The sequence below is a fragment of the Struthio camelus genome, chromosome 5, assembly GCF_040807025.1.
Source record: "Struthio camelus isolate bStrCam1 chromosome 5, bStrCam1.hap1, whole genome shotgun sequence".
Classification (NCBI taxonomy): domain Eukaryota; kingdom Metazoa; phylum Chordata; class Aves; order Struthioniformes; family Struthionidae; genus Struthio; species Struthio camelus.
Window position 1 is genome coordinate 82573371 of NC_090946.1, and position 72089 is coordinate 82645459.

The window sequence follows — 72089 nt, forward strand, 5'->3', positions numbered from 1 at the left end:
TGTAAAGCAGTATGGAAAAACACTCCCAGAGCACTGTTAAACCGGCCGGGGAAGAAAGGGAGGGATATATTCTGAAGGGTCTTGCACACGTCAGCCACTGAGCCTGGTGCCATTCACCGCTTTCACAAATGAGCTGGATGAAAGAATAAAAAGGACACCTACAAAATCTGTGGAGGACAAGAAAGCACGGCAAGTCACACGCACCTCTGGACAACAGGAGCAGAACAGCAACGGCACTGGCAGTTTGGAGAGAGCATCCGAACAAGGGAAAAGGCACAGGGCAAAATTCAGTAAGGCCAAAGGCAAGAGCACTACGTTGAGGTAGGAAAACCCAAACATGCAGGGAAGAAGGAGGGATGAGAACATCAGGTTAGCTAGCAACAGTGCCAAAAGGGGTTGTGGGGAGAGGGGTTACAGAGCTCCCAAAGGAAAGGGAAATAGCATGCTAAGCGTTATTAATTGGACTGCCGGAGAGCAAACACCGGAGGTAATTATTCAGTTCGCTTCAGCCCTGGTGAGGTCTGGAGCGCACAGCCCAGTCATTAGCATCACACTTTAAAAAAATCTAAACTAATTGGAAAGTGTCATGTAGAGAAAAGATGACAGATTTAGAGAATGTGACTTCTGAGGTAAGAGAAGTGGGAAAGGAGAACACTGAAGGGAGGTAGACTCCCAACACGTAAAACATCCTGGTTAAAACAAGAGTCATCAGCTGTTCTCCACGCTGCCTAGCAGCAGATTAAAAGTAATTGAAAAACATTCATACAAGATTTAGAGGCAATATGGCAAAAACTTTCTAACTAAAGGGTAGTAAAGCACTGGAACAGCCACCTTGGGACAATGCGATTCCCCTTCATTAACAGGTTTTAGTGTCATTTTTAACATCTCTCAGGAACCTCAAAGTCACACTAACAGCTGCCTCGAAGGACAGTCAATGCCGCTGCTTCCTCTGCCCGGACGTATCACGGCAAGCGAGACTGCCCCAGCACGGGGCCCCTACTGAAATTGCAGTGCTACAAAGCCAGAAGAAAGCTGACCTACTCTTCGTCCTCAACTGGTCATGCCTCTTGCTTTGATGGCTAGCCTGCCCCAAAATCTCTCCGACGTTCCTAGTGCAGACCTGTTGCTCAATTGTACTCTATAATCTATTTTTCTTAGCATGTTAGGCATTTCAAGACATCGTGAAGGACAACAATAGCAAATTGTTTCTAAATGTAAACATGGATGTTTGCAATAACATATATGGGGGTGATAGCACTTTACAACGCTTAATTTTTTAAATGAAAAATCAGTTTCAACAGATAGGTGGGAAAAGGTAGATTTTTTGCTTTAAAATTTTAAATAAAAATCTCATGCAAAATTTTAACACTTCTGAAAAAAGTTTCTAAATTTGAAAAATTTTGAGCTAATCCTACAATAACAGTGTGGGTTTTGTTTGTTTTTACCTGTTCTAATTGTGTATATATCAGAGATCTCATTACTAAATTCAGGTATCTGGAAAACCAACACTACACTGTAGCCTTTCCAATATGTACCCATTATTTAAAATATAACAGTGAAATATTAAGCATTTATGAGGCTGAGTTTTTTTCCACACTTCTGACAGTAGTATATTAAAATTCCACTACATTTGTATTATTGATTTTACTGTTGCCTATGCACTAGATACAAAATAAATTAGTTGCACATTAATAAGTCAGCAAAGAGGCTGAGAAGCTAATTGTTTGTACAGTTCATGCAATAGAATCTATGATTGTCTCCAATGCAATAATTAAAAAAAAACATAAAATGTCAGGCTCCAATGATTTCAAAATTTATACCTATTACTTACAATACAAGAGCCATAAAGAAATATGCTGAAAGGTTCCTCTGTTATCCAAACTATTGTTTTATTGCAGCAAGGACAATGATTTTACTCCTGTATCAACAATAATAGAGTAAAACTGTCGTCATCACAGGGCTTAATTCTGAAAGACCGATGAGTGCTGCTGAGTGACAAGCTCCAAAGTTACTTCGGCCAGTTCATTTTATTGCTGAAATGACTTCCTTTTCCAGGCGTTCAGCTCCTGTGCACTTCTTGCATGCATAACAACTTGTACTAGTTTAGGGAGATCATTTTTTAAATTGATTTTTTTCAAATGAACCCAACCTCTATAAGAGTTGAATCAATTCACAACTGGGTAGCTCATACCAACAGAGTGGGCAAATGAAACAAACATCAACAAGCCACCAGTAAAACCCCCTCAAGAATGGACATGTGAGCCTTGCAGCCATTCAGCTAAACCTGTTCAACATTTTTTAAACAGGTGCAATTTTAGATAGGCCGAGAGATGAGCCATTTTGGAAATCCCTCCCTCCTCTTTCCCATTAAATTCATGCCACTGTCACTCAAAACCGTTTTCCACCGCCCCACTGAAAATCCCTGGGTTGATACAAACTGCAGTAGCTCTATTGAAGCCAAAAGAGCTAAGTTGTTTTGTAGCAGCGGAGGATCAGCTCCTGGCCGTCCATGGAAGCCCTTCACATTAATACTAGCTGCGTCCTGTGTACCAGGACTAACATGCCATTTAAACCTAGGAAAACTACTTCACGTTTCTGGTCTGACGCTCTAAAATTGATACATACTATCATCTTTGGGAAAAGGGACATGGTGACCTTTCAAAAACTAGAAAAAAATCCTAATCTAAATAAGAAAGAAAGGTTGCACCTACAATCTTTTAAGTATGATAGAGACAAGCATATAAATTCAACTGACCAAGGAGAGGCAATTAGAGTGATGGATTACAGACAACTCAATAGCGACGTGAAATATTGAGACAACTCTCAGATACAAATTATTACACAAAATTACCCTCAGCCCACTCAAACTTTTCAGCAAATTAGTCATTCACATCACCAGTGTGTTTGGACCATATGCCAGAGCGGCTTTTTCTGCCCTAACGTTAGCTGGGGAGTTGCAGCATCTCAGCTGCAGTCAGCATCTCAGTCAGACAACGGTTTCCCCATGTTCTCCTGTAGAAGACTTCTCCCTGCCTTCCAGGTAAAACTCACCTGCCTGAGCAGGGGGGAATTAGCTATGTAAATTTAGTTTACACCTAGTGAGGACTCTGCAGAATTTCGTAGTTGAGGAGAGGGGAGGCGAAAGAGCAGTTGTTTCTAAGGGTATTTTGGGTATTCTGGGAACTATGCACCACAGTAAAGGAGATAAATGCAGGCTACATCGGGGAACATGTTCCACTCTCCTACATATTTGCAACCTGATCTTGAGGAAGTCTTTTCTTCTGTGTGTCTCACTTTCCTAGCAATAACATTGGGCATGCTCTTCATGATACGGCAATATTTTACCTTTAGATAGTGTTTTTCGTCTGACTACCACAACAGCAAAGGAAATAATAATGACCAGAACCCTTTGCATATTCTATAGTACAGCATGAGTAGTTTGCAGGTTCAGAAAAGGTGTGCTACTTACAGACACTGGACTACATGCCTTCTTTCTCATTATTGCCCAGGGAATTTCATATGACTCTGTGACATGTATGTGTGGTGACATGTATGTAGCAAGTCTGACACTTCCCAAGAAAATCAGTGTTGCTGTATACACACAGAGAGTGCAGCCACATGATGCAGGAAGATGGCTGTTTACAACCTAGAGCTCGGCACATGCTGATCCTGGCCAGAAAGGTTGGGATCCTGAACGCTCTTTGCCATGTTGGCTTTCCGTGCTTTATAAAAAATATTTACTAATTAAGAGAAGTGTTTATTTGACAGCAGGAATGTTGGCGGATGATATCTGTGGTAGGAGACTCAAAAGACTGGCAGATCACTCAAATTGTTTCCAGCTGCTATCATTCAGTGGAGAATAGAAAAGATATTTCATTTATACTGAGATGATGAAGAGCCAGAAGTACCGTGACAAACAGCAGCAGTCCCTGAGGGATGAAGTCTTTGTGCCCTCTCTCCAGCCCATACAGACATTCTTGCCTCTGCAGATCCAGCACAAGAAACAGGAGCAGTGGGAGGTTTCAACATGTCATCAAGTGCAAGACCAATACTCAGACTAATCAGAGGTGTAGGTCTGCAGCAGCACAAGAACTGACAAGTAGCCCTTGTCCTCCTCCAGCAGGGTCATCCACCCTTACTAAAACAGGCATTTACATTGCTTTGGATTGCAGGAAGAAGGAGACTGCTGAAGAGCGATCCAGGAAGCATAGTGTTCAGCAGTAAGCTGTGAGCCACCAGAAGATGATTTAGTTGTGTGCAGAAGGGTGTTTGCCTTCTCCTTCCTGTGGTAGTAAACCTATGCAACTCTGAGCTGTCAACCCACTTGGGATCCAGAGCCAGGATCTGCTTCCTCGGGGTGGTGATGGTAGCAACCATGCTGGCAGGCCTGCTTCAGGTGGCTACAAGGGACATTCATGGCAGTGTTCTCCCTACCCTTTCCTTCCTTCCTTCCTTTTTCTTCACCACCAGAGGTGAACATGTATTTAGTAGCTGCAGTCCCGAGAATTCTACCCACACATCTCTGTTAGCTGAATTTCAGTAAAGCAGGACATTTCGCTAACACTATAATGAAAGGGATTTGAAAACAGATCCTGGTAATAACTCTAACATCAATTTTCTGACATCAGATCAGAAGCTTCTCAAATTAAAGCTTTCCCACACGATATTTGTCATGGAGCAAGGAGTGTTACTTTCTCAACACCAGTAGATAGTCAGTTTTCCTTTTAATATAGTTCCACCTCTATTTTCTCCTAAAGGATGAAATGCTGCAGCCATATACTAATTATGAACCTGATCCAAAGTGAATTGAGGGAAACAGATTCTCAGGAACTTTAAGAGGCTGCAGATGAAGTGTTACCTCTTTCAATCAACTCTGGAGATTTGCTCAGCTCACTTGTTCTTCCTGCCTTGTTGTAATCCAGATATAGTCGATATTGTCTTGTAATTCTGTAGAAAGTCTGCAGTTCTCCTTCCCCAGATCACCATCTTCAGTCCAAGATCTCTTCTAAGTTGTTGTAAGCGCTTTCCTAATTTTTCCTCAGTTTTCAGTATTCTCAACAGCAAAGTTAAATGCTTTACTTTATACGTTACATAGCATTAAGCAAATGAAACCACAAACTCATATTTTTCCTCACTCATTGAAATCAACATAATTGTATGTGATTTAAATAATTCAGTCAAACAAATCCAAATTGTGTGACTCAGTGTGGTGGTTGTGTATTGAAGTGTTTTCCCATTACACAAAATTCTTACTCAATTGATTAGTTTAGACTGAACAAACTGGTCTTGTGGAACAGTGAACATAATTTGAAGAATCAGATTTCTAATCCGAATGCCAATATCTAAAAATTCTTTTTCCCCCACATATTCACCTGAGATGAGGTGCCCTTCCTTTTCTGGCTGCAAGTGAAAGTGGCCAGGACTGTGATTCTTTGTGGGCTGCTCTGCTGTCAGGCTGCATGTCACGGATGCTCAAAATCACGTAGGCATTTCAGGAGCTTCAGGAGGCTTTAGGTACCTTTCCAAATCATCCCCGGAAGTAGGTAGCAGACTTTTGTCAGAGCAGAGTGCCCCTGTGCATGAGTAGACACCTGAGTGCAGGAAGTGAATACCTGAACGGTTCCATGAGGACAGCTCCCCTGGAGGGCTCCTCTCCCACCCCTGCTCAAAGCAGGCCTAGCTTCAAAGGTGGACCAGGCTGCTCAGCGCCTTGCCCAGTTGTTTTGAAAATCTTCAGGGTTGGAGATTACACACCCTCTCTGGGCAACTCTTGTGGAGGAATTTTTTCCTTATGTCCAGCTGGGATTTACCTTGCTGCAACTTGTCTTTACTCTTCACCCTCGAGGAAACTCTGGCTCTGTCTTCTCTATTACCCAACTTTAAGTAGGTCAGTGAGATCCCTCTTTAGCTTTCTTTGTTCCAGGCTGAACAGTGTGGTGTCATCCACAGACCTGCTGTGGGTGCACTCTTCCCCATCACCCAGGTCACTGATGAAGATGTATCGACAAGCCAATATGGTCACATGAGCATTTTACCCTCAGCGCATGCCACTCGTAACGCTTCTTGTTAGATTTCAAATCACTAATTGTCATCCTTGGAGTGCAAAAGCACCTAGGAAATTATGTAAACAAGGACGAGCTCAGTGAACCATAGGCATCCCTGGAGTCAAGTTTCATACTCAGGCCTTAATCCCACTGACACTTAAACATATTTTCCTCAATATACAGAATTTCAGTAAAACAATAGGACTTTTACACCACGAAGTTAATAATTTGAGCCAACATGCTTTCCAAAAACATTCTTGTTAATGAGCTCAAGCAAACAAAATAGCAACAGTAAGTAAGCATTTCTGCAAGAAAAAAATCTTACAGGAATGTGTTTTTTTAATTGATTTTTGTAGGTTCTATAAATAGTCTGTACAATACCATAACAGATATAATTCTTTTGCATTCATCAAATTGAGGAGATAGATATATATATTTATAACTTCTGTACTGGATTATAAAACTTCAGTATGACCCTATTGTTGTCAACCACTGGAGTAAGCCAGGTGTTTATTCAAGCCAGTATCTCTGCAATGCTTGGTGCCCTATGAAATATGGGATTATAAAGCTTAGTATGTTTTGTTGAATTAAGAAGATGAACACATTTGGTTAAGTGGGTAAGTACCACTGGGAAAAAAAAAATATTGGGTTCCATAGGGTTCTGCAATCTAGCAGAGAAAGCCAAACAAAAGCAAGGTGGTTAGGAAGCTGAGGCCAGACAAATTCATACTAATGAAATTCACACTAGAAAAGTGTGCGTTATTTCTCAAAGTGCTACTGGAACTAGCATAGCATTTGAACAATAAAAAAAAAAAAAAAAGAATACAACTGAACCATTGGAACAAGCTGCCAAGTGGTATCTTCTCCAGCAAAAGCCAGTGTTTCTCTCTGTACACCATGCCTTAGACAGAAACAAGCTACTGGCTGTGATACATGGCTCACTACATGAAACATCACAACATGACATTTTTCAGAAATCGTATTAGGTGACCTAACTGGCCCTTCTGACTTCACACCTAACTTGTCTCACATCCCGACATGCGTATATAATGGTTGTTGTTTAGCACAAATTCATGGAACTCAGGAAAGCAAGTGAGGGATATCAGAAAAAACAAAACCCAAGCACAACAAATCAAGAACTTAAAACATGTCCAAGTTAAACTCAGAACCTGCAAATAAATAAGCCTGGAATGTCTCAAATCAAACTTTGATATCAAATATTTGATCATAAATAGCAATATTTACTAGTTTTAACTAGACGTTCACAGTAGAGACAAAGCACTGTTCAAAGTGATGCTCAAAGCGGGTTTTTAAGCATAAATCTGATGGTACTTGGACCAGAACATGATTTCCTTCTTAGTGAATACATTGGCTGCACCTAAGACACCAGTGCAGAAAGAAAAACACCCTTCTGCCATTACAGATACCACACAAGTGCACACACCACTTTTCAATGCAGCCTTAGATCCTTCAAGTACACCAACTGTGTTAGGTTTCTGAGCTAAGCATGTGTTCATCGAAGGCCTACGATTTAGGTTTAATGCCTGTTATCTAGAGGAATTGCAGAAGTCACATTTTGCATCCATACCCAGAAGAGGCTTTAATACTTTGCATTTATCAATGGAAAACTCATTTTAAATTTACTTGGGGGTTGAAGCTAAGTACAGGTCTTTAAAGCAACAAACCACTATGGTCCCCAGCAGTTCAGTAGCAAAAAGGAAAAGAATCCACGTGTAGTAGCAGCTACAGGAAAATTTCACATAGCCATAATAATAAACGGGCTGAATTATAATTCAGTAAGCAAGGCCTAAAATGTAGATGTAGAGCTGTAGACTGACCAACCAGTAAAGGCACTAGCAGTTCTACCAAGTATGGTTTGGGTTTACTGAAAACAAAAATTAAAAATGAAAGAAGTCACAACAGCATTATCAGTTATTTTAGGTGAAACTAAACAATTGATTTTATTCAACCTTGAAATTTTTTCCACACAAAACTGAAGTGAACTTTGTAGCAATATATCGTACCATTGAAATACTTGAAATAGAGGAGTTTTTACATCTTTAAAGAAAGACCTCTTCTTTCTTTTTGGACCACAGCACTTTGATTAAATCAATCTGAAATCAAAAGTGTTTTGTGCTAAACCAAGAAAATAATTTGGATAAAGAACTTCAACTGTCTCCAACTGTTAGAGATCATAAAAAGTTGTGATTTCATTCAGGAGATTAAAATGAGCTAGTAGTTAACGTAGATATATACAAAAATGAAACCCGAGGATTGCTAGACGGCAAACGGGCACACCAGAAGCCATTTGCAGACTGGCTAATTGCCAGTATAATATTTGATAATGCACCTCCACAATGCCCTTTTCTCTGAGGCAGACTTATTTTCCAGTAATCTTTGCAGACACTGAGTGATACGCTGCCTAGGAAAACCAGTGGACATGTAAATCCCATACCTTACTCCAAATGATCTAGTAACCTAAATAAAAACTTTATCCACAAGGAGCAGTTTTGAAGATTGCAATGATAGCACTAATATTAAGGAGGGACCTAGTCTGCCAAGAACAGCATTTCAAACGTTGCCATAAAAAGCCCAGATAGACTTAGGATGGAGGAATAAATAAACACAAATCAGTGATCTTCCAGTATGTTCTCTGACAGCCTATTCACATGCAGAGAATAACTGGGGTTACTATTTGGCACTCCTAGAAAAAGAGTCAAAGTTTCTGGCAGTCTGTGCTCTCAACCATGTACACAGGCATAATAAAACACCATTGGAAATGTGCAATATAACTTATAAAGCACTACTTTCTGATCTGGATACAGTCTTTCTGACATCCAGTCAATAATCTCTTTTTAATACTGAAAGGTTTCAGGATATATTTGGGCCACAGAGAGGTGCAGAATGCATCCTTAAGGGTGATAAAGTGTTGTTGAGCATTACAGTTTAATAACAACAATACAATATCAGTGATTAATTTTGATCTGGGGACTGGTGGATGCAGTCTTTTATCAAGTTCATTACTATAATAGCTGCTCACCATCTAACAGTACACTAAATAACAAGACTGATTATTTTCACATTCTCTCCTCAACATACAGCTAGTAGCAGTGTCACGTTTTATTTCAAAAGGATATTTGAATGACCGAGGCCACTAAGCCCTCATGAACAAGAGGCAAGTCTCTAAACCAGACTTCATGTTCTCCTGGAAGTCAGAGTCAAAACCAGGAGGCAGGCTGACATGTGCACGTCGGAGCAGGGAGCTCTGCCAGCAGACAGGCCTGGCCAGATCATTTCATAAATTAATGGAGCCTGAAAGCATTGCCTCTAGAACCAGGTACCCTCAGGGCCTAGTGAGAAATTCAGCAGGGAGGTCAAAAGCAAGCCACAACCATCTAAGATCTGACCTATTCTGAGCATTCAGCTTCAGCTTAAGAAAGGAGCATCAAATATTGTGAATGCTTCTTCTTGTAACAATTCTCTATCCATGAGCTCAGGCATCATTTGTAGTACTGGGGTGTCTGGATGTGCTAAAGGAGATGTGGAGCCACCAGCCTCACAGTACTGACACTTGAGCCAGTTCATGTAAAGTCTACATGCTGAATGAGAACGGCACCAGAAGAACTGTAGAAATCCAGAAGCAAATTGTCTCAGAGCATAAAGTGACCTCACATTACAATCATTAGGTACATCCTTCCAAGAAATACTCAAGCCTTTCTAGAGCATTTCCCTTGACTGTGCTACTTCAGACTATGAAAGATAGCTAGATCACAGAGATTTGGGGGACTAAGAATGAATTTTGGCCCTCTCTCTGGTGAGAGCAGGTCGTTTGTCAGCAATATTTCCTTCATCCAGAGTTACGTCGCTGTCCTGCAGAACTGCATCTAGGTTGTCAAGCCGAGAACGCAGGCTTTGTAAATCCATAGATCTTTAGGCAGCTTCTCTTTGAAGGGCTCTGTGTAAATGGTGACTGGCTTGAATCAATACTTCCAGCCTGAGCATCTTCTATGTCAGTAAGGCAGTTGGAGAGTTGAAAGAAGACCAGAGGATAATGCATTGATTAGTTTAGTTAGAAAAGCCTTTTCACGATTCTTATTACCAAAGCAAGAAGAACGTGCATTGGATTCACAGGCTTTGTCCCAGCTCTCCAAGGTGGCTAGAATCTCTTGATGAGCAGATGTATGATCCATGGGAACACAGAACATAGCGACTCTCTAAGATTCGATCTATGCATTTTTCAGTGCAGTAAGGCACTTGCTTTTTGTAACACATGGGGGTTTTCTCAGTTTTGTTTCAAGTCCTGCCCATTGAGGCTCAACGAAGTGCTTAGAAGCTGAGTAGCTCCCAAGATACCATGTGCCAGCTTTAATAGAGGCTGAGAAGAAAAGTGCCTGGACCTATCATACTATTTAAACATGAGCTCTGGGATTTTTTTGTGCAGCACTACCCTCCTGCATCAGCTTTGTTTTCAGTTTCAGCACTCATGTTTATGTCTCTTTCACGTACTTGGGTGTCAGTTGCAAACTATCTGTAGGAACACAGGGATGGGAGAGACCTCCAAAAATCAACAACCCCGTTCGCCCGCATGGCCATATTATGCAACCAGTTTCACGAATTTACCAAGATACATCTGAAACCTTTTTGTCTCACAAATATTATCTGGAAACTGCTCTAGAACTTTACCATCCCGATAGCAAGAAAATCTTTCTTTAATTTCAGTTTAAATGTGCTGAAAGTTGAGCCCTACCCTTTTGTTCTTGAATGAATAACTTTTGTTCCAATTTAAATAGCTCTTTTCCTTCCTTGTGTTTACCCCATGAGGCACTTCCAGGCAGAGCTATATTCCCTTGCAGCATTTGTTTCATCTCACACTTGAGCTCTCTTAATCTCTCTTAGAAAACAAAAAGAAAGGAGAGGAAGAAGTTTGGAGTCAAACATTCAAGTTCTGAGCCCACCCACACAGCTATAAGCAGTGCAGAAAACGCATGTGTTTCAGAGGAGAACATCTCTGGGGTAGGCCTGTACGGATGGAGAGCGCATAGGTAAGACATTTTGGAATATGCGTTTTGCCTGGTTCTGCCTCAAAGTTAAATCTGGTCCTCTTTCTCTCATATTCGCATATCTCAGTTTTACATGGAGGTAAGAAAAATATGTAACACTCGTATCTAGCGAGAAAGTACATGATTTACTAAGGTACCAATTGATCTTAACATTGTCACTTAGAGAGGAGGGGGCTAGCAAAAAACAAAAACCTTTCCACATTTTAGTCCCAAGGCCTTCATGAAGGTTAAAGCTAAAAAGGTAGAAGTTTTTACTTATATCATCAATGGTAAAATCCTACAAAACCAAAGATCAATTCACAGTTTGCAACAGGAAAAATCCACATAAGGCATTAAGAAAGGAAAAAAAAAAAAAAAAAGAGAGAGAGAACAGTGAAGCACTGGGGCAGGGCCCTGGAGAAGTTGTATGATCTCCATCTTCATAGACTTTCAAAACTTTACTGGACAAGGCCCTCAGCAACTTGATCCATCTTTGGAGGTAGCCCTGCTTTGAACAGGAGAATTAGAGGCTCTAGAGGTACCATATGAGCTATATTATCCTTTGATTATGTTGGGTGGGGGGGGAATCTACGAATGACATGAACCAAGTACAATTTATGATTCCAGTTACTCTCTTAGTAATTTTCCTTTGCATCACTGTTTACTAACATCTGGAAACCACGTACGCTCTCGCAACCCACAGTCTCTGCTCACACCTTCTTCACGATATTGATAGTGCAGTACATCACAGCAGAGAGGATACCCAGCTGCAGCATAATTGCAGATTTAACCATCTCTGGATTTTGTGTTTAGGATAGTAAAACCTCTGCAGGTACTAAAAGGCTAATGATATACAAGACTGTCAATTCACAGAAAGATTACAGGAAAAGAGAGGGTTATAAAATCATGGTTATATGTGAAAGCAGAATTCACTTTACAGATGTACCCTGAGCTTCTGAAGGATTTTTTTTTTTTTTTCAACTAAATGTTTTACAGTTGGAATCCAGGAAGAAAACTATTACTATAGCAAAGCTACTGGCCTGTAAAAGACAGCTGGGTTGTATATTGCAAATGTTTGGGTTTTAAACTACCCTACAGGTCATACCACATACATCAGCTTTTCAATGAATTTTGCCCAGTTCTTTTCATACGGCATTATGAAAACTTCTCGACAAATGTACTTCCTAGTGTAAGCCTGCAGTCAGAGTCAATATAATGTGTCTTGAACGGGATTTTCCAATTCTCATAAATTTTACAATCAAGGCTCCTAGTTCTACACACTAAAAACTGTAAGGGCATCAGGCTTGAATGGCAGAAACAGCGTGTTGGATTTACTTCTTTAAGGTAGGCTAAGCAGATATTTAAAGTACCAAACAGGTTTTGATTATAGACATTTTCCTGGCCAGGTTGATGACACTTCACAAGACTGATTTTATTGCATGCGATACTCTCTATTCCCCTACTTAGCAACGCTAATCTGCATTGCCTTTAAAGTTTAGAGTTAACTGGGACAAAACCCGCTAGCTTCTTTTCATGCAAAGAGCTTCTTGCTCCTCTCCTCTTTTCTTGAGTCCATCTACCCGTGTAAAAGAATGGAGCAGACAAAATATTGGGGGCCACTGCATTTTCCTGGAGGCCTAACACCTACGGCTCCTTCTTTCAGTGATTTCCACCATAAGTATTTCAAATCTGTCAGGTTATTGGATTTCCTAGATTCCGGATGCCCTCAAGCTTCAACCATAGTTATCTCTATAGCCTTTCCCTATTGAGACCGCTGATACACCTCTTGTACGGAGGTATGAGCGATCCACGTAAGAAAGTAATTATGCTGAGTCTCGGCAAAGAGAGAATTCTCAGTAGTTACCTCATGCAATTTAAAAAAAATTAAACTTGGCCATGCCAAAGGTCATAAACTCAACTTCTCTGTTTCTGATAACGTCTCTGCTCTTCTATTGCACGCAGTTGCTAACCTCCACTCATTACATATTTATGCTAAGGTTTTAGCATTTTTTTCCTCCATCAGTACCAGTATTAAGAATGTTGCCCTCTTTCTATACCATTATATTTTCATATATTTCTGAGTTATTCCAGGTTGTTATATTGTATATATAGGCATTCAACTCTTTTTATTTTTATAATTCACGGATGGTTTTCCATAGCTTTCACAGATTTTTCTTTTTTTTGCTTAAGATTTTTTTTTTCTACACTCCAAACAAAGTGAACATATATATAACTGCTAAAGGAAAAAAAGTGAAGACGTGCTATTTGTATCATATACAGACAAAAGATAGTGTCCATATTTCCATTTGAATTTCCCACAAGTGGAACATGACATGTTAGGACGTACTAGCCCCATATATGAGATATTGCAAATGACATTGGAGATCTTCAGAGAAGATCTGGAAGAATGAGCAGACAGTGAACTGACAAGGTTGCAGAGAATTTATTCAAGATAATCAAATTACTCCTGTTTGCGAAGGTCTGAAGAAGGGCAATAAAATGGTGGATGAAATTCAGAAACTATCATTACAAAATAATGCACATGAGAAAAAAAGTGTAAACTTCTATACACAAGAATAGAGATTACATTGGCTATTACTTCTCAGGAAAGAGACTGCAGAGGCATTGTAGAAAGTTGTCGGAAAACGTGAGTTCAAAACTCAGTAGCTGGCAAAGAGATAACTAGAATATGAAAAGAAGACCAAAGGATGAAAAGCCTACCACTACTAAAAGAAAAAAAAAAATCACTTCCTGCAAGCAATCACACTTCCTTCAGTGGTGGTTGACCTTTCTCAAAAAGCAAGGAAAATATCCGTAGGTCCAGTAAAGGATGCTGAAAGATCTACAGGGTAAGAGACTAAATAGATCCCTCAGCTAGAAAAAAAAAAAAAAAAGTAAATGGAGGTGATGACGTGGTAGAGACCATTACAATCATAATAGTTGCACAGAGATTGAATATGGAACAATGCTTCTTTGTTCTTCCAAACATAGCATCTCAGCACACACAGTGAAATTATTAAACAGTATAAAAATTAGTATTAAAACAAACAGGGCATAGTACTTTCTATAGAGACCATGGAGGGTCGTGAAGATTATGGAGCCGTTCACATTGTGGAGATTAGAAGTTAAAAAAATAAATTAAACAAATTCTTGCATGACAGATCAGTTAAGCAAAATGGAACGTAACAGGTTGAATGCAACCTCAAAATTAGAAAAATCACAACATTACTAATTATCAGTAGGTTGGTCCCAACTCAGTACCATATACATTGGTACTAAGTGCCATTTGGGATGACTTCAGGTACCATTTCTGGCCTCCAGCTCCTGCTCCGTGAGGATGGAGGTGGTTCCTGAGCCCTGCAGCTAGCCCCCAGCAGCTGTCTCAGGTACCCCAGAGACTCCCATGCCTGGGCAATCGAATCCTATCCTACAAGGCAGGACCAGCAGGAAGATCACTCCATTCTTACTCTTTCATTTTTTCCCCTTAAGCAATAGGGATTAATTACTGGTGAAGACAACGTTGTTGAATAAGGAAGTTTTTTGGAACAGCCTATTTTTAAATTTGTTATTTTCTTACCTAAGAAAGAACATCTCTGAGAGGGAAAAAAATAAGAATGCCTACATGTATATATAATGCATTGACTTATTTTCAACACTGAATGATTTTTACATTACCTCTGCTGTACATAAAATGAGAATTATTCAATGACCCCTCAGTCATTTCCATTAAAGTGATTTACTGAAATCCTAAGAATATGCATGAATTCCAGCAGTTTTCTGAGTTCCCTTGATAATGACAAGGATGAGATACAAAAGCTGACGTTATAAGCTACCACTTCAAATGTGCTTTTGTAAAGTAGACTTTTATTGCCACAAAAAGCTCAAATTCAACCGTTGCTGTAAAAAGCTTGCCAAACAGCCTACGATGGCAAGTGAATCCACTTTCATACGTGAGCTTGAAAGACGATGTTCCTGACAAAGTAAGAAGTAGCAAACGTTGTAGTACAGTTGGTAATGAAAATATGTTCCTAGGTAACGTATAAGGTTCAAGTTCATATTATCTACAAGCTCCATGTAAGCAATGCACTGGTGTTTTCACTGTGACTGCCGGGCATCTGGTTCCACCATGCCCTCTAGCTCATTTAAGACTTTACTAATTCTCCACTGTTTTCCCTCATTTCCGTTTTGTGATCCTGTTTGTTTAGACTATGTTGAGACAAGAGTCTCACAGCTATAGTTATAATTCAGATTAGCTCTATCCCACCTAACTACCATGACTATAAAACCTCCTGTGGGACAAAATAAGTCACAACCATTTGTGGACTATAAATATTGACGGTCCTATCCGTTAACACACGTTAACTGAACCGCATTTCCAAGAGATCAGCAAGCCATGGCTTATCTACCCCTTTTTTCCTCTCTCCTCTCGTTCTTGCTCTCATCCTCTGCAGCATTTCTTCATCTCTCCATTACTCCCTGCAGCAAATGAACAATGACTTAGCTACACCATAGTCTGCTATTCGGTACTAATTTCAAATGCCATTGCAGAACATAAACATTAGCTAATTACTATAGTTGTTTTTAAGCCACTGTAAATAATTTTAAAGTAAAATATTTGAGTACTCCATGACAAACAATTTTTGATCTTAATCACTTAGTGCCCAAGTACAGTCTGCAGCAGAAATAGCCACACATCAAAGCAGCAATAAAAGCAATTTTATATTCATAACAAAATTTTTCCAGTAATGTAATATTTAATAGAGATTTTAATTTATTATAAATAAATGACGCATGAAATACTTTTTATGCCTGAAACACTAGATGTAAAATTGCATGGGTAAAAAATAATCTGATCTTGCTTCTAGTGAACAGATTCTAAATATTTTAAGCCTTATGTGCATCATTAAGCAACATCAATGATAGCTCTCACATTTTCCAATTAATGGCTCTTAGAAGAGAATTTCCTCCCGCACCCAGCGCTGCACGGTATCCCATTATCTAATATATGAAGCAGCCTGCCTTTGCTGCTATACGTGGCTTTGTGCTGAAATTCTAGATATTAGAATAGTCTGACACAGACTTCCCACAGTAAGTTCATACTAATATCACCGCGAAACAGAGCCTAAATACATTTACTGTCCGAGGGAGGAGAGAGAGGGAGGGGAGAGAGGGAGGGGAGAGAGGGAGGGGAGAGAGGGAGGGGAGAGAGGGAGGGGAGAGAGGGAGGAGAGAGAGGGAGGGGAGAGAGGGAGGGGAGAGAGGGAGGGGAGAGAGGGAGGGGAGAGAGGGAGGGGAGAGAGGGAGGGGAGAGAGGGAGGGGAGAGAGGGAGGGGAGAGAGGGAGGGGAGAGAGGGAGGGGAGAGAGGGAGGGGAGAGAGGGAGGGGAGAGAGGGAAGAGAGAAAAAAGATATTTGGCTTGGTGCAGAATCTCCACGAGCCATAGTTTACGGCACGGAGCCGAAACAGTCCGGGGCTGGGAGGCCCCTTACTGACTTTCTTTGTTCAATTTCAGCACAGCGTTAACAAAACGTATCAGGGACAACAATACAAGGAATAAACAATACAAGGAATAAACAATACAGAGTTTAACAGCTTTCTTCCTATCCATTTCTTAGTGGGCTCACGACCAGCTCATAGGATCATGGCACACACAGATTTTTCCGTTTGGGACTCTGAGCTCCCAAGCAAGGCTGATAACAGTGAGCATTTAGATAGATGCTACAGAAGAGAGAGGCTTTCAGAAAGCTCAGAGCGCCCCTTTGCCAAGCTTTGTACACACACGGAGATGAAATCACAGACTCACAGAACAGCTGGGGGCAGCAGGGACCTCTGGAGAGCATCTCGTCCAATCCCTCTGCTCTAGCAGGGTCACTGACAGCAGGTTGCCCAGGACCACGTCAATCTAGACCCGTTTACAAAACTACTCATGTATTTTTGCATTATGTTCTTCATAAAGTTCACCTCCTACACCAGTACCCACATGTCAAGACCACACTCAATACAAACTTTGGTCAAACCACAACAGGACAGTATGCTTGTGGCGAGTGGGACAGGTACAGTTTTCCATTTGCATTTAGAGCAGCCATTTCCAGGGTCCATTACTTCTTTTGCAAAATACATTTCATCAAATATTGTTTGCATAAAATGTTCATAAGAGAAAATCTACAAGTCTTGGTTGGTAAGCATGGAGTCTGGGCTCCTACAGGCTGAGACTTTGCTTTCACTTAATTCTAATACTGAAAAAGGTATAAGCTCCTATGTAGACTTTTCCCAGTTGAGACATTCAGTAAGTCGCTTCCTCCCAATCCTACCACCTCACCACGACTTTCTCACCACGTGAGGTTTCTGGTACCAAATAAGGGAGGCCTTTTTCTTGCTGAAAAATCAGTAAGCAATGAAGGAAGATCCAGCTGTGAAAGAATCTTCCCAGAGCTGGACATCATAGCCTGCAAACAGGCCCTCAAACTCACCGAATTCATCAACAAACTCTCCTCAAACCAAAGCAGATCTGGAACAAGAAAGACCTCACTAGAAACCTATCTATCTTCCCTGCTAGCGCAAGAAACATTCCCCAGCAGAGCTATCCACATCTGTGGCTCCAACATCTGCCCTTCCAGGTACACTTCATCCAGTGCACCAAGAGCTCTGTACACGGGGAAATAAATCAAAACTGAACACCAGAATAAAGTCATTCAATCCGAGCAAAGGAAAAATCACTTGGATTGCAGCAAATGAACATTTGTCACAAAACAATCACTTTTCCAAAGACATTAGGCCAAATTCTGATTAAAAAAAACAAACTATAAAATACTTTTGAAAGGTGGTTATGAGAGGTAAAATTCATATTTCTACCTGCTACCAAGACCATGAGGCCAAGAGATTAATATGACACATTATAACCACCCCACTTCTCCCCAGTGTCTTCGGGTTTCACAGGTTATGTACATGCCTCTCACTTCCTGCTCCCACTTCAGACCAAGGAAAGTCCTGTGTGCTTACCAGGTTGCCTAATTTTTCTCACTGCACCAGTTGGTCTATCTATAGATCTTTTCCCCTTCAAGCGTACAGTCTAATTTCTAGCTTTGTTTCTACACGAGACCACACTAAGAGGAAGATTATCATCCTGATTCTCCATGCCCTCCTACACAAACCGTTATTGACTCATAGCACAAACTGTGCTCAGACCTTGCATCAGGAGAGGGTGGGAAGGGAGGACAAAGCCCGTTCCTAAGAGGTGGCACCAGGCCAGTTGCCTGCCGGCGTGTATCCTGCTGTGCTGCTCCTCCGTGTTTGGATCTGGCTGTTCAGTTCCTGGAAGCTGGTCACCTCGACTAATCCCTTCTACCAGCCCTCGTGGCATGCCGTCATAACTGACAGTCCCACAAAACAGGCTTCCTTATCCACTTCGTTGTCAGCAGAGGGTTTCATCTCTCAGACTTGAGCAAGCATCAGACTCCATTGCAACTGCTCATGGAAAAGCCCAGATCTTCTTAGCTTGCCTCCCGCCATCCCCAGAAACTCATCTTCCAGACTGAACTGCTTCAAACAGAGCATGTCACTTCTCCAAAGAACAAGCTCTTCACACTAATGTCTTCCCCTTGGCAGCAACTAAGTGGGCCAGAATTGTGTGAAAAGTCGGTTAGAGCAATAGATTTTAGGTCAGTCTACAAGACAGCAGCCACACAGCTAAGCAGCCTCTCACTGGTGAAGTCATTGCTGTCAATTTACAACCAGTACCCCAGTGCTGCAAGATCTCCCGGAGGTGGGGATGTGAGCTTCTGCCAGTCCCTGTTGCAATGCAAGAGATAGACCAGGGAAGGGCTGGCATCAGCATCCGGCAATATGAATTCCAGGCTACAATTTAGCCTAAGGGGTACGTAAATTGTACCATAGGTTGTTGTACTCCCAGGGTGAAAAAGGAGGCAGAAGAGACACATGTCCATCTTCCCAGGCTTTGCAATATGGTACACCCAAGAATCTCATCCAGAGACCCCGCAAGTTGCCAGGAACATATAGTGCTCTGGCATTTATTTATAAATGCCAAGATTTCATTGCTCATGTGAGTCAGACAGCAAGGTTGGTGGCTTTGCCCTTCGTGACCAGCTGAGGCAACTAGAGCCACTGGAAAGCTTTCAAATTGGTTTTTAAAAACAGCGTTTCTTCTCCATTAACTTTTAAAACATACACAGACTGTGGGATAATTGCAGCATGCTGTAAATCGTGACTGAAATGAGTAATGCACCCTCCTCCTAGATGGGATACAGACACGGCGTGGTGCTTGGCGTAGCCGGCTCAGTACAAGCAGCCTCACCACCCCAGGGCCAGCACAGCCTTTCCTCCCTTGCTCCAGGAGACAAACGCAGCAGAAGGACGAAGATGAGAAGTTTCACCCCCCTCTCCAGAGTCAGTCCAAGAGTCCGTCCAGCTCAGTCCAGCCTCCAACAGCTCAGTGGGAGACACCAGCAGGCACGGCTTGGCCGCTATCTGCTCTCCAGCCGTGGGGACTTCCCCAGCACCCGCAGCCTTTGGGTTAGGGACATGAGAGGGGACGCTCCTGCCTAGTCCCCAGCTTGCTCCTGGAGCTCTTATATATGTATTTGTCTAATCCCTTTCCAACCGCCTACTGAGGCCTTACCATTCCTGAGCGCCTCTTGTTGGCTTCTGTCATCAAATGGTCCCACTCAGTGGGACCAAGGGTGCTGGCTTCCCATTTCAGTGTATTTAAAGAGTTTTTACTGTCAGCTTGAGCATGCTTTGATTCAAAACCTTTTCCTAGCCATCTTAATTTCCTGTTTACATTTGACCTGCCCTGATTTATGGGCTTTTCAGTTCTCTGCAGTTTTGAAGGGAGACAAAATTCATATGCTTCCAAGCTCAAAATTCATTTTCCTGCCGTTTTCCAAAACGTTACAGTGGCATAAAAGGGGAGTGGTATCAACAGAAGAATTGCCTGAGTGTGAGGACATTATTACTCATCCTTCTGCATTATCTATAAAGCAAATGCGCCCATCTTTTACCCTGAAGCTAACATCCTATGTGCCCAAGGACCCAGAAAATTAGAGACCAGGTAAGAGGTCACTTACTAACATAACATTTTTTTTTCAGTTGGGTTTGGGAGATCCTTCCTTCCATGTTATCCCACAGTGCTGAACATGCTACAGTAACTCACCTTTGAAATATCACTGCTGCTTTTAAGCAAACTGTGTTCACCATTTCCAACAAGAAATCACCTAATAAACATACAGTGTCCATCCTTTAGTTCTTAGGTTACAGAAATGCTGCCTGTCTGTACAATTTCAATGCCAACAGACTGCCTTAACATACTTGTAACCTGATTGAAGCAAATGTGCCTATGCAACCACAAAAAATTTCTGGGTAGTGTCCGTGCAAGGGAAGGAGCTTAGATAAGAAAGAATCAATGCCACTTTGGAGGTGTTAGAATGAAGTATCGATATTTTAAGTCTACATTAACACTAATGGCAAAACTATAAATCATGGACAGGCTTAATAAAAAGTATCCTGTCTTGTGACTGCTCAGAAGAGGCCTGTGATTGATTTTTTGGCATCGGTCAGGTAATTCTGAGATCAATAGGACACAAAATCCACCTATTCACTTGTTAGTAGCAGAATTAGATTTTGTCATGCAGAAACACTCACTGTTCATGAAGCCGGCTTCATGCATAAAGAACGTGCATCTTCTAGCTATGAAACTGAACTTATTTAATATGAATTGTATGATATAAACTTAAGTTTAAATTATAGCCTGCTTAAATTTCTACATGCTTATAGTTCAATCGAATTTGATGAATAACCAAATCAGTATACAAATGTAAACAGAAAATTGCAAAGCTTTAAAAAAAAGAAATGAATGCATAACCATAATAATCCATACTGTAGCTCCCCAAGGACAGCTGCAGACTGACACAAAACAAGCAGGTTCTGCACCGTAAGATTGCTCTGAAATTGGCTGCTGACAATTGCAAGAAAGGCCACGTATATTTATAAATCACCCAAATGACGGAGAGAGACATCCCTCACGGGATTTTTAAGCTGACGTGGGAAAGATACATGGTAATATAAATGAAAACCAATTCAGAAACCTGTTCTTGAAATGCCATCTAAGCAGTGTTTAGTTGTGACCAACGTGATCCGTATATGTTTCATGAAACGCATGTGGAGCTGCAGGATCCAGTGCTGTATCATCTGTCTTGTATCACAGAGGCTGAAGGTATGGCAAAACAGAAGAATTTGTGCCAAAGTCTATGGAGTATACATGCACGTATCAAGAGATAGAAAGCTGGAAAGACTCCCAGTTTTCTTAGAGAATGGATGCGCTGACCATCTCTCCTGAGGCCTTCAAATCAAGACGGCATGCATGCCCAAAAGCATCTTTCAGGTAAGCACACAACACAAGGGTGTTACTCCTGACCAGCTATGGTTTTCTCTGTCCTTAGGGGGTCTGAGAATTTGGGATGAGAAACAGAGAAGAAGTTTCTGTCCAATATCTGGTATTCAAAAGCCTGCATCTTCTTAGTGAGCTTAAGACATGCTCTTCCATATAAACTGATCAAATAACTTGTTCGTGTACAATAAAAAGCAAAGAACAGAGGAACACAATAGGAAAGCATTATGATACCACTAAGTTATCACAATTTCCAACATTCTCCATGTCAAGAGATGACTTGACTATGATTGATATGTGAAAATTTGTTTCCCAGCAATTCTGGGAAACGGAGAGGAGCTGAAAAGGTCTGAAAATTAGGAGGTTTTAAGGTGCTAGAGAGAAAGTATTTGGCAATGAGAGTTTCATAAGAAAATTCCATAAATTCCCACAGACACTACTGAGGTGAGCCTTGTCTAACGAACCCAGCCACATTTTTACTCTGAAAGGATGAGAAAATGAGCATTTTTCAAACTATAATAAATTCTTTATCACATAAAACCTGGGCTCATCCTTTGCTGCATCACATACACACACACAAATCCCTCATGCCCTCATTTTTGCCAGATTTATGCAACCCATCTGTTCTGCTAAACTGTTCCTAGCTTTTAAAACCAAAGTAATTGCTTTTTTCATGCACTTTATGCATATTTATGATAATTTTATTTTTTCTAGCCAAATATCCTGTTTTCTACAGAGCCAACCATTACAAATCAGAGTGCCTAAATTGTGTGAAGTAGCCAGAAGACCTCCAATGGATAGAACATTTCTCCTTTCATGCAAGCTAACAAATACAAATGAAAAGAATAAATCAAAATTCTAGGTATTTGAAATCGATTATGGAAGAGGTATAACTGCATGAGCAGAACTAGTGAAGAATTCATTGCGTGTGTTCACAGCACAGCCTAATTACTCTGATTCCTAATGTAAAGGAAGAACTGCACAAGGTGGAACGAGCATAGCAACAAAATATGCTGCAAATGTAACATGGTGGGGCCTCTAGGGTAAATATTAATGAAAAAAAAAAGGCCAGCATCTATAAGTTATGACTGTGAGGCTGTGATCAAGGAAGCCAAGATGAAATTGTGGCCACATTGCCACCTACCAATGCAAGAACAGGGGTCGTCTTTTCGAGTAATAACTATTTTGGAAACCATCTATCTTTTCCTCTGTGTCCAAGCTGTTTCCGTCCTGCTTATACAAAGCTCAGTCAAATTAACAGCTGCACAAGTATTTCAGCAAATATCAATATACAACTTTCGGGATTCTACTGTAGTCACGTGGCAATAAAGACAGGTATACTATTTCAAGTATCTTTCAGTTTCTGACCTCCGAGGAAGATAATATTTAACAAGTATTCAGACAACAAATTCTCAGAAGTTTTCTAGTAATTTTGATACTCTGATTTTGATATTTCAATAATTGTCTCCAGTTGGTACCATTCATGAACTACCAGCATCTAGACAAGTTACTGCCTGGAGGCAGAGACTGTTGGTAGACTAAGAAATTCAAACTCAGTTGAAGAACATACATCAGAAAATAGCAGCTGAACCCCACGATTTTCCAGAGGGTCAGATTATGTAGAAAATAATATGTATTTGTGCTGGTCTGAATGCTATGTTAGTCACAGCAGAAAAATACAGCTAATTAAATTAGCCACTACTGCAAATCACTTTCAGTTTTTTGCAAATAGCTTGGTTCTCTTGCTGGTCAGCGTTTAACTGTTCTGCCATAAGAAGGCTGATTACCTCCAGCTGCCCTTTAGTTCCTGATGGTTATCATGTTCCAGAGCACTTCAGTCTGATTCTGTCATATGGATTTAAAATGCATTTCCTGTGAATACTCAACACACGATTTTCTGAAACTGTTTTCCTATTTTTTAACATCAAGTATTTTTAAAATCTGCAACTGCAGAAAAATTATAAATAGGTGCTTGAATGTTGGCTCCTGAAATTTTACTGGACATATTTTACAATGAACAAAAGAAACGTAAAAAAATTGTGTACAAAATTTCCATCTATTTTGTATGAAATTGAAAACACATTACAGGGAACGTGTTCCTAGATTTAAATATTACAGTTCAAATCAGAGAGATCTTTGGAAAGCACTATCTGGCTTATGAGTTACAGGAAAAGTGACTTATGGCTGTCATTTAATTAAAAGCCTGTGCTCCGCAGTCACAGTGATTTATAGTTGCACAACCCTGACACATAAATTGGAAAAGAAAAATAGCACAGTTTTTCTGGCTTGAACTGCTAACTAGCACTAGGCTTCTGTTGTCTATCAGGATGCGCAGTGACCATTTAAACACTAGGATGAGTTTCCAGTTTATAAAAATGGAAAGGAATCAGATTAGGAATAAAGACTTTTTTTTTTTTTTTAAATCTTTAAATGGTTCAGCACAAAACGAAGGAGCAGATCCTCAAACAAAGCAAGTCAGTTTGGATCCATCAAAACAAGGTGGAATTGAGGACTTAATCCAGTAAAGAGCTCACCTTAGCTGTTAACTCTTCTCTACTGCACCTCAAATTTTTAAGGCACAGTGGGATTGAACTACAGTGATGTGCCCTGGCTTAAATGATAAGATACAAACCAACAGACCTCTATTAACCTTTAGAAAGAAAAGGCTGGCAGTGTCAGTTTTGGTTCTAAATTTCTTCCCCTTAAATTCTAGGGTTCATATTACTGTGTTGATTGAGTCGCATGTTTCCATCAACTTGGAGAAAACCTGGGACTCTCTCAGTATAAGGTGTGGCTTAAAACACTTTCATGCAAAATTTTCAGTCATTTGTGTGACCCTTCTGTGGGCTTTCTTTTGGTTATTCTTAACTTGTGTACTAGAACAAGTGCATTGGCCCAGTAACCTTCATTTCATTGCTGTGAACACAGTTAAAAAAAAAAAGGATTGGGTATATCAGGTGAAGCGAACATACTATCAGCAAAGAGAAGGACACAGGAAAGACATGGAACAGAATTTCAGAATATTTTGAAATTAAATTAAGGAAAGGAATTTATGTTTAGACTGTCATATGATGTAGAGTTAATGACATGATACCATTAAGGTTTAATAAAGCTGTTAGGAGAATATGCTCGCTGAGGAGAGGGATAAGGAAAGTACACTACTGGGAGAATAGTAAAGGAAGCACTACTTGTTCATGGAAGCAGGCACATCATTGCTAATATTGTGATACAGCCGGCCACCAGGACCAGAAGAACCAGTGTTAGAAAATAAGAGTTCGTGCCATCTTCCATATCCAAACGTACATTCAGAAAGAGGAGAATAAGAACTTCTAAGAACCTGAATGTAGAATTATTGTAACCTCTCTACTCCAGATCAAAGATTTCTAATAGGCACTGGACACATAGACACCTACAGAACTAACGTAACATTCCAGGCAAATCCCATGACAGGTTAATAACCTTTTCTCCAACTGGAAACATCTCAACAAATTATCTTCTCCTAGAATGTCTTACTGAGAGGTACTAAGCTTTGGCTGTCTGACAGAGCTGAGATGACCAGAGACTCTTGGTGATCAACAAGCCGTCAGAAGTCCTTGGAAAGCATTTAGTAATGCTGTCTTTTGTTCCTAAACAAGGGCCAAGAACAAAGACCTTCAGAAGCCCTCCATGTATGAAGAAACAGCCTTATTCTTTTTCTTTGACTTCTGATAAGTATCGACACCGGACTATTAAAGCCCTCTGCTGTTTAAGCCAGCTTGGATTCATGTAACTGCTTCATCCTGCTCTCCAGGATCCGGCATATTCCAGGCTAATCTTGCACAGTTACATCCACAAATTTCTACAGATGTGCTTGTCCAACCACTAAGAACTATTTTACCTAAATTTGGGAAGATGGACTTTTTAATCATTATGCACTGATGAAAATATGACTCTTGAAAAATGTGACTTCTGCTCATCTCAGTGAATTGCAGCCAGCGAGTTAGGCTCTCCACACAGTGCCAGGAGCTAGAAGACCTTCAGTGACAGAACAGCATCTCACATCGTGCTGGCACCTGGCTCTGTACCGCCTCTTCGGAAGCAGGCAAACATCCGGACAGTGTCAAGCTTTTAACAGCGCAGACTACCACAGGGTGCACGAGAATCAGGAAAGATCACATGAGAATGAAAGACAAATCTTCTAGAGAGATTTGTACATCTTTCTACATGTGCTGTTAGTGTCATTCAGCCTGACAACGATAATTAGAAGAGGGGAGAATAGATATAGCACAGCAGTTACTCCTTGAAAAACAAAGTGCAACAGAAATACAGGCTATATTTGACCTCTAGGAATTTTCACACTTCTGTCAAAAGCGTTTTTCACCCAAAGACCTAACTAGTTGCAAATTAATCACAGTGAAAAAGCGCTCTTGGAAAGTGCACAGGGAGCACTCTGCTCATTGCAGCATCCTGAGGAGAGCAGGACTATCCAAAACGAAAAGCCCGGGGCTGTCACGGGCAGACTCGGCAAGTCTGCACAGCTTCGCTCCTCCGGCCAGGCGGCAGCTGGGAAGTTGTACTGACTGCGCCAAAGATTTTGTAAGCTGATGGCTGGTAAATTAATCAATGCCTGTGCTTATCCTGAGCTTCCAACCGCTGTAATAACTCTGGATATCAGTTTGACAACACAGTCTAGTGATATTTGTGATAGCTTTAAATGAAGCAGAATACCAACGGAATATGGAAAAAAAAATCATACACGTTTAGAGAAATGAACATGAATGCACACTGCAATCTGCAATGGATTTTAAAAACATACCTTGGGTGATAAAAAGTGTCTTTCTTGGACAATACACAGCTTGGCTTGGGTTCATTCACCCAGTAGAGCCCAGCACTGCAGAAGCCAGTCCGCTCTTGCAGACTACGAGCTAACGCACTCCTGCGGTTTGTGACCTTGCTGAAGCTGGCCTGCTCCTGTTAGCCCAACTACTATGAGCCTTTTGGGGTGTCTTTAAGTCATACTGCAGCCTGTAGGATGGGCACTGTTGTGTTCTGCCACGTAAGTTGTGATTAAACTGTACAGTCGTCATACTCCAAAAGCATAACAATTTCCGTAGGGTCCCAGGGCTGCTTTGAGACACATTGCTCCACAGATTTGCAGAACATGAAGTCTTCTCTACGCTTGAGCTATCAAAAATCAATACATTTGCGATTGTCACCTTATGTACATCACACTTCTCTAAAAGGCCTTTAATTAGTTTTCTTCTAGAAGCACATCGGTCATCTAGGTAACTAAATCAACCCTCTTCTATCAAAGGCCACTATGTCATCAAATCCTATTTATAAGCTCATTGCACTCCATCTTAAAATCACTATCGGCTACACCTTCTCACCCCATTCCTCCTACTGAGAAGCTGTTCCAGGACCTCACTCTCCCGGTTGATTAACAATAAATAAATACATAAATTGTTCATGCTCAGCTAACAGTCAGAGAAGGGCCTAGGAGCGTTGAGGGACATCATTTTTGAGTCTTCTGCTCCCCAGGCTGTTAGAATAAGAAATTTTCTAATAGCATCTCAGATCTAAATGAACAGGGATGAAAGACGAGCAGATATCCTCTCACAGGAATTTGATGTCTGCGAAAAACCCCAAATCTTAATGATGTTTACAATACTCTCCTAAGTCATCAGTAAGAACATTTGTCAGTATTACCACTGGAAAAGTACTGCAAAGGAAAGAAAAGATTTCCAAGTATGACCTAACACAAAACTATTATTAGGATGGATTCATTTTTGCATTAGGTCATTGAAAGTAGTAAGAAAGAATATCCTTTGGTCAATAATTAATTTTTTTTTTTTTGCTTGGAAACTTCTACATCAATGCCATTAAAATCCAAATTTTCATCTAAAAATAAATTTTAAATTAAAGGATATTACTGCACTACAGTACAACAAAAACTACATCAGTGAAACTGGCTGCTTCATAACTTTTTCATACATGTTTGTTTTGCGATAAGGATATTTACTGGTTTGGTAAAATCAGTGAAGCAACTCGTGCAGCATGAGAAAAACACTGTCTCACAGAACGCACCTGTTTGTATTACAGATGAGCACAGAGTCAGACTATCAAGTCAACACACACTCCTTGAACCTCCGTAATTTCTCAATACCTTGGTCTTCTGCTGGAACCTACTGAGCGTACCTGTACCCTGAGGTCACTGCTGTGACAGAGACGCTTGCAAATAAGCCTGCTCTGGTTTGCAAACCACGTAGGCACGTGGATGCAGCACCAGCCTGAGCCTGAGTCTGCTGAGAAGTAAAGTAAACAGACTCAGTGCCAAGCTCTCAGCCAGCTTTGAACCACAGCTGGCCTTGATCAGCTAGACAGTCCAGGGAAGTACATGTTCACCTGATTGCCTGGATGCAATTGTAGCCTTGCATACAGCTAGCAATGTAGTATAGCACAAAACCCAGCAAAGCTCAGTGAGGAGTCACGGGAAGTCCCTGGACAGCTTGCTTGCACAAGCTCCACACTGAGAATAGCTGCAGCTCAGGCCAGCCCTAAGCTCTTTGGCATCTACCAGGCACCAGTCACCTGCACGTATCTCTTGAAACCACACAGGATTTTACTGAGTTCGGCCCACTCGTCATGGAAACCACAGGAAACCAGTGGAGGATCAAGAGTCTCCATTGCTTCTCCTGGTTCCCCCACACACTTGGGGCACAAGCCTAGAAAAGTCCTTCTTGCATATCTAAGCCGATAGATGGTCTCACCAAAGGCACTGTTCCCTCAGTGCATTGCAGTGCAGCTGGAGGAAAAAAGCCAGAGCCCACTACAAGAGGCTTCACTGGGACACCTTTGGCTGGGGATTCAGTGTGGCCCCGATCCATTCCTGCAGGCATGCTGTCATGTAAAAGCACAACTAGCAGCATCTCAGGAGGGATGCCCGGCCAGCTCAGAGCCAGAGCAGCTCAGCACTGCCTACACCTGCTTGGGCAGTCACATACTTACCAGAAAAAAAAGCTTAAAAACATGAACCAAGCACACTGAGAAGGCTCACAAACCAAAAAGCAAATAAGAATGGAACTTGAAATTATTAGCTCTATTTTTAATGTCACTATTTAAGGCAATTTCATGGACTTCCTGCATCTGACTCAGGATTTTTTAATGCCTGGAGTTAGCAATACTGTAGCTGTGGAGAAAGCAATAATAAAAGATAGGTCCTCCACATTCTTTTGAGCATCAACAGATACTTAGTTTGAATAAATTACAGAGCAAACTAATAGGCTGGTCGTCAGTAATTACACGTTTGATCTGTGCTAATATCTGTGGAAAGGTAAGGCAGCTGCATAGCTGAGTGGCAATATGCCTGTTTTTCCTGCTCTCGCTCAGGTAGACTCAGGCCAGCAGCTAGATCTGGTAACTGTTTATTCGTACTCTGCCCCGTGAACAGCTTCAGAATCACATAAAACACTCCTCAGAGCGCCACGAACAGGACAGGGATTCCACTGGCATCCTGGGTAATTTTATGAGGTTTCTTCATTTAATGAAACGCACTTTATACTCCATTTGCTGCAAACAGCTCAGCAAGTTACAAAGATATAAGTACCATCAACAGTCATACAACTGTACCCAGAATGAAATTATAGTTCGCCAGTCTTCATGTCGCTCACATAAGAGGACTCAGCCCTTTCCTCGCTGGGACATGTTAAAAGTTAACCTCAGTGGGCTTTGGACCCGGCTTATAATAAACTAGGAGTCAGAATCTGGGAGAGAGGAGCTGGGGAGTGGGATCTCTCTTCCAAGCATTACTTACTCACCCTTTCTCATTTATTAGTTTTACAGGTTTTTCTGCAGAAAACTTGGACAAAACTCTCTCAAGCTCCACCAACAGTCCTGAATAATTAGTTTAGGCCTTTGGCCACTCAAGAACAGGCAGTTCTCCTCACTCGTCAGCCATGGGATTCTACCTACAGGGCCAAAAGACTTTCACCTTGGGAAATGTGAATTTTGGAATATGAATATATATATATATATATAAAAAATATATACACACACACACATATATATATATATAATACAATAGACAGGAGAAATCCTCCCATGGGCACTTTGCCAGGGGCGTTTCTCCATCAGCCATGAGAAAGTGCTCTAATATCCAGCGTCTCCTCACTCACTACTTCTTCCAGGTAGAGAGCTTTGGGTAAGGGATGGGTAAAGCAAGCCACAGCCACATCCCCAGCCCGAGAAGTCCTGAATTTTCACCACTGCTACCGCACCCTTTGACGTTACTGTATGCTCTGCCAAGAGGGCTCATCTTGGGCACACTGGATATTTTTCTCTTGTCTGCTCATTAAAACAAAAAAACCCAAAAAACTTCAAAGATTAACAGCAAAATGCTCCTGATCTCCAATGTGTCCTTGAGAGCAGATCGTTTCCTTCTCGGTGGAGCTTCTGCCCATCTGGATGCCTCAAGAAGCTCCAGGTTTCTTCACGTCCTTAAACATGCAGCACTGTGGAGCTCCCTCTTCTCGTAAGGCATCAGGCCAAAGGCTAATTTGTATTTGTACGGAGCCGGAGTAGATGTATATAGTCTTAGTTGTGCTATGACATTCAGATGTTTCAGAAGCTTTTCAAAAAGAGTGTTACAAGCCTAAAAAATAAGCAGCGCTTGCAGAACATTGCTGAGAAGTCATTTGATAGTCTATGCTCATTTTCATGTGCCTGAAGTTTTACATTTTACTCACATTGCACATCTGTAGGAAAATCTGGATACTAAAATATGCGAAATATGCAAAAGGCCAAAAACTTTTTCAGTTTCTACTGTGGCCAACTTCAGTAAACTTTTGATATCATTGGGAAGCGAATATTAAAATAAACGTTTTTGAATAGGCACCTAAACATGGCATCCTTTATAGATGTGACAGCGTACAAAGAAGGTATTTTGTGCATCTGTCAGTTATGAAATTTTCATGTGAGATCTTTGTACTGCAAATTAAATGCAGCTGAGATGCAGTAGCAACACTTTTGTTCAAGGTCTTTACTAAGATTTCCCCCCCTCCCCGTACACCAAGTCTGTTAAAAACAAAAAACCAAAAAAAAGGCTCCCTCACAAGAACCACAGCAGGGAGACCTTACATTCAATTTGTCTGATTATAAACATTTTTTAAGCAGACACAAAACATGATTTTATGTTTCTGTGCATCCCTCTGATTTAGCAGGAAATTCAACCAGCCCCGGGTGGAAACAAAATTTTGTATGAATAGTTCTTGGAATAAATTCTTATACATTTCTACCAGCAAAAACTTGCTGTGACTGTATAGCTGAGATTTATATGCCACCGCGGTCTTTCTTCTCTGGTTGGAGAATCAGAGAAAAGCAGAGAGAACCCATTCAGCAGTACGTTTTGACCCTGGGTATCTCTGCATTCTTTTTCCTTAATATCTCTTTCCTATATTTTGCTAGAGTGGCTTCTGCTCCCCCCAGTCTGCTCCCCACTCCCACCCGACCTTTCGAACGCTCCCCCCTCTGCTCCCCAGCCAGCTCTTCCTTTCACGATAAGGGTGCATTAAGCAGCTCCAGCCCGGCACACACGATGGCTTATCGCTGCTAGCGCTGAAACGCCAGGAAGTTAAAAGCACATGCAGCAGTCACGCGTGCTTCCAGGGCACAGCTTTTGTAGGAACTCAGAGGTTTCTTTTTTGCAGCTGGATCATAAAAAGAAACGAAAAGCACTCTACTCCGTCTCCGCGTCAGCTCCTGCAAGAACCTGCTGGTAACCCCAGCGGCGTCCTCTTGCAAAAGGGGCTCCCAAGGCTCCAGCAGGTCCCTGCGCACCCCGCGGATCAGCGGGGCAAGGCAACACGCTCACTTGCTGCTACCGACGCGCGAGCTAGGCGTCGGAGCAGCCCCGCCGCCAGGACCCACGCGCTTCGCGCCACCTCCCACCAGGGCCGGCGGGACCTCGCTCCGTGGGCGGGAGCGCAGGAAGGCGCCGCGGTCGGACGCTCTGGGGAGCGAGCCCACGCCATCGGCCACGTCACGCCCCGCGGGAAGCGACCTGCCCTACAGCGCGGGGCCGAGGTGGGCAGCCCGAGGCTGAAACCCGGGTCTCGGAGCCGGCCGCGAGCGAGACTTGCCAAGCAAAACACCGCTTCTGGGCGACCAGTCTTGACTTTTCTTGCACGTCAAAAGCAATTTTATCAACAATTTCCTCTATTTCCTCGCAGGCAAGAGTCCTGCAATCATGTGAGATGATCACTCTGCTTATCATAATTTTTAAACCTGCAATCTTTTAAATTGCCGTAATTATCGGAATGCAATTTTAAGCCGAGAGCTTGATAACGGTTACCACCAAAGGGAATCAGCACCGACATTAAGCCCAGGGAAGGCTTAAGACTCTTCAGACTCTTGCTGTCCTTAATAGGAGCTGAATTATACCCCTGGTTCAGGGTAAGCCACCAGGCAAGGGCACAACCCTCTCCAGGCAAGCCGGAGAGGCGCGCAGGCGGGCTCGTGCCCGCTCCCGCGCCGCGGCACTGCGGGACGACTGTGCCATCTAGCTGCGGCTGCTGCGACGCTTCGGCCCAGGCGCCGACCCGCTCCATCAAACAGGACACGTTAAAAAGCTTTGCTTTCCAGATAAAAATCGTATTATTTATGTCAGTCATGCCGTGCCGGATATTAATGCGTGAAAGGGAGGTTAGTTTAGCCAAGAGGTAAATTATTAGTAAGAAGAAGCAATCAAGCATATAGTTGGTAGGAATATTTATTTTTCTTTTAGTTATAGCTTCCTTCTATTACAAGCTTAGTTAGCATTCAGATTGCCATTGTGTGTGGCTGGTTTCCCCACTCTCTCTATTTTATGTCTACTCATTTTACATCTCCCCCCCCCTCACCAAAATATTTTATTTCCCCTACATCTATCTGATGTCCACGCTGTTCTCGGTCTTGCACCCCCATGAATTATGCCCAGGCAGCTGCAGCATCCTTGAACGCCCAGCACTTGATTTTACGAGACGTGGAGAGGGCGACGGGGCTTAGCTCATCGTTTCAGCAGTAAACACAGGCCTCAGAATGAAAATGTGAAGGCATGGGGTTTGATTCATTTGCAGCAAGGATTGTTTTAATGACGCAGAAACAAACTAAATATATTTTTAATTTCATATTTTAATTTGTCAAGAGTATCTCAGTGGCTTTTAAATGAGATTTAAAGTGCATTTTATTCCGCCAGGAATAAATTCAGTGACTGGCTAAAATTAGATTAGTGGCTCCAGTGCCTAATTAGCAATAGGTTTGGAGGCCGTGTTTTGGAACATCCTGGGCACATCTCATTAACCCATCTCTAAATAACTTTGTCTGTTGATATACGATTTATACACGGAGCGGGGGGATTCAGGAACAAGGAACGAATGAGGCTTACCTAGTTTATAACAGGAAACTGAGGCAGACAGATTTACTTAAGGGCTGGAGGCGCACAGAAGGGGGGCTGCCGAAGGGTCAGCGAGCTCGGGGAAAAGAAAGAATAAATTCATGACGGCACTGAAGCAGCCCACGGCGCACTGCTGGTCCGAGCGCTGCTTGCAGGTCTTCTCCTCAGCTCATAGGACACAGGAGAAGCGGGCAAGGCATGGGCAGCACGACGGCGAGACCACGCAACGCCTTCGGGAGGAGAGCCTGGGGAGATTAGGACTCTTCCGCTTGGGACAAGGATGATATGCAGTCTAGAAAAGCACAACTAGATGGCCAGATCTTTCCAAACCCCAACCCAGATGAGACCAGCCTTGCTTCCTGCAGGCTTAGGGGTGTTTCTCTGGGGACCTAGGTCCCCCACAAGCCCATGGGAAGAAAAGAGATCCTCCATCCTTATGTTGCTCTAGCAAACTAAAAACCAAACAGCGCGACAGAGCGTGTTGCTTGCCCAGGAGCCGTAATACAGGCACAATAAGCTGGCGTACGTGCCTCTCTAAGAGTAGCATATAGCAGATGGCAGCATACCCTGACCAGTCCTGGCTAACGCCAGGAACAGAAGTCAGGCAGAAGCAGTGCTCAATCCAGTTTCCAGGTTGCTCTTCAAGACCCAATCACATTTCTTCGATTGCTTTTTGGTTTTTTTAAAATATAAGTTTGTATGACAATATACTGCTTGTAAATTACTAGCCGAGCAAGAGTCAGCTTTTACATTTGGAAGAAATTAAATACTTACTTATCTCCAATAGACAGCAGGACCACTGATGTTAGACCAAGCAGACTGAGTGAGGGGCATACTAGGAATAAGATACTGACTGTGACTATTTTTGGTCGCATGGTTAAGATTATTGTGCTGGTCAAGCTTGAATCATGATGAACTTTAGGAAGTCAGAAATAGTAGGACGTATACACCAAGTTTAATAGCAATTGGTACTTTAGGAAGAACGAATGAAATGGGGTTAGATAGTTGTGTGTTGTCTTATTATCTTGCTTCATAAACTGGAAAATGACACTGGTACAGCAGCCTGTGCGTGGCCTGAGACATAAGTCTGGCGTGGTCAGTCCTTCCCATCCCTGCAGCTGCCCACATGGAAACCAGAGCTTACATGGGACCAGGGACCCCAGCACAGCTCCTGCATACCATTGTGGTCCTTTCTGCTGGCCAAGCCCTGCTCACGATCTGCAGGAAGAGAAGCCTAAACCAACTTTTGTATTTCTAGCTGAAGGCATGAGGTAAGGGTGTAAAGGAGCAAGTTTGCTTTAGAGAGCAGAGGACATGGAAAAAGCTGGGAAACTCAAAAGTCAGTGCCATCTGACTGCCTTAGACTTCTTCAGAGCCTAAATAAGAAGCCAGGACCAATTCTCAGGAGAGTAAATAAGAAGTTACTCCTTAAAAAATACAAAACAAATAATTATGTTTATGGTCACACTCCTAAATCTTACCTGGGGCTAAAACCTTCTGTTCTGTATTTCCAAGAATGTTCTGTTTCTTCAAAGAGTTTGTGAGAAAAATTGAACATCTGCATTCATTAACACCTTCTCCTAGGGCACTCTACAGCCACGCTCCTTGCTTGCACCGGTACGCGTTTAGGAGAGTGCCACACTTCCTTAAGCCAGGTTACTCCAAAGGCACCAAATGCTTTTAGGATGCAGATCCAGCTCTAAACTACTTAGAACAGGATCATGGATATCAGTCCACACACCTCACTCCCATCACAACACCAAGCCCTTCACAGACCCACCACTAACAGTAGCGGTGCCATTCAAAGGCGGATTTTTCCCTGAAGTGTGGCATACCACAGGGGCAATGTTCTTCTTTAAAAGCCCAGTTGAGGCAATCCTACTGACATCACACGTCACCAACCTCAAGTAGCCAAGGACTGAAATAGCTTTCAAGCCACGTCCTCAATGGAATTGTCTTAGCACATGAGCAGTACAACTGACACATACTACCCGCTAAACCTCAACATGATAGTTCAGCATCTACTACACGTTTCTGATTAACGTTTGTCAGTGAGCAATTTCCTGCCTCTGGCAAAATGATTGTCAGAAACATGCAGGAATATGAAAAATTGACAACAGTTGCTAGATGCTAAATATTATTCATGCTTGACTGCTGTAATGGCACATCATAGGCTTTGAAAGACAGTTAGGCATTTGTTGCCATCATTAATATGGAGTTAGTTTATCATCCAACCTCCGAGTTCCCTTTTTCATTTTCCCTTATGTTCTCTTACTATACAGCCATTCATTTCTCATTTACATTTTTTTCTTAGCAGTATGATGATTTCCAAAATTAAATCCATTCAAACTTTTTACTGTTCTCATTTCCACGCATCTTTTATTGTCTTTATCACCATGACTGGGCTGGCTTTGGCTTATTTTTCATCACTGGAAGCATTTTACAGGATCTCAAGAGCACTCTTGTTTTTCATTTTCTTCCTCATTAATAGATACATAATCGTCGCATGATAGTATTCCAAACTCTGTTTTTATGCGTTTATATTCAAAAAGAATCTCTATCTGTTTTTTTGGCAGATATGCCTAATCCTGAGTCTCCTGATGGCTGGATGAACCTGGCAAGAAAAGCATAAGACCATCTGTCTCCTCAGTTCTTTACCCTCCTCAGAATATTAGGCTGAACTTTTCAGCTAAAAATTTCACCCAACCCTAGATACTTTCTCTTCACATTATTTTATGAAGATGCCAAGTTCAGCAAAGAAGGTACTTTGCTTTAGTGCTACGGGGAAGTTAGAAAAATGAAATGAAAAGATGACAATTATTTCAAGTATTTTAGTACTGTATGGTACATTTCAATATCCTATCAGGAACACTAGTAAAACTGAGCTAAGATGCAAACACCAAACAGCAAACCGTCAGCTTTTGTGTATAACAAGTAAATAAAAATAAAAAATAAGAGTGCAAAACTAAAAAATTAAAAAACCACCATGGCTGAAAAAAGTACCACCTTATAGGAGCAAACTTTTCAGGTCAAATCAAGCCCCATGAATGCAGAAGTGTTTGGAAGGTAATTCAAATAAACAGACCAGGGAGACGCAAACCTAAATTTTCAAGAACATTCCAATACCCAAAGAATTCAGAACAGCTGAAGCTTGTAAAAACACTTTAATTACTCATAATGAGGTTAAAAAAAAAAAAAAAAACATGAAACTGCCATTCCACCTCATCCAAGAAATTAGTAGTAGATGTTCAGCAGGAGCACCCAAGGCACTAACCTCTTTTGAAAGTCTGGACATTTATCTTGGGGGTCTAAGTAGAAACTGAACTCATCTAAAAATATTGCTCTCCTCTCCCTTTCCCTCCCCACCCCCCCACCCCAAAAAATGCTGCAGAAAATGGAAGAAAAATATTGCAATGTCAGTGGCTTAATTTTCAAAAGATCATGAAACCAGCTCAGAGAGAACTGGGCATCTTTTAACCACTAACATATACTTTAATGATGCTCCAACCTGTTCTTCATCTTTGGCTTGCAGCATACCACTGAGGCAGAAGTTACTATAACACAACTCTGCCTCTGTCCCAGCACAGCTGATTTCCTCACTGACCGCACAGTTTCAGGATGTTATGATTTTCCGCACAAATGGAGGGTGAGCTGAGCCAAAAGGTCCTCTCATTGCCACCTTCCAGAAGCTCCAATGCTCTTCTTTGCTGCCCACAAGCACCTATATATCTGCATCACAACATAGACATAGTGAGCTCAACTGAGCTTCAGTTCCCTGCTAGCAGCACCTGCTAACTGAAATATAGCCTAAAAATGTCTATAGTACACTGCCATAGGCTAATGTAGATGGCACTATAAACACTGGTAACGTTGCCATTTCATCTCTTCCCAGCCTTCTCCCACACTTCCCACGCTCCGCTCTGAAGATCTCCCTGTCACTTGCAAGGTCTATCGTAGCTCGCTGCTTTCTCTCAGGATCCCTTCTCCCAGAGAGCTGCAAAATTCTTGTTCGTTCCTGCTGCCTCCTCCTTTCCTCCTGCAGGAAGCCACACGTGGGCTTCCTTTGCTCTTATTCCCTGCATCAGTGTTTGGGCAGCTGCCTTTTCCTGCATAGCTGCTCATTTTCCCAGCGTGCGACACCTGCACTGCGCACCTTTCCTAGATAAAGGTAGAGCCTCACAGCAATGTTTTTCCTCAAAAATAAATCTGACTTCTTCCTACCCAATAACAATATTTGCCCTGCCTCCACAGCAGAGATGTTTCCTCACATTCAAACAAGGAGCAAGGACTCCACCTCATTCTACGCCTTTGCACTGACCCACACGTTACACTACAGCAACTGCAACCACGTCAGGAGAGTTGCTCCTCGAACTAGCCAGAACACATAGTGAGGGCTGGGCTTTTTTTCTCCCTAACCTCATTACTGCTGATTAAAGAATGCTTACAAGTTTAAATTGCTTTTTAAGATTGTTCTAATTACTGTCTCCTTTGCTAGAATAGGCTAGAGCGAGGAAATTAACCTTAACTTCCATCATGCTAGTTGACTTTCGTCTTGGTTTATATAAACTGTATCATACTCAGTTGTCTAGTAATAGCTTCTGCAATAGCTAGGTGAAAATTAAGATGTGTTGGGGGGAGGGGAACACACACAACTCAAATTTCATTGAAAGAGTGGTAGGTTACGGGCATTCAGTTCCGCAGTGAAACTGCTGTGGAAGCTACGGCTTCCTCAGTTGTGTTCTAAGAGGACGTGAGGAAAGCAGGGAACGTACAAGGTCACTCTAGCCTCCAGCCGAAGCGTGGCAGCAAGGTCTGCATCCATCCTAACCCTGACAGTAGAAAAATTCATGAGCCCAATGTGAGGGACCTGTCTTTTCTCAGCTAACAGTAATAGTAAAATATGTTTGTGTTCTTGTAACCATGAACACCCATAAACATATTCAAGACCAAGTTTGCAAGTAAAATTGGTATATAACTTTTTAGACCAATCAGCCACAAAGTTTAAGGCATACAATCCCTGCATCAGGTCACTAATTATTTTTTTCCAGCTAGACTGATTCATTTTGCATGTGCTCACAAGAGGCAAAATCTTTAATTACATCAACTGGCATAGCTGGAAAAGAGAGACAAGCTTTCAGATATGCAAATATTCAGTTGCAAGTGACAATCCTGTGGCATGGAGTTTGCAATCAAGTCCTCCAGGTATAATTTGAAGCTAATCAAACTGAGAATTTGAAGGACATGCATAGCACAGGCATACTAGAGGGAAAGTGGGAATAGAGTAGCCCTTGCAGGGATGCAAGTGCCTTGAAAAGGTGGAGCGTGAGAAAATTAGTAAAGGCACATCCTCTCTTACTTCAGAAGCTATTTTTCTCCCGCATCTTGTTTATATGTCAACAGAATTGGGTTCTGCTTGGGCTGTAGTCCCACGCCAGTTAAGATTGGTCTGTTCTTGTCTGGATCATCCGTTGACACAAACTCGGCCTGGCTCAGGTGTGAACATACGGTCACAACTCTGTAGAATTAGCCAGACCGCAAAGATGTAGACTTTTTGTAAGGTTTATGTTTTCACACTGTCTGTAAAAGTGGTTGCAGGATATGCAAGGCCTGATTTTGCAAATGGCTTGTTGGCATGAAGTCAAAAGTTTCCAAAAAAACACTTGAAATGGCAACGAGTTATATAGGACCACTGCTTTCCCTCACAGAGCTGAAGTCCTCTGCATCATGCAGTGGAAAGCCAAGTTTAATGCACCATTGAACCGTAACATCAGAACAACTACTCCCAGCCCTAGGTCAGCCTTTACAGTGTTTATGACAGATCTAGCCAAAAGCAAACGTGCTTTTGGTCCTCTCCATTCTATCCTGCAGCAGCACTGACGGATTTATTTTCTACAGACCTTGGCGCTCTTGTCATCTTGACCATCTGCAAAAGGCGTCCTCTTAAACAGCTATTCAACACTACTAAAACTGTTGGATTACAGATGGGATCACTGCAGGCTCAGACCAGATTCTAGCCGCTAAATTAATGACTGCAAGGCTCCCTACTCAAAAACCTTTTAAACTACCCAGAACCTGGCAGCCTTGAAGTATACCTGGAAGTTCCCATGGAAAACTATTACAAGAGCCATTTCCTAATGGTTTTCTATAATTACAGCAATTTTCTTCTAAAATATTTTCCATAAACCAGCTGCAGCAGCACTGTACACAATTAGTTGACAGAAAAACAAAACAAAACAACAAAACAACTTACAAAACAGAGCTTCCCTCTTCTGCCCGATACCACAGTGGAAAAAGGTTGACTGCTAGCTGGGATGAAATCAGCGGGTGATAAATGACACTGTTTTACTGTGAACAGTTGGTTTATGCTTCAAATCAATCTGCATTTCTATTGGGGATGTTACATATTTCAGAACTCTGATTTGCAGCAGCTATAACCTTAGTTTTATCTAATGCTGTCATTCATGTTTATTAACACATTTTCTAAGTTGTCTTTGTTCAGCCTGCTCCCATGTTCACAGCATACTAGATTCCCCAAGACACAGAGGAGACAACTGAATTGTTCACTGTAATCCCATTGAAACCAATGAAGTTAGACTAAGCATGAATTTAGCCCAAGAGACATCATTAGCGTACTATTCCAAAATCTTTCCCTTGGCAGTGATCAATTTTGCAAGGGGTGGGGGGGGGAGGGGGGATCAAACCAAGCCATATATTATAAATCTTAATGTCACGAAACCCAAACTGGGAAGGGCCCTGCTCCTAACATGTTCACTAACATTGTTTTCTAACACTTTGAAGAACATCTCCAAGGCCCCAATACTATTCCATCCAGCCCACATGAACACAATAAAAGCTTATTCCACATGAAATCCTAGTTTTTCTTCATCTCTTCTGCCCATTTGAGGGCCTCCTGATAAAAGGAGGGGTATTCATGTAGTGAGCTAGACCTTCTTCACCACTAAAAGAATTTAGGGGAAGGAAGAAAGCAGATAAGATCAATCTCACCTAACCTGAGCTGTAAAAACGTTGCATGTCTTATTGAAGTTGTTCACTGGAGCTCCTGTTGTAACCTACAGGTTAGGCCCTCCAAAGGGTGCTCGCCCCATCCCAAGGGACCACCATCAGCCCCTCCAAAGGGCGACTCTGACACAAAAGAGGTTTTAGACACGCTGGATAGATCACCTTAGTATATTGCATCAATGGGATCGCCTCATTAGCCACAGAGGGAGTATTAGACCAGGCATTAGGCGAGCTTAGTCTAGGTATTAGCTGTTGGCAGCTTAAGGCAGATAAGGTGAATCCCAGCCACAGAGATCAGAAAGCTAAAGGCATAAGAACAGCTGTATGAAAGGCTCTACCAGAAATCATAATCCTTTGCATGACAGACAGTGCTTACTTCAGAAAGAACAGTGTGCTGACTTGCCCATCCAGCAGTGAGGGCAGAGCACTCAAAACCTCTGCAAGATGCATGGAGCCAGAGCCTGACGTTTCGTATTTATGATAAGGGAAGTGACCCACATAAACTGCCTACCTACCCCTGCTGCGTCTGAGCTAAACTTTCAGGGATGTTAAGCTGCATATCTAATGACAACTTTGGTACCACAGCATATCTTAAATAGCCTCCTCATGTTTCTGTTTCTCAGACGCTTCTATTTTTCACATCAAGGCTAAAAACATACAGTACATTTGAATCCCGACGTGCTGCTCACTTGTAGCAAAAGCTCACGCAAGCATCAGCAACGTCAACATGAAGAAACTTGTATTTTTAAACCAATAATGTATAGAAATTAATAGAATTCAGGAAGTAGTTTTTCTCCTTGTTCCAATGAAATAGAATTAGCCTATTACAATAAAAGTAATGTAGTAACTAGTATAACAAGCATAAATCACTGCATTTTCCCATGATACCATTACCATCTCTGATGGACATTGTTTTTAGTAAAAATATAGCTATGTATTCATACACACCTCTGCCTATTGTATCTAAGTACAAATAGACACCTAACAGCTCTCTGGAGTCCCACTTGGCAGATCCACCTCTTCCTGAAACAGATGTCTTCCAAGTAGACTGGATTCAGTTCAGTTTCTAGTTTTAAATCCAGTTCCCACCAAAAGCAATGGATAAAATTCATTACGGCTACATCCTTCTACAACCAAGCATCCCAAGGAAGCATAACATGTTGCACCATTTCACATTTACAATGGTTTAGATTAGGTGTCATGAGGATATCAGTGAAAGCTGAGGCACACTGAGAGCAGTCAGGCTCCAGTGAAGAACACCTCCTCTCCACAAAGGTGGAGGAAAATCTATTTTATTTAATAGGCAAAGACTTTTGAAAACCAGTCATTCTCTGTTAGTAAACTTCTCTATAGAGTAAGAAAAAAAAAAAAAAATCCTTCAATTAACTCATGGACAGATAGTCAAATAGAAGCTGGATCTCCCTTAGCTGTGAGGAGGCGGCTTCTCCAGACCCAGCCTTTGCAAGTCCATCTTCACCTTTAAATCCTTCTGTTGCACCAGAAGCATACATGGTATCAGGAGCTGAAATCCCGGCAGCAAAGTTGCACAAAGTAAAAATCACAGACCTCAAACCTGTTGTGGGGTTTTCAGGCTAGCTTCATGGTGTACCTATATTCCTTACTTTGTTATACAACAGAAAGGGTTCCCGAGGGGCTGAAATGCAGCATTTGCAGCACTGAACAGAGATTCCCGAGAGCCCGATGCTGTCTCTGTCCTGCGCTGTCTAACACCGACGCCTTAGAAGAACGATTTTATGCCCTGTGCCTTTCACCGTTGGCCTCTCTTGCCTGCCAGGAGAGAAAGTTTTCCCAGGGGTAAAGGCTGCTCCTTACTGGGGGCCCAAATCTTCAACGCCATCAGCTCAGTGACAGTTCCCCTGCTTCGAGCACTGGGATGCCTGTGCACGCTGCGCCCGGTGCAATGGCAACAGGAAGTCGCTTGGCACAAGCATAGTACCAATAACAGCAGAAACAACGATTAAGTCACTTTTCTCTTTTTCTCCTTTGTTAGTCTCTGCTTTTCCTTTGACCTAAAATCCAGTCATGGCCATTGACCTAAATAACCCAAGTGCAAAATTCTGAGTATACTAGATAACTGATAGCGTGGGCTGGCAAATCCAACCTGTCATTTGTCCTTGCTAGTTCAACAGCATGCCTCATACTGCTAACTGGGACTGTCTGAGCAGAAGCTCATACTCAAGCCCTTGAACAAAACTTAATTTTACATGACAGTGCCCTTTCAGTTGCTGTTATTCACATACTAAAGCCAAAATTTATTGTTTGTATTTAACAGAAGATTTTTTTCCGGCATCTCCTCCTACTATAAACCAGCCACATCTCTTCTGCATGTTGCATTCCCTCTGACGGTCAGCTGTCTGCAAGGGAGTTCTGCTTCACTGTAACTTACTTATTCAACAGCTTTGTTCCCCATAAAACAAGTTAACAAAAGCTAGTTCCTCACCGGTGTGAGTCTGTAATACCTACCTCCCACGGCCATGCGTGGCAGAGCGGGCTCCGGCCGGGGCCACGCTCCCCCACGGCCGCTGTTCACACGAGTGAGCTTCCCAAGGCCGGGAGCTCACTGCCGACCAGCTGAATTTCAGAACTGCCCAGCGCCTCGGAAGCTGGTCAGGGCTGCAGGACAGAGACAGCGCACTCTGAGCCTCGTTCCCTAAAGACTGAAAAAGAGGACTTGTTTCCTTCCTGCTAAGTAGATCTCTTTCCAAAACTCTTTTTCACACAGTTGCCAAAATCCAGCGTACTGGATGTGCCACCGCAGTCCACCCTCATCCAGTCCGACTGCTTTAACCTCCGAGATTGGAAGATGTTTTGCAACGACAAACGCGCAAAGACTGCATTACACCCTTGGCACGTCCTGGTACATCCCTACACCTACGGGCCTTCCTGTCTGACAAGTCCATTCTGCTCTGCATGGCTTCCATTGCTTAAAGAACATCAGTAGCACAAGTGGGAATATTTTTAAACAATTTATTTTTACTGCATATTGACCTGGTTATTGAATATTTACCCTATGAATATATTGGTTAAGTTCAGCAAAGTGCTGGGAATGAAAAAGTTCTTCTGAGAGACCGTTTCTCCGCAAACGGTCCCGAGCTGCTCTGAAACGGTCCCAAGGAACTGGAGAAGCTCAGAGACGGTCACGCACCACGTCACACCAGCCGGGGGGAGCAGGCGCACGGTCTGTAAGCGCGCAGCTTGTTGCGCAGCATTGCCATCTCGAGCAACGAGGCTGTAAGCTGCGCACCGAGTTTGCAGCGCCTCAGGACTGAGGCTTGTCAGGCTTGCTCTGAACTTGCCTTGACCTGCCAGCAACATTTTATATTATATATATATATATATATATATATATATATATATATTTAGAAAAACTGCTGCTACATCAACATTGACCAGGCGCCTGTGGCTAATTTGTTTCAGGTGGTATGGTAGAGGGATAGCCTCACACAGCTGGCAGGAACAAGCCGTTATTGAGGGCAGAGTGAGACATGCACGATGCTAACCGAGCGCTGCGGCGCAGAGAAGCACCGGGCCAGCTCAGCAGCAGCCGTGGGATGGGGAAACGCGGGGCAGCAGCAGGCTGGCACGGAGACCCCACGGTGATCGGCAGCTCGCCTGCCGCCAGGTACAGAAGCGCAGGCCTGGTGCTGCACGGAGCTGGTCTGGAGGCCAACAGACGAGAGGTCCTCAACCCCTTCTACACCCGCGAGAGCCGCCCTGTGCAGTACATTGGGTGTGTTGCGTGTGAGCTGCAGGCCAGCGGAGGAGGAGCAAGGTGTAGAAGCGTGCTAGCAAGCATACAGGAACGACCCCGAGCGGCTCCTCGGGTGAGGAAGAGCAGACCACCACCGTGCCCATCGCTCTCCTCCTGGCGAAGCCTCCGTAACCCCACTGTGAGACCACCCACCGTGGGGCCCGAGGAGCAGGGCAAGGGGGGATACAACGCCGGCCAAAGGGGTAGACACAAAGCAGGTATATAACAATTCCAACTGTATTCCTGTTATGGAAACAGGAAACTTGTCTGCAAAGATTCGTTCTTTCTCTTTCGATACTAATTACATCTAGACTACTAATAACCCTTGAATTAAACATTTAAGATTTCAGTTATGTTAACAATAAATGTTTGGCATTATACACATAAGGTGCGTTTTCTTCTTGCCCATAAACAAGATTTTGGGTGCAACAGGTTCATGAAGGCCACTGAGAAGAGAAGCATTAAAATATGCAGCAGTGCTCCAGATCGTGAGCTAAAGCACAGAAAAGCCAAGGTTTCCAGACAATTACTTTGATCACCTCCTTCTCGGGACATCCCATTTAGTGCATCTTAAAAGACTAAGAAACACAGTGAGGAGGCGGATTTTCAGCAGCTCAGAGGGCAGATGTTCTAATAATCAACTATTAAAGTGTATTAGGGCAACGAGGATCCATACTTGAAAGATACTACATCACTGTTGTACTTTTGGAAAAAAAAATCAGGATTTGGGAGTTCAGAAATTAATTTTAGAAGGTCATAAATTGCATAATTGACATGTATTCTTGGTAAGGAAAAGAAAAACCTCAATGACAGTTTGAGAACTAGGCATGGCAGCTGCAAGTTGTCTCCTTTGTATTTTTAGTTCTTTCTCTCCTTTTGTAGCTTAGTGCATATTGGTGCTTTAAATAGATTTGGTGTAATAGTTGAAAAAGACTGGTCAGGATAAAACAGGATGAGAAGACATAACCTTCAGTGTCAGGTGGTTTTGTTCCGTAACATTACTAATCTAAATTCCAGCCAAACCCTACAACTCTGTGTCTTCCACGTTCATGGACTACCTTTAAGATGCCCATGAAAGTTGGCCAGAAATAGCAAGCTTAATCTGCTTCCAAAAAATGCCTCTAGGAGTCTATGCCACCAGTAGAAAACATTTAGAAATTCATAAAACAAAATAAAACACACACACCCTACACCCAACCACAATCTTCTCTACAATAATTACTTCAGAGAAATGAGTGACAAACTTCAAAGACTACATACATTAATATATTAGTAAATAAGAGGGAGTCTCCACCCCCTCAAAACTTATCTTTAAAAAAAAATAGAGCAGGAAGGTTGCAAAAGAACAAGTGACTGCTGAAGAAAGGTAGAGCCTGACGACCAACAGATCTCCCCGCTAACAGCATCACAATGAGAAAACGGAACCCAAAAACCTCCGTTATTATGTACTACTCCAAAAGAGCACCAGTTCCTTCACAAATGTAAACATGTATTTCAAAAAAAGAAGGAAAGAAGAAGAAAAAAACCGTAGTCCACATCTACTTCAGCTTGTGCCAGAAACAGTTCCATTCAAGAGAATTCAGACCAAGCATACAGGATTTTGTAATAAAAAAAAATAGCACTATAGTTGCCATTTTCAATCTCTATTTCAGATCTTTACTCTATGAAATACAGTAGAGCTAGCTATATCACTGCATTTCCTAAACTGTTAGAGATTTTTTTATGTTAAATAAGAACCTAAAATATCAAAACTTAATAATATAAAACATGTCTGAATTTTTAGTTTTCCTTTATATTACACAATGCAAAGAGTGATAACAAAATTGTAATTAAAAAGATAGCTTTAAGAAATATATATCAAGTTCCAAGCAAATTAAACCCATATTAAAAAGTGAGTTAACAAATAAATGTTTACTATTTATACTTAAATTTCAAGTTTATTAGTAATTTTAATTTCCTAAAGTTCAATATGATCATTTTAGAAAAGTACTGTGGTCTGTTTTGTTATTTTCACTCACCCTGTGAAAGAAGATAAAATTGTTACCCCAAAACTTCTCAAGATGAAAAATACCATTACAGAATGTAATTCATAGGGAAATGAAAAGGATTTGGAAACTTGATTCATTTTAGAGGGAAAAAGTTCATAAGCAGTTTTGGTAAGAAAAGTGGAAGGAGGAACCACACCATGAGAACTGGGAATAAAACCTCCAAGTTTTTTGTTTTTTATTTCTTTATAGATACTTTAATTTTATTTTGAGTTCCTATTGATATGTGCGAATCTGATTTAATATAATAGGCCAGAAAAAGTGGTAATAAAGATAGTATAAAACTGTATGAAAACAGATACTATCTTAAAATTTGCTGTTTTCCAGTTAGACACTATTCAACTTCCTGCTGGACTCTCTCTGTATCTGCTCATAAATAAAATCCCTTACTGATACATTTTATTCTTTACCTGGTTGTAAATGTACATTAGAAAATGTATATAAAAAAACAGCCTGACAAGGGGAGCCTGAAGGTGACCAACCCAGGCCGGCAGCAGGGACAAAGCGGCTTTACGGGGCAGCGGCCGCGAGTGGACGGCAGCCTCCTGGGACGGGTGGCAGCACCATGCTTGCAGATGTGCTTGAGATCAGTCTTCCGTCGACATGAACAGCGCTGCTCATTGTCGACCTGTCTGAGGCGTCGCTTCTTGGTGGCGACCAAAGCCAGGATTCCCCTGAACCAGAAGCTAGTGCCTGCACAGGCTTATTTTAAAATCATGGCCCCTTGTAAATGGAGGAGAGATGAGCTCTAAGAAGCTTCCATCAGCAGGACACTGTCCTTTTCCCACCATTCCAGGAAGATTTTTCTTACACCGCAATTAATCCCTGGTGCAAAGAGATGTCAACAAGGACTAAGACCTACACAATCAAACGTAGGAAGACTCATAGTGCACCTAAACCTGTAGGCGGATGCAGCCCATGATGTACCCTCACACCTCGGTCCTCAGGCATCAAAAAGAGCAGCTTCGTGGCCCATTCCAGGCTATTTTACTGAGCTGCTTTCCGTCAAAGCCAGAGACTGGAGAGGGGCCATGCTGTGATGCGGAGGTGGGACACAAAAGGGGAGATTGGAAGTGCCTCAGGCCTTCAAGCTCTGATGTCTTGGAAAATCCCAGCAACACTCATGTGAGGCACCAGAGCTGGGAAGGAAGGACTGCAGGAGCCTGGGGAGGGAAACTGAACACAAAGGACTTGGAGATCATGCAAAATTCCTGCCTAAAAATGAACAAAAAAGTATTTCTCTTGAAAAGTATAAAATAAAAGCCATGCTGAATCAAGAGAAAAGTTCAACTTTTTTCTCCTCCTTATACATTTTGGGGAAAGGAAGTATTGAATTAAAAAAAAATAAAAGCATACAAAAAAAACCACACACACAACACACAAAAATCAAAATCAAAAAACAAAAACAAAACCCACAATACCTGTCCCAGGATGGCGATTTAATGGATGGAGATTCCATCACATGCCAGTTAGCCTGCCAGAGAGCTGGGCACGCACTGGGAAAATGTTAAAAATCTAGGGCGCGCCAACTATAGGTAGCAGCGTAAGCAACAGTTAACGAAGAAGGTCTATTGCAAAACTATGCTAAACCTCCAACCACCACAAGCTTCTCTAAGACAGAGAAGAACCACAGCACTTAAAACAGGCCACAAAAAGCGTTGAGGGCACAGTCAGCATCTAGAGCCCAGCCATGGCAGCAAATTATTGGGTGAAAAGTTGAGAGAGAGTATGTTTTGACTGGTGTCATTATGAAAATCATACCCACTTTGTATAGATCCTATCTGCCTGAGAACTATCTCCATACAACCACCATTTTTCACAAGTTCAGCTCAATGGCTATCTACAGTGAACAACAGGCTCCGTGAGCCTACAAGCTCCTCGCCGGCAGGGCAGCTCAACTAGTCACTGTTGCGACATGCAGCAGATCACCTGCATCTTTTCATCTCCTAAGGAGCATCTGAAATACTACAGTCATGAATAGAACAGGTAGCAAGTACTTATATTTAGCCACTAAACAGCTTACCCTGAAAAATTAATATTAAACCCAGTTGCCTATGACAGTGTCTAACAAATAAGGAAAAACCTAGTAATATGAGGATTGCTGTAACCATACATTCACCACTTAAAAAAAAAAGAAAAAAAGAAAAAAAAAGCACCAATTTTCAGGTAGTTTAGTTCTTTGAGAATCTGTCCTGCTTATCTGTTGTTACAGCCGGCTGCAGTACTTCTCCCACAGTATATTGACATCACGAGGTATATAGCTCCATGTCTGGAAACAATCTCCAGCATATTCCTGCCAGCTTAATGCATCTATATCCTCTGTCCATGCATTCTAGCAATTCATTATAGTAGCTTTATACGTTAATAAATTCAAATTAGGTTAAACCTGGGGAGAGATGAGGAGGAAGATAGGATGCATGTAAGTACTTGCAAATCTTGTCCTCCTTAGATGAATACAAGAAACAGCCTTTGCCAAGGTATAATTGCCCCTACAAATTGGTACTTGCTGGCCAACCACTAGATACACTGCTCATTACTTCTTTTGAAAGTCTTTTTTGATTACGATCATGCTGTGTACAAAAGGATTATGACAGTATTTGTAACTGCAGTATGGGTCAGGGCTGTGAAGTCTACAGCCTAGGGAAAAAACACAGGTAGCTTAGACATTCAGAAATAAGGAGACTTTAAAACAGATAGGTATTGCTGTAGAATAAAAGGTGACAAGCAGTCTAAATCGTGGCCAAATGCAGCTCAAGACACTGTCCAGAGAACAAGGTAAAAATCATTACGGTGACGTCCAAAAGGTTACTTCTAAAGCAACCACAAACCTGATGTATTCACAGCTGTCAAAAGGAGAGTGCCCGGGCATCTCAGGTTCGTGTTCTGCATGAGCTGGAGTTCAGGCATCACCTTCGCATCTTATCCAGTTTCAGATCAAATGAGCCACAGTGATCCAGACTGGCGGTGAAAACTGGACAATAGGCTGAGGTGCCTTTGAAAACCGGAGGTGAAGGAAGGCACTTTGGAGCAACCTGCTTTTCACTCAGAAGCACCAGTTTAAGACTGCATCCAACATTTTGGGATCCCTAACTATCGCCGTTGGATTATCACTGCCAAATTTACAAGCAACAAACAACGTAAAACAAGGGCAAATCTAATAGGAAAAGTAAAACAAAGTGAAGACCATGCACACCCCATATCATTGGGGAATTAGGCAACTAGCTACACTGACAGTCATAAGGAATACATGCTTTTCTTTGTTCTGTTGGAATTGTCCATCAGTTGACATTTGCTCCCAACATGAACACGAGACACCAAAACATCTCCCTGTCATTATCACTCCCTAAAACACCCTACTCATGATTTTATCGCCCATTGCTCTCCGAAAAGCATCGAAGTCACTCAAACATACCTGTGCCAGCGCACACGAAGCTATGGCCTTTTCCTGAACTAATCTTTACTGGAGAAGAAATAGTCACCTATTAAATGAGTGATTAAAATTAGCACAGAAAAACAGGAACTCTTGTCCCATGATTGCGCTGCCAAATAGCAGCGGCCAGCTTCAAGGGTACAGCCAAGGAGTCAGTTGTGTCTTGATTTTTTTTTTTGTTTGTTTTAAGCAGAAACTTTCATGTTCAGATGTCAAAGGCAGAAAAGGTACCACCTGCTGAGCTACCCCATAGGCTGTATTGCTCCCAGCACAAGGGAAACAAGTAGGATAACCAACTTAAAAGTGAAAGCTTGAACAACCAGTTTGGGAAATAAATGTGACGGTGATCCAGTTGGAGTGGACAAGTCCGCACAACCTCCAACACATCTCTGCTTGTCTTTATGTTATCAATCCCATTCCCAATCAGCCTGGAGTTTGTATAAGCTTATGTTGATTCCCAAAACACTACAGAAACAAGCAGGGGTAAGACACACATGTAATGCAATTCACTGCGAAGCCCAGGAAAAAGAGAACGTCCCAGCCTCCACAGCAATGCCTCCGAACGGTGACCTACAGAGCATCATCCAGCCAAGAGTTTTTCAGCAAGTCTGATGATGAGGTGCATGGGACCAGGAGGCCCAGAAAACATGAGGTTTGACAGTGGTCCAAGTACCTTGTATTCTGGGTTTTCAGGGAAAAGAGGTTAAGTACTCTGATATTTTAGCAAATCAAAGAGGTTGTGTCAGCTGAGAGTTATACAGCAGAGCACCAAAAAATAACGTTTCATCAGATGAAACCAAAGCATCTCACCGAAGTCTTACAGAGATACTGAAGTGATGAGAGTATGACAAATCTCTGGAGAACACCATGGGCGATGGTCTTCAGAAAGGATGAATAGTCATCCATGTCAATCTTTTTCAAGGCAATGATCTCAAGCACTGACTGTGCGACTTTATTCTGTAGACCACTTATCTCTGAGAACTCTTTGGAAGGCAGATGATGCACAATATCCCAGAAAGCACTATTCATGCCAGTGCTAGCAGTTAGCTTTGTAAAATTAACATCTGTCTGCTAGAATTGGATTGAGGGGCACTGCTCTCCTCCCCCACTTGGAATGGTTCTCTAGCTTAAAAGAGATGGGTGGTAAGTAAATACCCTATTTAGAGCTTTTATTTTGTGACACTACCAATGACTGTCAAGATGCAGTGAAGCAGCTCTACATATACTTTAAAAAAAAAATCTTATTAACTTAAGTAAATGCTTCAATTTCCCCAAAGTGCTTTGCTGAGTCGGTACACTACCTTCTTGAACAGTCATCTCACTTCTTGGACCAATCCAGACTATTTAACTGTTCCAGAATCTACAAATCCCAAACTTAAATAACTGAGTTGAACCAACATTGCTTTGAAAGGATCTGAGAGGCTTCAGAAAAGAAAGGGGGGGGGGGGGAAACACTCTGCCTCAGTTTCTTCACATAAGGTCTTGCAATTGTTGACTAACCAATTTGTATATTCAAATAACTTTGAATTAATGAAAGGCCTATGCAAGTGCCATTATCATTGCTTCTTTGAAAGATCAAGAAATAAAATGATACCAACAGTAGAAGAGATAGGGAGAGTGCGAAGGTAAAGTTGAGGAAAACAGATGCAAAAATCTTGACAACCAGGATGAAGGAAAAATAACAGCAGCGGCTTGCTATTTCGTAACGGAGCAAGGTGAAGAAAGCAATTGCTTCCTTGGTGCGGTGTGCCTACATTTGCAGTGTCAGGATGGAACTGGTAGACCATGCGACCTACTGCTCTAGAAGATTTTAGGGTTGTAGTTATGACCCCTTTGCTCTGCTTAACTCTGACCATAGGACTCCCTACTGCCCCAAAGTGACTTTTAATCTCATAACTTGTCACTGAGTAGCAGAACTTGAATACTCCGTTTGGTCAGATTACACACTGCTAGCAAATAGATTAAGCTGCTACAGGGCCATCATCAGTCAAATTTACAAAATGACCAATATGAACTTAATTGGTACAGATGACGACCCTATATTCTCTTGAGGATGTGCAGCACATTGATTCTGGAAAGGTAATAGCTATATTTCTCATTGTACTTTTTACCTAAAATGAAAAGAAACAAACTGTTTGCTGCTGTACAACCTTCAGAATAAAGTTCATTCATTTGTAAAGTCAGATGGCTTACAGTTTGTATGGTAGCTTTCCTGTTTTGCACTGACAGTGCAAATAATATTTAGTTGATTTGATAATATTGTACTGAATATATTGTGATTTTTTTTCTTCCTTGTGGATCTGTTTTTCTTTCAGAAACGCAGCTCTTGTGAGCACTATTGACTATTAATTACACATGCAACCTACACAGGTATATATAGACCTGAGGAGGGGAAACTAAAAGATTAACTCCAAGTGCTCTTTCAGATATAGAATCACAGAATCACAGAATGATGATTCTGAAGGCAAGAGAAAATAAAGCTTGGATTTTAAAAGGTCAAGTCTGGAGAGATTGTTGATTTTTGGACAGCCACCACAACCTTCTGCTCACCCAGGCTAAAGGCGGCGGCTACCTAGGCACTTTTTGAAGAACTTGAATAAAGTTCACTACCTTTTCTAAAGAGCAAAAGGAGACAGGAGTTTGCTGAAGCTTGCTGCTCTTTATACTTTATTATTGACTTCCTGACGTAAAATGGAAGGCTCTTAGCTAATGTCAATACTGATTTTCTAGCATTCAACTGTCCTCTGCCTTTTTTATTTTGCCGAATTACAGCTAACTTATTCTCTTGTTTTCTTCCCCTCTGCCTCCCCCAAAAGCCTCCCAGTGACCTACTATGGGTTCCCATGACAAACTTTGGCTCTGTCCCGATCTGAAAAAGGCATTTTTAGAAAGAAAATGGATCATTTTGCATGCAGTCAAATCAAACTTTTCCATGTAAGCAACAGAGAAAGAATAGCACAGCAAGTCAAAAGAAACAAAACATGCTTTATATTCTGCATGTTTTAATAGTTTCAGTAGGAGCCACAGAAGGATGTTTGTCCAGTCCTCTTTTGAGCTTGCTAAACAACCACACTGATTTTGTCTATTTTCTCCAGAGGACAGAGACTGGAAGCAGCCTCTCTTTGAAGATGTTTAAACCTTAAGAGATAGATTTTCAGAGAGATTTATGGAGCATTAATCACATAACTTTATTCTGTTTGGAGCTAAACAACTAATTCTCTGAAGAGCAGTCAAGAGGACTGTTCCATTCCTGAAGAACTCTTCTTGCTTTCAAGAAACTATCTTTACCCAAATACATTTCATTATAAATCTTACCTTTGAAGTGTTCATTTTTTGTGAGCTTCCTGCCTCACTACTCTGGAGCATGCTTATGACCTACCTGGTAACACCAGTAAACAGGACCGACTAACACAAGACCAATACAGCTTTACGCATTGATAACTAGAGTCTAGCATTGCTTCCTGGTAAAGTGAGACATGGTTACATTCACTTCACAGCTTTTCCTCACTCTCACAAGGTCCTGATTAGCTGCAGCTCTTACCAGCCTCGGCAACTCAACTGGAGCAACCATGGTTCATGAGGACTTGCCCTCGCACTGATGAAGAAGCGTTTCAACCACAGTACAGCCTCTTAGATCATGAGTACTATTGCTGCTTGCGCATCTCACCAACCTACCCTAGTTAAATAACCTGTATTTACAAACATGGTCTTACTTGAGAGCAAGGTAAACCCCTCTACATAGAGGTGTGATCACATCTGAAAAGAGATCCACCCAAAGTCAAAAAGGAACCATGCAGCAGAGCCGGAACAGACACACACGTGCCCTTCAATACGTTTTCTAATAGTTTAGATGCATTATTTTCCTTCATCCAGGAAGGACCTACTTTCAGACTACAGGACTTTCACATGTGCAAATGTCAGTGTGAGAGAGTCTACCTCCGCACTGTAACACAGAACTGCAAAGGCAATCCCTCTCACTAGTTACCCAGGCTATAGCTACCATTTAACAGCTAGGTTTCATATCCCTGTCTGCTGGTCGCATACCTTTCATTTCACACTTATATCATAGTCACTTAGGGCAACAGCTGCCTTCCTGACAGCATGACAAAGCCCTAATTGGGATATTTTTGGACTGTCTCCTCAAGAACGGAAAGGACAGGACACTGGAAGCCTTCAGTCTTCCTCTCAGGCATGAGCAACGGGACCATACTGAAGCTATGACAATTAGTCCTAAAAAAGTGTTTATGGACATGATTTAGCCCCAAGTCACCACTGCCTGCCAACATGGCATAGCAGGCCTGAGGCAGGCAGTGCTACACCATAACATAGAGTAACCTCGGGGAGAAGTTTTACATCCTTGGGAAAGGTAGGAAAAAAATGAGCTCCTATCCAAAGCAGGCAACTCAGATCAAGAGATCAAATGCAATTCTTTAAGTGATTTCCTGGTGGAGCGCCCTGGTATTTCTTCCAGAGACAGTTCTCCTTCATTTTCTTCATTTCTCTTTTGTTATCCTGCCAGATTATTAAATTTCCCCCACATACACCAGAAAGCTAATAATTATTCCAAAGTAATTTCTATCAATATTTCTTTCTCTTATTCAGTCAAATTATCAGTGAGCTCAAGACAAATTAGGAAAGCTGAAACGTGTGATCTTTTTCAATAATCGTTGCACACTTCACCCTGTATTATTATGCAGCCAGTGGCAGAAAGGAGAGGAGAGAAGCAGTCTATCACCAGGTAGGGAAGAACCAGGGCCACTCTAAATCTTTCAAACCTTTCTCTTGATACATGGTATATTAACTGAAGAACTCAAATCTTCACCCCCAAACCCTGCAAAGTAATATAAAATAAAATGAAACTGCTCCTGCACAAAAGGGAACATAAAGCTCCTTCCCTTACTGCCTCTTCCTGCTGCCACCTTCTCAGAAAACCTTCCATCTGACCTTGCAGCTGCTTTTTGAAAGTATTCTCCTACTTGGGCTTAGACAATCTCATCCCAGGACCAAAGCCTTTTGGGGGACTGGACACCTTTTCATGCATGGTTTATTTTTATAGAGCAGGTGTACAGAGTTTGCATAACTAAGAAATTTGAATGAATAGCAATTCATTCAATTGCAATTGTCAGGAGGAAGCTGCCTCCTGGCAATGATGGCATTGGGAAGCAATCAGTAGGAGCTACCCATAGTTTCTGAAGAGTTATGAACAACATGGATTTATCAGTTAAGAACGTTTAATAATGCAATCCTTAAGAAAGAGCAAAGAAAAGAAATTAAAAGCCGGTGAAGCTGGTTCCAACACTTACTAAAATAAGGGAAGACAAAGACATGGTAAAGTCCAACCACAGGTAACAACAGCTGATTTGGAATTGCGTGCATATTTACATACACAAATACATGCAAGCACGCCAAAGAAGTCAAAACTGAGTTTGAAATCAGATTATAAAATTCAAAAGAAGTTACAGCTGTTCAAACAGTGTTTGATACCGTGGTTTTCCTGCAAGATCAGTTGTTAACGTTTGAGGGAAGGTGTAAACAACACCTTAACTTTACAGTGAATGCAAAAAATGATAAACAAAGGCAAGAGAGAAGTGGAAAAAAAAAAAAAAAGCCAAAAGGTGCAGATCCTCAGAGAATATTCAGCTATGTAGGCACTAGACTCTGGCAGGCAAGTCCCACCTGCTTGGAGGTAACATCGTGACCAAAAAAAAAAACCAAAAAAAAACAAACAGCATTTGAGGATGTGAGAGAAGATGCAGAAGGAAACCAGAACTTACATCAGGATCCTCCTGCCCAGACATGCTCCTTTAGCCCGACGGTGCAGAGGATGTGGCAGGAAGAGGTGCCCACCTCTTCACTGCTCATTCCCAGTGGATACACAGGGGAAAAACCCTTGCCCAGGGCCCCGTTCATGCCCACCCTGGCACACAGAAACCTCCGCGGTGCTCTGGGAGGAGCTGTGATTCTAGTTACACGGTCCGAGTCCCTGAACACCCTGACATACGGATGAGGCATTAGCCCATCTTGGGAGGCAGCTGTCACCCTACTCTCTGTGCCAGGACAGGGACAACAGTCATTTACATGACTATCTCCCATCCAGCTGGGAGCCCTCTTTGCCAGCAGGATAACCAAGGCCCAAAAGACAGAAATTTAGGGAAAAATCTTACCCAACAAGATGGGCCTCAGGAGGTCCCACCTCAGAGGAGACGCATGGCCAGGCCCTGGAAGAATCAGTGCCACTTCCTCGTCAAGGATAACCGAGCGGCACCAGCACCCCTACAGCAGGCTTCCCATCAGCCCGGCGCAAGGTTACATCTCCAGCAAGAGCAAGTATCTAACAACGGAGGCACCACTCTTACTGCATTACACTTCTGTAACCTTCATCTTTAGCTAGGAGCCACTCATACACAAGTCTTTGTACCAACTCGTCCCACAGTCCCACCTTTACTGCTAAGGAGAAAACAAACAGATTATCGGTTTCTGAAGCACCAGCCGCACACAGTTCTCAATGCATCCTTCCCATCGAGAGAGCTGTGCATCAGATGAGAGAAGCATCTACATTGACACAGGAACTCAGCATGAATTTATAATAGAGGCGACTTTTCTACTCCCAACAAACATAAACCTAGATACAAAAAGTAGTTATCATATGCAGTCAGACTTCTGGCAGAAAGAATCCTGTGGCCTTGCTGCCTTCCGGTACAACCATTTTGCTATGGAATTAGAGGAAACGTGTCTGCATATGGGCAGACAATTTTTATAGTGTTAAGTCCAGATTTGTAGGCTCAGTTAAAGAGATAATATCATTCTCTGAGGTCATGGCTCAGAGATGGGAAATTTCACGTTTCAGTGGGAACCAGAAATCACAGCAAGTTCTTGCTTTCAGCAATTACACTAAATCAGAGCTAAGGGAATAAGGCAAGAAGACCCCTACCAAATTTTGGTTCAAAAAGAAACAGTCAGGGAGCTGTGCCATTCAATGCCAGCAGAGTGATGCCCCACTGGCAGGCTCTCAGCAAGGAGGGCAACCAAGGAACAGCACACAATAAAAATCACTGCCTGACTCTTGCTCATCCTGCCCACCCCTCCCCAAACACACTGTACTCACAAATATTGAGGTAAGGGGGACACTAGCTGCTCTCAGAGGAGCCTGCAGTGTACCACACGCCCCTGCCAGGGCCTCACCAGCTCCTCAGCCACAGGAAGCCTTCTGCAAGCTCTCTAGGGCTCTGAGCTTGAGTGCCTGCTCCTTTGCAATTCATTATTGTGTGCACCTGGAAAGGGCACTGTGGCCTAAATAGCAAGTCTTCCCCCTCTGGCTTCAAACAGAGAAGGTATGCCACCAATCCAGGGCAGAGGTTTACCCAGCAAACCAAAAAGATCTGCCAAATATCCTAAGCATCCCTATCTCTGCCATACCCGCAACTCTTTGTGTTTCAGCTCACAATGAGCTGAACCTCTGAAGTCAGTCACTGCGTGCTGGGGGCGGGGGGGGGAAACAACTACTGAAGAGGAAAAGGAAGACTGGCAAATGTTAAGATTACATGGTATTACATCAAAAGCTACTGAAAACTCTGTTTTTGCTATCACCAGGCTGTTAGCAATCAGTACAGCGTTACTTCCCCCATTGCACATGCTGACCATTAACCATTTAAAACCCTACAGAAGCTTTGTGAGTATTATTTGCTTCCACAGCCTGGGCAGCCGTTTGAGGAGCTGCAACACAGGTGGTTACAGTAAGGACCTCACACCCAGGTGGGGTGTTTAGGGCTTTAATGGGATGCCAAGTGTTGTCACTTCTCACCAAGGCAAGAGGCACAAGGCAGGTGTTCCCCTTTGGGCTCAGGCAGGTCCTGCACCTCCTTTGGGTCCTGCCACGCGTCTGTGTGAACGGCACGAGCTCCAGGGCAGGAACCTGCCTTACGTGGATGCATTTCACGTACCTCTTGGGTGGAGTAACTGTAGCGCTACACTGGGTCCCCTCATCACAAAGTAGGGAAAAACTTGCATTTTAATGCAGCTTTCCAATCCTGTCAGTGCTGTGGAATAACTTACCAGCACCTCATATTTATACTTAGAAAAACCTGAGCTACAACATTGAGAGAAGTAAATAAAATGGTTAGGAAACCCAATACAAAACTAGAAAGGGCAGTAAAATAATAAACCCCAACTTTACAGTATATTGTCACATAAATGATCGCCAGGCAGCTGACGCAGTTATAGTGGGCTGCAGTTTCTCAGCTCTGGAAAAAAACGTTGTAATTACAGTGGAAAAACAAAAAATACTTGCAGTTCTCAGAACCTAGACTGAGTTAGTGTAACTTATTCATTGATAATATTTTGCTTTGCTATGAATATCTGATTGAATTCCCTAATATTACAGTATTGTTAACATATTAAAAAACAGTGTAATTTTGTAGGCTCCTTCCCATCAGGCAAGAGCATAATTATCCCTTATCTTTCAACACAGCCGAGCCCAGTAAATACAATTACAGAAATTTATGTTCACTGGAGTGTAAAAAATAAGTCATAGAATTAATCTTGTATTTATCCTCTTACTTTTAGCAGTTATTAAAATGCACCACTGATTTCTTGACTATTCCTTTTCACAGCAATTTTTGGATGGAATTAATTCTGACTTTGGCTTTCTGATTGTTTACAGTATTTTTTAAGAATGACATAGGCCCTCAGCCATAAAAGAGGGCTTTTTCTTTCCTTCGATAATAAAATAACCTTGAATCCGTTGTTCAAAAACTGTTTGCTGCTAAAGCAAGTGGGCAAATGCCGTTACTGCCCATCGGTTGCTGGAGGTTATGCTCAGTCCGGCCCCAAGAAAGGACCTGGGCCAGTGCCGCGTGACATTCGGTTCTCCCCGCCCCGGTCCCAGAGGGCACCAAGAGGTCCTGATGGCCCTGCCTGGCACCCCAGGCCTGCTCCCACCCCGGCCCCGGCCCCATTGCAGCCCAGCCCGGGCGTCATCCTCGCCCATGACGCTGCAGGGCTGCCGGGCTCTGCCCGCCACGACCCCACTGATCCAGATCCGCCCCACGGGTAACTGTGTGTCCCCAACCTGTCCCCACCAACCCGCCTGATGATCCAGACTCACTGGTGGACCTGGCTGCTGTGCTGGGCCCGCTCTGCTCCCTGGGGGAGCGGTGGGACAGGCTAGCCGGGTCCCTGCTCTGCCGGCCACGGTGTTGCCCCCAGCTCCCCATCCCGCAGGGTGCTGCACCCTCGCTGCGCCCAGTCCCTCTGCGGGTCCCAGGCTGGGAACCACCACGGCAGAGCCCAGCAGAGCTCACCTACTCCGGGGCGGGCGCTGAGAACGCTCCTCCACTGCTTTTTAAACCATCACCCTTGGCATGGAATAAGTCAGGAGCCGACCCGGAGAGATGAGCAATGCCCCGCAGCCTGGGGAGCCTCTGCCCCAGGCGCACGCTCTTCCACGACCGCCGGCAAACCCCGCAGGCAGCCCACGCCACGGACCTGGTGCCCAGCCGGCCTCGACCACCACACAACCGAGTCCCACACCCATGCTCTCTGCAGCCTGACAAATGCAAAGTTATTCCAGGGACATACCATAACTCCAGCAGGAAGGATGGAAAACACACTTGGCCAGGGAGGCCATGAGCTCAAGCCTAGGGTGATGGAGGGCTGAGGCCTTCAGAAATGAAGGTGTGTCCTATATTTCAGATAAATGACCTAATTTCAGAAAAATGGCTTAGAAAAGCATAAAATGATACCTCCTCCTTTATCAAAAGAAAGCAGCTGCAGGCACCACCAAAGCCCCAGCTTGGCCAGGCGCAGGACAGCACGTCAGGTTTGTGCAAGGGAGCAGGCCCTGCCGCAGCTGGCAAAGGGTAAAGAATATCCAGAAGAACATAGCGCTGGTCAGACAAAATGTCTTTCTAGATCTGTATTTTGTCTTTGACAAAGCCTGAGCAAGAGTGTAAAACCAAACGTAGTGGTCCTTCCCCAGGAGAACTTCCGAGCCTCTGGCACTTTGTCGTTCATGGATTTCTCAAGTCAGAAATCATGTCTTTTGTAATTAATATCCTCCATTAGTTTCCACTTCTGTGAATCTGGTCACTTTTTGAATGCATGCTAATGTTTAGCACCCCACCGTATCTTGCAGTCCTTTCACATACATGCGGGAAAATCACCATGTGCTTTGGAGCCTGTCACCTGTGTGTTTCATTTGATGCCCCCTAGTTACATTTGAAGAGAGAAGAAACAATTGCTGCCCAGTCTCTTCCCCCCCCGGCGGTGCTCACTATCCTACAGACCTCCCTCCAATCCCTCTGCTGTCTTCTAGCAGTTTGAAAAATTCAAGTCTAGTCATCCCTTGCACAGAGGCCTCTCCATACCTTTGGTCATCCTTGTCAATAGTCCTCAGAAGCAGTCATCCAGAAGCAGTTCCTCTCCAGAGCACTAATTAAGGGACTCCTCAGTCACTCAAAGTTATGGAATTTATAACTAGTGAAGAATCTAAAGAGAAGGAAATAACTTTATTTCTCCCCTACAGTGATCTTGCTTTTTGAAACTGCTATTATCTGTTCTGAGGTTCGATCATCCTGTTTTTCAGTTGAGGTGAAAGTCTTGAAAATAGCTTGAAAAGCAGAATCAAAGGGAGGCAGAAGTTCAAGCAGTTAGGAACATACTATGTTGGAAGAAAATATCTCCTAAATCAGGTCTTCCATCACCTAATAAACTTCAGTCAAATCAGCACTATTAAGTATTCCAAGCAAGACATTTCTTCTGTAAAATTTCTCTAAATGGATCTCATCTGTATGCTTGGTTTCAGTATTTGGAAACAGTGCAAGGTATGTTCTCAGAGGAACATTTTAAAGTTGATAATGCACCTTCATGAAGTTTTAACGTGTTACTCAGTCAGTCAAGTATTAAATGAATGCCTCCATTTTATCTGTGTGTTTACAGAACGTAAACTCTAGTAGAATGGCATTTTTCAAGCTGTCAGATTTGACTCAGAGTGAGAGAAGTATAATGAAATGACAAGGAAGCAATATCTTCTTTATAATTTCCTCTTTCTTTCTCTGGTTTCCTGATGGTTCTTTTCGCAAAAGGAAAAACTGCTGTATTATATGCAGACTAATAATACTGCTGCTGCTGAGTTTACACGCACGGTTAGAACTATTTGACCATTTTATACCGTTGCACTTAACAACACTTAAAACAAAACGGGTATGGTCAGAAGACAGCAACTGATATAAAATCAGTAGCTCAATCTGAGTGGGGTATAAAAGCCTTATTCCTCCAATGAAGTCCTGCCTGCACATGGATGGCTTCACTAGACATTCAGAACAAATGGAAAAATTGTGAGCCTAAATTAGGATAGCCATTAATTCATGTTTCTGCACAGTGTAAAGTACACACCAAAATGGCATTTGGGCACCTAGCTGGCAACATGAGAGTTCAAATCACAGAATCACAGAATAATGTGGGTGGGAAGGGACCTCTGGAGATCTCTAGTCCAGCCTCCTCCTCAAAACAGGGCCAACTACATCACGTTGCTCATGGCTTTGTCCAGTTGAGTTTTGAATGTCTCCAATGACTGAGATCCCACTGCCTCGCTGGGTACCCATGCCAGTCTTTGCTCACGTTCATGATGAAAGAACTTCTCTTAATATCTACTCAGAATTTCCCTTGCTGCAATCTGTGTTGCTGCTTCTCATCCTGTCACTGTACAGCTCAGAGAAGAGCCTGGATCTTTCACCACCACAGTCTCGTTAGGTACTTGTAGCTAGCAGTAAGATGGCTTGTAATAAGACCCCTCTTTTGCCTTCTCCTGATTGAAGAAACCACCTCCCTCAGCCTCTCCCGCTCCATCCTGAGCTCCAGACCCAACCAACTCACTGGCCTCCACTGGGCTCGCTCCAGTGTGTCCTTGTCTCTTTGGTACTGGGGGGTCCAGAACCGGACACAACACCCCGGATATGTTTCTCACAAACACTCATTAGAGGGGAAGGATGACCTCCCTAGACCCGCACGCTTGCCCCAGATGGGGCAGGCCTTCTTTGCCACAAAAGCTCATTGCTGACACAAGTCAGGGCTGCTGACCGGTAACGTAAGCCCTCAGTATGCAATGTCCCTGCCTTCTCAGGCCACAAGAAAAGTTGCTGCCCTGCCTCCTCTTTCCAGCAGGTTCTGCTTCTTTTTCATCCGAAATATTTGCCAATCTTCTGAACTTCATTTTTACCTATTTAGTCCAAATTTTTAAGTTTCTATCAGGTTTTTGATATCTCAGAGGAAAAGTGCTGCTGAAAGGAAAAAGTATCATTATACTGACACTGAAGAAAACTACCATGAAGCTCCATTTTAATTTACCATCGCTTTCTGGCAAAGACGTTCCTTCTATCTGCTTTGAACAGCATCACATCTAGGCTCTTCAAGTCCCTGCTGCGAATGAGACAGGGTACCTCACTCAAGGCTGAAGTCACTCGTAGAAAACAGACCACCTTTGAGAAATTAGCTCTTCTTTGCAAAGCAGAATACGTTTCAGGGAAGCTGACTGGACTCAGGCACATGTCTAAGGGTGCTGCTGAAAAGAGAGTAAATTGCTCAGGCTCTTAAAGTTGCTGAAATATGCTGCTGAATCAGGCCTATAATATTAATATTTTCATGATGCAAGATCAATACTCTCCAAATTTACTTTGCTCTGGGTCCTCTTTAATTGCTCTCAGCTTCATCCAGCAGCATTGGCTATAGTATGTTTGCTACAGCATGAGAGACGTAAATGGCAGGGCTTCCAGTACAAGCCCTGGGAATCAAATATAAAAGATGGATTCTATTAATCATGTTAACCACACTGAGCTGGCATTCACCATCAGACAACACTGTACAGTTTTATAATGAAGATTTAATATTACCTCTGGCCCCTACACTGCTACAGCAAGCACCGTTGCAAAATAATGATTTTGCAAAGCTTCTACTTTTGGCTCTGAAATAAACATTGTCAGCTTGAAGAGTCCAGCATGAGCTGAGAGCAGCAGGACGAGCCGTCCTTGCCTGCGTCTAGTCCTTGACCCCTTCCGCGTACAGAGATGGGTGTCAGACTTGGCTAAACGCAGGCCCAACAGATAAGAAATGACAAATGCAGATTGTTTTGTCCCTGACAGACTCATTAGTTTAGAGTGAGTTAGAGCCACTGTGAAGAACAGCCTTTTCTAGCTGAAGGGTGTTGTGAGTGATGGAGAGGCCACAAGGAGTCTGATGGGTTTGGAGCTGAGGTTCTGTGCCCAGCACTAAAACCACAGAGAAGCCACTGGACAGATACAAACCGACAGATACATGAGTCCCAGGGAATACCTGCCTTACAGGTCCCTGCAATCAGGTCCGGCTCGCCCCTCCGCGCGTGATCGCCCACCCCTCTGCCACCGGCACTCACCCGCCCGGCCCGGGGCAGGGTCTCACTGCCCCGCGCGCGGGGCCGGGGACGCAGCGACAGCCCGGGCTGGCATCGTGGCAGGGCCCTGCCGTGGACCTCCACCTCCACTGCCCTGCACGGGGCAGGAGCAACGACCACGAGCGCTCCTCCGCTGCACAAAACCCCGAATTGTTTCACAGTCGCATATCCTCTTATTTAACGAATGTTGCCAGGAAAGTATACTGCCCATCTCTGGACGAGAGAGAGGGGCAAGGAAAGAAACAGCCTTCAGGCAACGAAGTTCTCAGCTCCACTTGGGCTTCTGATTTGGCCAGTCTGAGCCTCGACCACGTCTCACCACCTTCCCCCTGCCAGACAGGCCCCGACGCCCAAGGCCATTACGCGCTTTTCATTTCCCAGACAATATAAATACGAAGCTTGCTCTAAACAACAAGGCTCTGGTTTGGATAGCTGGGGTGCAACCAAGTCATTTCCATAACAGTCAATGAGAAAATTAACCTCTTAATTTATTTCTCTAAAAAAATCTGTCCATTTTCCTTTTGCTCCCTGTAGCTTAAGGATACACTTTTGGCATAATGTGACATGTATTTTTACAATTGCCATGATAAGCAGGTTTTCTTTCTCCCTATTCTTGCTATTAAATCTCATCTCAGTTTCATTATGATTTTATTATTCTTATTTTTGGTTAAAGTCATTAGCAAAATATTTCTCATAAGGATAGGAGACAACGTTAATGGTTCTCGCTTTGAGACAGACTTTTTTACAAGTAGGATTGATGTATTTTCTTAATTAAATCAGCTGTAATCAGAGCACTGAGAGAGAAAGGTATGATTGACAGAAACATGTCCATCACGCACAACATAAAAAAGCATCTGAGACAGCGCACACATATTGCAAGCTCTGCAGGTAGCACTTCTCCCACAGGTACTGGAGAGAAACAGGTCAGCAGTGAATTTTGGTACATTAACCATTTGCTGAGTTAGAAGCACCACCACTGATTTGTGCCAAAGCAGTACGGCTCAGGAAAGCACCAAGACCTGCAGCCAGATGAGCTCAAGCCCAGGAACCCACGTCTGCGAGCATCCGCAGCTGGACCGGACGGCCAGATCTGGGACAGCGCTCTGCTGAGCTGGTGCATCCTCTGAGACAGCACTCTCTGGAGGGCAGACATTACTCATGGCTGTTAATCTAGGAGAAAAATATCATGGTGGGAAAGCTCTGACCAGTGTGGATGTCCCTCCCTGCCAAGGGAGGCTCCCCTCAGGGCTCTGCGGAGGTCCCCCCTGCCAGGACATCTTTCCAGGGTGGGCAGGTCCGATGGGAAACGCTGGGAGCGCAGAACCGAGGCGCCGTGCCCTGGCCTGGCCGTGCCTCCTGGCCGAGCCTCCTGGCCAAGGCGCAGAGGTGTCGCCCGCAGCAATCCTCCCGCTCAGGTCATTACCGACAAATACACAACATCAGGTTTAAGACGGATCTGAGGAGAATTCAATGACCCACTTTCACCAGCAGCTTCCTCCAACACTGCCAAATGCTCTGCAAAGCCCAGATTGCTGAGGGCTCCTGCCTCCGGTTAGAGGAACAGCAGCCCCCCCAGAGCAGGCTGCCAGAGGAATCTGATGCAGCCTAGTTTTGATAAGTCCAGGCAAAACTGTGTCATTTTCCTTTTTGCTGTCTATAATTATACTTTCTTGCAAGACCAGGATAAAGCCTTGCACAATAATGCCAATTGGGAATTCTGTGGCTATGCTGATCCCTTTTCTTGCCTTTTCTTAAATAAAGGTATCATATTTACTACTCTCCAATCTCACAGCTCCATCCCAATATTAGTGGAAAAATATCCAAAGAACCTGAAAAAATAATTTTCTGTTGGGCTTATTATTGACACACAAGTTCCTGCAGAAATTTGGAGAGGAGGTCACTGACTCTCCGGCAATGAACACATTAAGTTCCTTGACTTTTACTTTCATACCATTATCCCTAAGAGACTAGTGATTCTTCTCTCAGTGTTATCACTGACTACTACACTTGCTGGGGAATTTTATTTGATTAATCCTGTCTGACTTGCATAAACATCCTACACAGCATCTGCATGGGTAGACTAAAAGTGATCTTAAACAACAAAATTAAAAGTAATATTTACCTATGGTACTTTAAAGAAACCATTTACAAGCTAGACATACAAGCCAGCAGTGTTTCACACGGAACAAGGAGCTCATTTTACAGAATAGTCTTGAGGAAAATAATAACAATAAACACTACGCCTCTGAAATTCAAAGTTTATCTTTTCATTCATCAAAATTAGCTTGGGGAGGTCTCATTTCTAGCCAGCTTTGCCCTGCTTGCAGTAAAAATTGGCTAGTACGGGTCTAGCACCAGGTACTCAGCACCTAAAGCACAAATAGCATTTCAATATCCTACTCAGAGCAACTTAGGCCTAATGCCTTGGCAGCGCTCTCGCGGAGACGAGCGACGCTGCTGTCCGGCGACGGGAGCGGCGGGCCGGGAAGTGCGTCTGCCGCTGCTGCGCTGCACCGCTGCTCTTCGTCTTTCACTGCTGCTTCTCTGCTGCAGAAAATGAACAGGCAGAGACAAGGTAAGTATACTGAAAAGCAAGTGCCAAACAGATAATTCTGAAAAATATGTTTAATCTCCTTGCACAGTCTCCCTGAAGAAAGCAGAGAATCCTATTTCTACGCGGTCCTTAGAGAGGGATATGAGCCGTTGTCACCAACGTTGTCCGTTGTCCTGGTCTGGGTAACCAGTGCGCTGTTTGCACAGCCACAATGTGAGCGCAGAAGTTGTGAAGCCGCAGCTTCGTGCTTCCGGTGCTTGCGTTGGGAATATCTTGGTGATATTCCCAACGAGCCTCTGAAATCAGGACTCGAATATTCTCTTTAATGTAGTTTATTCTGAAGTGCTCCTTGAGTCTCATAAGTTTTTAACGGCAGCTGAATTTCTGTTCAAACACTTCTATTCACTGCATAAAAGGCTTTTTACTGTAGAACAGCTTTGTTTCTTCTTATGTAATTCTTAATGAGAGGTTTTAAACTTAAACAAGCCTCAAAGAAGGCATAGTCCCTTCATTTTAGCAGTCCTTGGGAGGTATTTCTCATCTTTTTTAGCTTCACAAAGCAGTTATTTTAGCATTGCTAGATAAGCAATTAACTCCCCATTTAATATAAATATTTTATATACAAATGGGTTCTTATTTGAGTAAGCAATTATGTCAAGCTTCTTTGATTCCATTTTAGTACAAAAACCACCACGGCATTGGGAAATTATTCCAGAAGTTTTCATTTAGATACGAACTGTCTGCACATGCACAAGAGGAACATGTATCATTTCACTCACATTACAGAATTTATAAAAGCAATTAAAATGTTTCCAGAAGCCTCTCTATGGGTTTAAAAATGGAGATTCCCCCTGCACCCCTGAAGAGCAGAGAACGGATGCAAAAGATTATAGGAACCAAGATTTGAGCAACAGGTAACTTACTTTCTTTGCAAGTTGTGGAAAACAGCTGCCTTCCTAAGACCAACTGCTAGAGCGGGGAGCCGAGGAGAGCAGGAGCCCAGCAGTTTGGGAAGACGTTCCTGTTGAGCATGCTGCTTCTAGGCAATCCAAAGCCATAATAATAAATATTCAAACATACCAGTCTATCATCTTTAAAATCAAACTTGGATTTGAGAATCTGCAGTGCAACTGGAGGCGAGAGGAATGTATTTATAGCTTAGAGAACGGAGTCTCAGTCTTCTGTGTGTTACTTAAGAAGAGCTTAAGAAGAAAGTGTTGCAAGATTGCGCCTCTTTTTGGTTAAAGCAAGTAGCAAGCAAGGGATCTGCTGCTCTCAGAGCAGCAGGTATATATAAACAGCACTTCTCTGAAATCAGACTGAACAACTGTAATAATCCGTGTTATGATGGTTTCCCCATTAACTTCCAGAGTGACACAGCTCTGGTTCATTCTGCCACAGCGCTGTCTGCAACAAGCTGCCTGTTTTGGACTAGTCATCACAGCGGTCTCAAAAGTGAGGACGTGGGCTGCCGATTAGAGGATGAGAGCTTCAGATTGCTATAGGAAAATATCACTTCTCCTGGTAGGCGCTGCCATCTCATCTAAATGTAGGCACCCAAATGAAACGCCTTAGTCAAGAGCTCGGGTGCCATCTGTGATCGTCCCACAGCTGCCAGGGACGAAGAAGCCGCTCCACAGGATGACTCAGCCCACGCCTCTGAAAATGCGTCTATCCCTCCTTTGAGTGAAAGGAGAGTCAAAGCTCCTAACGTAGGTAGGTCCCAGGAACGGAAAATCCTGCCAAGGAACCTTCTTTGGCCTTTTTTTTAAACTCCGTATTGAATTTCCAAATATTTCAAACAATTAGCTGGTGATGCAAAAACACGTCTGCAGCTGCCACTTGCAGGTAACTTCAGCTGCAGCTGAAATACAGCACAAGCACTTTGGCTTTTGATTGCTTTTACATGTGACTGGACCCATGTGTCCCCACCAAGAGTGCTCATCCTGCTCCAGCATCGCTTTCTCCCTGGCCCTTGGGAATGGCCATGGCTCAGCTAACTCCCCTACATTGCTTTCTCTTGATATCTACTTTACATCAGTGTTTTGGGGGGGGGAAAAAACATAGAAATGGAATAGCAATTCTTATTGATTTGTCAGTTCTTTCATTAGTTGTGTAGGAAGCAAAGGTGCAGGCTGAATTGTCACTGGGCACTAACTACCTTTACAGATATCAGGCTTTTGGGTGTACCCATATATATTTAAGCACTTCTCATAGTTTCAGCCTCTGGGGAGGCCTGCGCACAGGATGCCTCGCAGAGCAACGTCACAACAAGCGAGAGAGAAGCTGAGAGCTCCCCAGGACCCATCACTATTCTCACTTCTGAACCAGCCACTCGCATCTCACAAAACACAAAAGTGGAGGAAGGAAGAAGCAGTTCTGCTGTTTCTTGTTAGTAGCTGTAAGGGGCAAAGAGGGAATATTAAGCATCCAGTGTTGGTATGTATCTTTCCGTTCCTATTCTGCTTCCTCAAATGTGCATTATTAGTATGAGGCTAACTCCCCCAGATGGCCCACAAACAGTGCCTGGCGCTCAAGATCTCCACGTGTGGAAGGTGGCCGGCAGGGAGACGAGGTGCCACTACAACAACATCAAAGCTGGACCTCTGCCTACCCAAGGAGCCTCTGCACGGCATCCACACCACACGCGGTGCTCCCACACCGCCTTTCTGGGCGCATCCAGGAGACACCTGTGCCCGCCACCACTCTGCTGTTTGTATTTGGGAACGGGACCCGTGGCGCACGAGCTGGGCTATGCTGGTCGCGCTCTGGTTAGCCAGGGTTAGTAATCAGCCAGTTTTGGGCAAAGCGTCTGCACGTTGTGGGGGGATAGAGCCGACGACACAGGTTGTTAACAACCACCCCCCGTCAAAAGTGAGGACGGTTTGGCCATGCTGCACATCATCACCAGCACCAGCACAGCGGCTGCAAGCAAGAGACGCGCTGGCCGGAGCCGGTCATTCCCAACAAGGCACAGCGAGCAGGGAACGGGCCTGGGAACGTGCAGGAAACGCCGAGGGCAGCGCCTCGCACCGGAGCTGTCGAAGGCTTTGCTGAATTCCCGTCTGCTGTCTGAATGACTGGAAGGGAAAGAAGCAACTTGCAGGGCAATGCTTTATGGAGGCAACACGCAGACGTAACATTTCACTCCGAGGTTTCCATGAGATAATCTCTTGGCAAACCCATGCGCTTATTCTGTCCTATTCCAGATGGACATTTCACTGAATACTAATAGGCTCCCGTCAATAATATCTGATGTTTGTATATTGGCTCATTGCAGTTATCAAAACCCAGACATTAATATTCCCTAGTGGTAATCAAGAACAAGCACAGAGCTCATTCTCGTCCCTGTGTTCCCTGGCACACATTGATCTTTCTGTTTCCCATTGATTTTCCGAAATGGTACTGCCTCATGGAAAATTACAGATCTCTTTAAACAACAGCCTAGTTTAAAAATCTTATTCTTTATTGACTCATCTTCATTCTGCTACACTTCATTCATTTTTCACTTCTGTGAGATGCTGATACACCTAGCAAAGTCACCTTAGCGACGGCTAAAGCAGCACGTCAGGAATTTCTCCCAAATTAACGGCTAGCCGGCCCCAATCAGTCTACGGAGAGACAGAGAGCGCCGCAGTGAAGGACGCTCGCTTTTAGACCAGCAGAGTATATATCTACTGCATAAAGTCATCTGCCCGACAGCGCTGGCCCCAGTGGAAACAAAACAAAAAAGGCTTCAAAAACTGAAATCCCATCCAAGGAACAAAACAGACCCTTTTTTACACTGTTTTTGCTAAGGATTGGCAAATCTCCATCCAGCTGTTGGGTAGGTCTCCGCACTTCGCTCCCTCGTCCAGCTTCGCACACCTCGACCCTCGGGATTTTTCCAGCCTTCCCTCAGCCCGACTCACAACCGCCATCCCGCTGCCGTGGGGTGGCAGAGGATCGGGCCCGCTCCCCCCGCGCAGGGGGTGCAGAAGCAGGCGCCAGCGCCCCGGCACGCGGGCCACGCGCCAGCCTGAGCGGCGAGCGCGAGCCGCGGCAGCAGCTGGTTGAGATGCCACCATGGTCCTCTGCGCCGCCCCGCCGCGAAGGAGCCCGCGGCACGGCCTCCTAGGGCCCGCGCTGGAGGGCCCCGCAGGGGCCGCGCGTCCTGGCGGCTGCCACGGGGATCGCCGGGTCCGGCGGGAGGGAAGGGGACAGCCGGCAGCTGCCCGGGGCGCACCACCAGCGCTGCAGCACCGCAGCACCCTCCCCGCTGCCCGAGAGCCACCGCAGGCAAAGGCTCAGTTTCGCATTGAGACCATCGTATGCATCGGTGAGAAAAACATTAATCAATGCATTCATCCCTCAGCTTCTCATTTTAGAAACAGGAGGGCTAATTGCAAGACCACAAAGCCTTAAAATTGCTCCTTGTTCTACCAACAGTTTAACATGCGTTTTATACATTAACTGGCAACATGGGTACCAGTTTTGTTGAACAATTCATACACTGGGATTAGGAAGCAGTTCAGCAGTTGCAACAACTCACTGTGACGTCCCCCTGCCTTTCACCTCAGCCTGCAGCATGACACAGGCCTGCCATGCTGCTGAACCAGAGAGGTCAGCCTGCCTTGCTCTTGGCTTGACCCGCTTCCAAGCCAGCCCACGCAGTCACTCGAATGGACACCTATTTTTGACTAAAAATAAAAGAGAAGATCTTTTTCAAACAGAATTTTGTACAACACGTTTGAAGAAAAGGAAGAAAACACTTTCCTCTGCGGATCACAGGACACTTCCTGACTTGTTGCAAACATTTTTAAAGGAGCCCAAGTACTATAACATCTCATTGATTGCAATCACTGGGATTGCAATTTGCACACCTAACTGTCCCAGCCTGAGATGTTCTCAGCAAATACTGCTTTTTATTCTCTCCAAACAACACTTCTGAATAGAATAGATTTTTCTCAATTTCAGTCTTTGTTCAAAATGTAAGTAGTTTAGAATAGAGTAAAAAAGGCTGGACATCAATTATTTAGCACATTCCTTTTTATTCAAAGTGGGACTGTACAGCTCTCTTGACTGCACGGGGGCATGCAGTATGCCAGTGACTTCTCTTAGAGAGCCAGGTGTCAGGCACCAACCGGGACAAGGTCACCTCTCAGCGAGGGGCAGTCCGAAGCTGCTTAGAAGCTTTATATGGACAATCAGGTCTACTACATATAAGTGTGCAGGAGGACTGCAAAAAGATTTGGGGAGAGATATAGGCAAAACATTACAGAAACAGCCAGTGGAGGCATCAAGGAAGCCCCAGGCAGAGCCCCAGGAGCTCCAGAGAAGACAGCTCTGGGTTGAGAGCGGGCAGCAAGAGGCTGGGTGCTGCATGGGAAGCGGCTTTGCCCGGCTTTCTGATCCTTGCTCCAGTTGAGGCGTTCACGCTGTGTGCAGTCCACGTCAGCAAGAAGGGATGCATTACAGAAATCCAGCTCCCAACACCGACTTTTTGCTCTTTATAGACCCAACAGCTAGAATCTGATTTTTTTGTTAAATGTTGATCAGAAGGAAAAAAAAAAAAAGGTTGAGAGGGAGAGAATGGTTCACTGGTCTGCTGTAACCGGTCAGCCAGCAAACCAGTTTATCATTTCTGCTCTCTGAATCATAAGTAAAGATTATCATCTACAACAAAGGCAAGGAAACTATTGCTGTTTTCAATCTTCAAAGCATAAAAAAGGCCAGCGAAAGGTAACTGTGGCAGAAAAAGATCACAATTCAAATGCAAGTGTTTTGTTACTTGAAATAATTGGGAAAAAATTGGTCACCATAGGAATTACTTAAAACTGTATATTTATTTTTGTCTCAAATTCACACAACATATTATACATATGAAAAGTCTAGTTCTGAAAAAATACATTCAAATCTCTGTGGGTCTCATTTAGCCATTTAGGAGCCAGCGTTGTTTTGGGGGACATCACAGGAAGTTTTCCTGTGCTCTAAAAAGCAATATCCCATCCCATACCAAACATGTCATCTTAGCAGAGTTACTAGAGAAAACAAGATTGAGCTCTGCAGTCTGTGCACCTTTGACATGTTAGTACACCTACTGGGGTGGTGATAGGGCATAGAAAGTAAAGTCAATCATTTCAATGTACAGGAAAATAAAACAGGATTGTGCTACAAAGTTTTCAAACTTAAAAATAGCTGGTATTCACTGGACAAGCTGGATTGCTACGCAGCTTTTGATAAGGGGAAACTATTGAAGGTAATCCTGCATGAAAAAAAAAGTCCAAGGTTACGACAAATGAAAACTTTGAGAAAATGAATCTTCCAGTTCTAGAAACTTACTAAAATAAGACATTGTTTTTAATGTCAACAGTTTTCATTTTCACTTACACTTTTCATGAGAAGTAATTTAATTTCATGACAATCTAATATTTTCTCAGTAAGATGGACTATAAAGGAAATTAACAGTGGCTGACATTGTTAACCAACAATCCTATCATTTTTTTTCTTACAGAAGTAGATTACATTCACTTCTATAAAGGGTTTTTTTTGGGATGGGGTTATGTTTCTGAGGAGTAGTGAGGTAAAGATATACCTTTATTTTTCAAATCCAGTGGAATCTAGAGTCAAAGGAGAACTCGTGACTCTGGTATAGAACAAGGAGTGGTTTCATCACAGAATCACAGAACGGTTGAGGTTGGAAGGGACCTCTGGAGATCATCTAGTCCAACCTCCCTGCTCAAGCAGGGTCCTCTAGAGCACATTGCCCAGGATCGCATCCAGGCAGGTTTTGAATATCTCCAGGGAAGGAGACTCCACTACCTCTCTGGGCAACCTGCAATCCTGGCACCCTTGCCCGTTGGTCCTTGTTCCCTTTGCTAGACAACACCAAAGAAAGCAATTGCTATTCAGATGTCACTTAAATAGAACCAAACTACTTCTACACAGGAAAACCAAGAAAAGCATGCTTGTCTTAG